General features: G+C 32.3%; 1 protein-coding gene across 3 annotated transcripts; it reads left to right on the forward strand.

Annotated features, from left to right (window-relative positions):
* Positions 1-1,502: 1,502 nt before the first annotated feature.
* Positions 1,503-39,965, forward strand: LOC134682018 (ankyrin-1-like). 3 transcript variants are annotated; one of them, XM_063541626.1, is made up of 13 exons: positions 1,503-1,625; positions 5,653-5,689; positions 7,779-7,865; positions 8,565-8,666; positions 11,003-11,104; positions 12,381-12,482; positions 14,713-14,814; positions 17,319-17,420; positions 23,500-23,601; positions 29,783-29,887; positions 30,239-30,340; positions 32,790-32,891; positions 38,602-39,965. In XM_063541626.1, the coding sequence occupies exons 2-13, from the start codon at positions 5,666-5,668 to the stop codon at positions 38,707-38,709; spliced, it is 1,140 nt and encodes a 379-aa protein (XP_063397696.1). In that variant the 5' UTR covers positions 1,503-1,625; positions 5,653-5,665; the 3' UTR covers positions 38,710-39,965. The 3 variants fall into 3 exon arrangements, with proteins under 3 accessions (XP_063397696.1, XP_063397697.1, XP_063397695.1); XM_063541627.1 differs by lacking the exon at positions 32,790-32,891; XM_063541625.1 differs by lacking the exon at positions 23,500-23,601.
* The last annotated feature ends 32,124 nt before the right edge of the window (positions 39,966-72,089 follow it).

A 72,089-nucleotide genomic window follows, 5' to 3' on the forward strand; every position in this document is an offset into this window, starting at 1 on the left:
ACATATAAACTTTTACGCATAACCATCATTCATTGAAAAATTAATGACAATGTTCAGCCTATGAAACATAGTGTTAAAATGAATATTGAAAATATCATTGTATGATTTTATTTCATGTGTATGACTAAATAAATGTCTCTCTCATCGAGCAGGATGCTGACGATCAAAATAATTGTAAATCTAACTGAATGGGTTTCTTTACAATTCAATTCAATTCAATTCAATATTTTATTAAAGTCGCATCTCTCAACAAGTATATTACAGTTATAAATTTAAAACAATGCAGTATAAAGATACATTCCACCCGATTGAGAAGCAATATTAACACATTTTATGTTTGTTGTACTCTTAGTTTTACTTATTTGCATTTTCATTTAACATTATATACATTTTCATTTGATAGATATTTTAGATTGCAATGACTTGCATTCATTGTTATCAGAGGAGAAGACAGAACTATGGAAGTTGCTCTTTTTTATATTTACATACAGCAATAACATTGGGTAACCACTGGTCCCCCATATAAACTTACATACAGTAATACCATTGGGTTACCCGTGGTCCACAATATAAACATACATATAATAATAACATTCGGTTACCCTTGGTCCCCATATAAACTTACATTAATAACATTCAGTTACCCCCGGTCCCCCATATAAACTTACATACAGCAATAACATTGGGTTACCCCTGGTCCCCCATATAAACTTACATACAGTAATACCATTGGGTTACCCCTGGTCCCCCATATAGACATGAATGATTACTACGCATTTGCCGGTACTATTTCTGCGGGATTTCTGGTCCTATCCTAGCGACAGAATTATCCTCGTGCATATGCCCATGGGAGCCATCAATCTTCCGTTTGTTCATTGGGGTCTATTAAAAGGTATTTTGGGGGGCTTAAAGAAGGAAGGGGATTGCAATAGAACCATATGGGATTTTATTTTCTAAAAATTTCAAATGAATATAACTTGAAAACTGTCAGTGATAAACACACACAGCCTTCAGAAATGATCAAATGACAATAAAATAAATCACATGAAATATAAGGTGAGTCCCTGGGGAGTCACCCCCACCTCTTCAATTTGAAAATATGCTATTATCTTGTAAACGGTCGAGATCCCCTACCCTAAACCATATGTATTCTTGTATGGGACAATAAAACAAATCAAATGAAACAAAGGGGAAGTCCCTGGGGGTCACCCCAACCCTCTTGCTTAAAACCTTGTAAACTGTCAAGATCCCCACACCTTAACCATATAGATTCTTTTATGGAACAACAACAATGAACTTCAGGGAGTGTCCATGGGGGTCACCCCATCCCTCATGTTTGAAAAACTTGAAATGGTTGAGATCCCCACCCCTAAACCATAAATATCCTTTGTTTGGGAGACTTCGTAACAGCACTTCTTGTTTATAATGAAACACATGACAAAAACAAATACAAGGAGGTCGACAGGAAGTTGTCAGGAAGTTTGTACATGTTTGTACGATTTCCCCTATAGATAAATATTAGTATTTTTAGAATGACTACGGAATTAACACGATTAAACAACTCAATCTGAAATTCAATTTCACATCAAGGGTTTCAAGAGAAGATAGAAAATCATGATTGCAAGGTAGGGTGTAGTTTTTGCATGATTTGTTTTTCATATGATAAATTTAGAGACTATTCGAAAACTGTTTTCAAATCCCTCTGAACTTTCTTTATAATACAAGGACATATCCAATATTTTTTTCAATGTAAAATAGCGACTTTTAGTTTTCTAATTATAATAGTAGTTTTTTTTATTTGAATTTCTCACTTTTTATGAGTAATAGGATTACTATATGGTATATGGGATTCTTGCAATGTCTAAATGTCCCTCAGATAGGACTAATTTGACCACGACCCCCAATCACGCATCAGTGATCTAGGTTAAAGTTAAGTGATTGGGTCCGTTTCTCAGATACTGCAAGCAGCAGGCAAACTATAGAGTGCGTATGGAATGATTGTTAGAGGTTAATGTCAGACTGGCAGGTTTCACACGACCTTGACATTGTTTTCATGTTTTTTTTGTAATTTTTGTTTTGTGTTTTGATTTTTTTCTCAAGCTTCATAAGAACTATATTCGCCTTTATTCGGTTTATGGAATGATTGTGAGGTGTAAATGTCTGTCTTGCGTGTGTCATCTGACATTGACATGATTGACCTCGTTTGATTGTTCGTTCGTCAATGTTAAGTTTTTGTGATCTTTAAAGTAATTTAAAAAACAATAGGTCAACTACATTTGTTAAATAGTATGATTGTAAGGTGTACATGTCTGTCTTGCCAGTATATATATTCTTACCTTGATCAAATTTCCATGGTTCATTGGTTACATCAAGTTTTTGTATTTTGGCTTATGTTTCAATTACCATAAACAATGGGTCAACTATTTTTGGTGTATGGAATAATTGTCAGGTGTTCATGCCTGTGTGACAACTTTTATCTGATCTTGACCTCATTAATGTGAATTTGTATACATTTTATTTCAATATGAGCAAAATCTGTATCCTTACAACGTTTAACATACAAGCAATGGTCAGTAAAACAAGCAAGACATCACAGCCAGTGCACTCTCGTCTAATAAAGGATTTGAAAAGGAAAATGGGTTGTCTTCCATATTTTTTTATTTGTCTTGATAAGAATTGTTTAGTAACCAATCAAAGAAAGGAATATGATACAACACTGGCTCATACATGTATGTTCTCAATTGATGATATATAAATAGGAAACAGTGTAATGTGAAATTTCACTAACATGTTGGAGAGATTTTATTTACCAAATATCAACAAAAATATACGTTTGAAAGAACCAGCTAATTATAAAACTTTAAAAAAAAATTAAAAAAAAACTTATGAAAAGAGACAACTTTTATTTACTAGTAAACACACAGTCATTAGTTTTACGGTTCATTTCTATCTGCTGCATCAGTTTCTTTCGGTTCAGTAATCATTGCAAGATGCAACTGAAAATGAATTTAAGGTTATCAAAAACTGTCGAACAAGTGCTTTGGTTTAACGTACTTATAATGTCGACGAGTTCTCACACTTGCTCAACAATCCAAATATCTACAAATTGAAAAAGTAATTTCTGAAAATAAATCTTCAACCCACCATTTTTTCATAAAATGCCCTGTACCAAGTCATGAAAATGACCATTGTTACATTATATTTCGTTTCTGTGTGTGTTACGTTTCGGTGTTGTGTCTCTGTTGTGTCGTAAGTCTCTTATATTTGATACGTTTCCCTCAGTTTTAGTTTGTAACCCGGATTTGTTTTTTCTCTATCTATTTATGAATTTTGAACAGCGGTATACTACTGTTGCCTTTATTTATATACACCTACATGGACATTTTACATCTTCTTTAACAATACCACTACTTTGCCTTGTACTTGATAATCCAAACATCGTTTTACCGCATTATTCCTCTCCCCCGTCCATTATTGTTGTTTTGAAAATCGAAAATAAGGAGAGGGATTGAAAAAAAATATTGGGAACAATTTCAAGACGGAACACGCGTTGTATGTTTTAAATTACAAACGCGTTTTGCAGGATCTCGATATTGACGACTTCAAGTCTAAACCTCCTGATTGCACTTGTGCTAGTTCCCAATTCACATATAATCCTGCTGGCCACGTTATTACCGGTGACCTTAACATTGTTAATAACACTTCTCTACGAAACGTGTTATCGAAAGGTCCGAAATGTCGTGAGTCTAAATCCATCAATTGGAAATACAACTTTAAAATTTTGATGGATTCAGTCGAGGATTATGCCAGGCAATGGGCTAAGCGCGAGAAGGAAGACGTAGACACTCTATCTGAATGGATTAAGGCAGTGAGGTCGTTAATACAAATCAGAATTAAGAAACTGAATGTGTCCATCAATGCCCATGCTACGTCAATCTTCAAAGATCCAAATATTGCTAAACACGTATCTGACCTCCATGATAAATATGTTGTTGTTCCCGCAGACAAAGCCCCAAAATTTTGTCTGTAAAAGTCATTACATTAATTGCTTGATAAACGAATTAGGTATAGACAATTCACTTGTAAACCCAACATATACCCTCACGACACTTACCAAAGAGAAAATCCTGGATAATCATAGGTCTGTTCTTTGTTCCTTTGGTATTTCAACCAAAGATGAAGAACTGGATTTTCCATCACTGTATTGGATACCTAAACTACATAAGTGTCCTTACAAACAACGGTATATTGCTGGGTCTTCCAAGTGTTCCACGAAACCCCTTTCTAAATTATTAACAGCTATTTTATCAGCAATCAAAGACGGGCGTCAAAGTTATTGTGAAACTGCCTATTCTAGAGGTGGCGTGAATCAGATGTGGATACTTAAAAATTCCAATGATCTTTTAGAGTACATACAATCTAACTCTCTTTCATCTTGTAACAGTATTAAAACATTTGACCTTTCTACTCTTTACACAAGTATTCCACATTCCAAACTAAAAGACAAATTAGAAGAGTTGGTATTACTTTGCTTCATAAAAAAGAATGGCCAATGTAGATACAAGTATCTTGTCCTAGGGAGGGATAAATCCTACTTTGTAAAGAATCATTCTGATTCAAACAAATTTTTTTCTGAAACCGATATTATCAAGATGCTTGATTTCTTGATAGACAACATATTTGTTACGTTCGGAGGACGTGTTTTTCAACAAACTGTCGGCATCCCAATGGGAACAAACTGTGCCCCTCTACTTGCTGACTTGTTTCTTTATTATTATGAGGCTGACTTCATGCAGGAACTTCTTAGGAAGAAAGATAAGAAGTTAGCAATATCCTTTAACTCTACTTTCCGCTATATAGATGACGTTCTTTCACTAAACAAATCAAAATTTGGTGACTATGTGGATCGCATCTATCCCATCGAATTGGAGATAAAGGATACTACAGATACAGTTAAGTCGGCTTCATATCTTGACTTACATCTAGAAATTGACAATGAGGGTTGGTTGAAGACAAAACTTTACGACAAAAGAGATGATTTCAGCTTTCCAATTGTGAACTTTTCATTTCTAAGTAGCAACATTCCAGCAGCACCTGCATACGGGATATATATTTCCCAATTGATACGATATTCCCGTGCTTGCATTTCCTATCATGATTTTCGTGATAGAGGGTTACTGCTCACAAGGAAGCTATTAAACCAAGAGTTCCAAATGGTGAAGTTGAAATCATCCCTTCGTAAATTTTACGGACGCCATCACGAGTTGGTTGACCGTTATGGAATAACCGTTTCACAAATGATATCGGATATGTTCCTTACGTCGTAACTATAATTCCCTTCCCTTTCATGAATTTGACCTACCGAATTAGACTATTTACCGGATTTGTAATCACATAAGCAACACGACGGGTGCCGCATGTGGAGCAGGATCTGCTTACCCTTCCGGAGCACCTGAGATCACCCTTAGTTTTTGGTGTGGTTCGTGTTGTTTATTCTTTAGTTTTCTATGTTGTGTCATGTGTACTAAAGCCTGATATCTATGAGGAGATATTTGTTTTCTTTAATCTGTTCTTATGCTTAAACACGTGTTCATCAGAGCATTTTTATCGAAAATGTAAACACATATAGCAAGTACTTATTTTGTTTTACAGATAGAAGAATGAAATGAGTCGCTTGTCGCTAAATCAGGTAATTCTAACTGAAATGAGAAAAAGGTCATTATTCGAATTTCATATATACAATTTCTTTTTTTGATTCATTCACCAAAAAAAGAAACATTATATATGTAAGACTCAAATCTATGGTTGGTTCCAAATCTATGGCAGATTTCTAATCTATGGCAAATTTGACGTCATGCCATCCCAAATCTATGGCAGATATTTTACAATCCTAATCTATGGCAAGTTTTGTAATTTCCTAATCTTTGGCGGATTTTTATTGTGTCCAAGTCTATGGAAAATGAATTGCAAATGGAAAATAATGCAGTACACATACGACCATTAACTTGCATTATTTAAACAAGTGAACATGCACGACAACGGAAGCATGTCTATAAACATTTGTGAAATATACAGTAAATATACCGGTCAAAAAAAATTATGGCGGCAAAAAAAACGTAAATGATGAATTCATAACATAAATACAGATTTCAAGATTGAAATGATGTGCCTCGTAAAAATAAACGATTTTCTAATCTGTGCATTTATTTAACCAACTAGCAATTAACGTTAAGTCCCTTAAAAACAAGAAGGTGGATTTTTAATGAATAAAAAAGGGAGATAAATAAAAGTGAACAGTTTGAATGTTAAAAAAATATGTTATTCATCGTTATGGCATCTTTCTAATTTTATGATGATCTTAATAAAATTGGTATCCGTTAATTTCTTGTTTCACTTTTTGAGCTTTGGCAACTGTAGACAGTAAAATGTTTACTATAATAACTCCTTTTCTGAAATATACCTTACTGAAAAAAGCGGTGTCCTTGTTCATCGCTGACTTCGACCGGTACAGCACATTTTGTCCCTTTTCCGGATAATGGGTCACATATTTTTGTAAACCATCGTCAAATTGTAGTCATCTAGAATGGTGTTCAAATCTATGGGTTCCGCCATCGTTTGCGGCGGCGACGACGATGTAATATGGCGTTATTGAATTGTGACGTTATATGTTAGATCTCCCATAGATTTGGAGAAAACAAAAATCTGCCATGGATTTGGCGTTTGTAACGTCACATTTGCCGTAGATTAGGAATCTGCCATAGATTTGGAACCCGCCAAAGATTTGAGTCCTACATATATGATAATTGTGAATTTAAAGTTTAACGTAGCCGTTTTTGATCGGACCGTCCAAATGTTTTGATTCGTGTGCGACTGATGATTCTTATACATGTAGGCTAACCAAATTGTAAGTCTGTAAGTCTGATATTGTTGATGAGTTTTTGTTATGGAATACTGACAATCAAGAAGTATATATCAAACATGATATATTAATAGTACTGACAAGAATAACCATATGGTTCAACATTCCAGCTTGATACTTAGTCGACCAAATATTATGCATTCATTAGAATTAAAAATTACATATAATATAAAAAAGAAGATGTGGTATAATTGCCAATGAGACAACTATCCACAAAAGACCAAAATGACACAAACATTAACAATTATAGGTCACCGTACGGCCTTCAACAATGAGCAAAGCCCATACCGCATATAGTCAGCTATAAAAGGCCCCGATAAGACAATGTAAAACAACTCAAGCGAGAAAACTAAGACTTTGCATTACATTGTCATTATAAAATACTTGTCTTGCACATCTGTGAAAGGTTTTGGACTGATTTAAGCATTCGTTCTGATTTGATATTTGATTTGTTCTGATGATTATGTCAGCTGAACATATTGTTAAGGTAGATCGGGAGTTAGAATAAGTAAAGGCAAATGGTAAGTTTAGATTTTTCTTTGTACATGAAATTAACTTATTTGAAACAGAAATGAAATGATTGTAATACCTTCTATTTAAGTGAAGAATTTTCTGTGATAATATTGCATGTTGACATATATTTGTTTAAAGTGAAAACAAATGCCGGTTTCATCGATTAAAATGATAAACCTTTATTTTATCAAAGCTGCAATAGTTGATTATATGGTAGAATGAACAGCATATGTACTTTAATTGTTATGTTAAATGAACACGCAGACTGTGATCCCATTTGTGATTTCAATCTTATGTGATGTTTGGTGATTGTTTTCTTAGATTGTATACATTTATAATCTTACAGGGTCTTCTAGAGGCTATTGAAGCCAGGGATTTAGAAAGGACCGAGTATTATGTTTCCTCTGGTGCAGATATTAGCATTACTGACAAAGTAGGGATAATATCAAAGACAGCTTATTTAATAATTGAAAATGTATTTTAAAGATAATAGAATGAAAAGCAATTGGTAATTTCAAAACGGAAAGTTTCTTATCAAATGACAAATGTAAAAAAGCTATTACACATTAAGAAAGTTCGTTACTCAGTTTCAAAATAACAAGCTTTTCATAACACTAGTATATAATGATAGGGGATTAATAAAGGAACCAAAAAGAGCAAAAATAAAATATAGTTCAAAGGCTTGTTTTCCAGATATAAGCCAATGAAATTTTGGCGGGAAAATGTTCTCTCTTGATTTTCATAGCTTTAACATTGACAAGTTTTAGGTCTCAAAAACTAATACAAAAATAGAAAACTGGGGGTCAACGACCCCTTTTTTGTTAGAATTCAAATGGATAAAACTTGAGGATTCCGAAAATCTAATAAAATACCTAAACATGACAAGCGAACTTCCTTAAACAAGTGGTAACCAACTGTCATATTCCTGACTTGGTACAGGAATTTCCTTGTATGGAACATGGTGGAATAAACAATATGATGGTTGTGACTTGGAACAGTTGCTTCTCAATGGAAAGCTGTGAATAATACCAGATTTTACTTGATTCAGTTCAGCCATTCTATTGCTCCGACTGTTTTTACAATATTCAGTAATTAACTTATTTAGTATTAAAATTAAAACTTTTAATTTCAGTACGGTAATACTCCCTTCCATGCAGCTGTTATCAATAAGGATCCCGACATAGTTCAGTTTTTGTTAGAAAAAACAAATGTAAATCCAAACCGAAAAACGAAGGTATGTATTTAGATGTTCTAACCAGTTAACCAGTTAACCTTTGCAATTCGGTGAAGACAACCATCACAATTATTGTTCACATAATGTTGCTAATAAAATGTGTACACACTTTTGAAACATAATAACATCTTTAAAGAAAAAAGCATAAAACAGAATAACAACACAGAATGCTAAATAAAGTCAACACTAGTATACCGCTGTTCGAAATTCATATATCGATTTCGAAAAAAACAAATCCGGGTTACAAACTAAAACTGAGAAAAACAAATCAAATATAAGAGGAGAACAACAAAACAAAAGAAACACTAAAATGCAACACACATAGAAACGAATTTGAATGATAAGATAACAACTGCCATTTTCCTGATTTGGTACAGGATAATTTATGAAAAAAAAGTGGGTTGAACCTGGCTAAGCCATACGTGTAGTCGGCTCATTAACACTCAGCTTGGGGAATTATTGAAATATTGTGATCTGATTGTAATAATTTGTTCCTATGCTGTCTTTATACATCCTTGTCCCGAGTTAAGGAGGAGAAATTGGCTCCAGGAAACACGTTAAGCCCGGTGTGTGCCTGTCATAAGTTAAGAGTCTTCAATGCAGTTGTTGTTGTGTATTGCTTTATATATTTTGTTATCAATCATTGTTTTGTGACATTCATTAGGCCGTCAATTTTCTGGTTTGAAATGTTTTTTATTTGTTATTTTGATGCCTTGTATAGCTGACTTTGATATATGGGTTGTGTTTATTGTTGAAGGTCATAGTGTCTCTGGTGGAGAGTTCCATTAGTAATAATACACCACATAAATGCAATTGTTATGATTCTACATTCAAACTTATCCAGTTGTTATCTGTCAGAAATATTAAAGAATTGAATAACTTAGGTATATTTCTAAAATCTGCTGAAAAACTTTGAATTTAAATGTAGTAAATAATATTTTTGTTCTCACTTTATTAAGTATCATATCATTCTCCGCTCGTATTTTGTATTTTGTATTATGTATTATATGTTCTTTCATGCACACCTTATATTTATATATATTATATATCTCTAGTGAAATTCTTATTACCCTAACCCTAACGGGAAGGATTATGCCTGATGTTCATATGATGAAATCATAATCTTTCAGTCAGTTTAATTGAAATCTGGAGATGGCGTGTCAGTTAACTGCTAGTAGTCTGTTGTTATTTATGTATTATTGTCATTTTGTTTATTTTCTTTGGTTACTTCTTCTGACATCAGACTCGGACTTCTCTTGAACTGAATTTTAATGTGCGTATTGTTATGCATTTACTTTTCTACATTGGTTAGAGGTATAGGGGGAGGGTTGAGATCTCACAAACATGTTTAACCCCGCCGCATTTTTGCGCCTGTCCCAAGTCAGGAGCCTCTGGCCTTTGTTAGTCTTGTATTATTTTAATTTTAGTTTCTTGTGTACAATTTGGAAATTAGTATGGCGTTCATTATCACTGAACTAGTATATATTTGTTTAGGGGCCAGCTGAAGGACGCGGGGGCGGGAATTTCTCGCTACATTGAAGACCTGTTGGCGACCTTCTGCTGTTGTTTTTTTTATTTGGTCGGGTTGTTGTGTCTTTGACACATTCCCCATTTCCATTCTCAATTTTATTATATTGGTGTGAAATTGTGTATATGTATACTATAAGCTGTATTGCTTTCGGAATAAAGTATTATTATTATAAATTAAATGTGTTTATTGCTATGTAAGATACCCATATAAAAAATGAATTTATTATTGTGCTCATCAATGATAATGCATGTGAAAAATATCTTAATCTTACAAATGTTATAGTTGTGTACGCCAAGTTTAGTTTACAGAATACTCATCAGTGAAGATCGTATAGAAAAATAGAAAAAAGCCAAATAAAGTAGGAAGTTTAGGAAAATTGAAGACCCATACTTCTTTAACATGTGTTAAGTAAACGTTTTGACAAATTCTGCTGAGGTGATCTTATCCTGTGATGGAAATTATTCAATAGTTCGAAAATTTTAAAGTTTAGTAAACAGTTAATCTATAATTATGACCATCTCAAGTACTTTCAGGCATTCTCAACAACATTAAACTAACAAATGATAAACATGTTTTGAAGAATCCCTTTCCTCCCCATAAACCCCTAGCCAATGATATTTCAAAAAAAAAAAAAAAAAAAAAGAATACAAAAAAATACAAAAAAAAAACACCCCACACTTACCTGTTTATTACTTATTTTTTGCTAGTATTATCAGGTGTGGTTTCATATTCAATTTTTTTTTTAATTTTTTTTTTTATTTCTCTTTTGTTAACAACCATCAAAATTTCAACCTTTATATTTCAGTTCGGTAACACTGCCTTACATTTGGCTGTTATATGTTACAGTCCCACCATAATCCATTTGTTATTAGAGCGAACAGATATAGATTCAGGTGAAACGAATAAGGTATGGCATAAAGTTCTAACATTGAGGATTGTTAATTTTGTTATATCGATGAAGACATTAATTAAAATGATGCTTCTTATTAAACTGTATTTCGTTTATCTCTATATGAAATTAATTAGTGGAAATGTTTTTCAATAAATGTATCATATGGTGTTATCAGCTTGTGAGGATTTTAACTTTTATGTCATCATTGAATAAATGTGAAGAAATACAATGTCGTAAAGTTATGGTTATAAAAAGAAAAACGTCGGAAACTGAGAAGAGAAAACAATAAAAAATGTTTATACCAAAACTAATTCAAGTAGTGATTTATGCAGAATAGTAGTAAACTATCAACGAAAAAAGCACGCTAAAAGAAAAAAAAAGCGCCTTTTGTGTTGAGTCAATATAAGAAAAACACCTGTATTTTAATAAATTTATTGCGAAAAGGTATAATTTTGTATTTAGAAAATTGTATTGCATGATAAAAACATTCTCAAGACAAATATAACTCTTACATAATGTTTGAAAATAAACTGTGGAACATGTAGTAAATATTACAAAAGTAACATAAAAAAATTGTGAAACAAGAATAACGATTTATAAGTTATTAACTAATCATACATACCAGGACTAAATTATCAGGTACCTTTGATAACTATTAAGTATGCGCCAGACGCGCATTTCGTCTACAAAAGACTCATTAGTGACGCCCTTATCCAAAAAAGTTAAAAAGGCCAAATAAAGTACGAAGTTGAAGAGCATTGGGGACCAAGATTCCTAAAAGTTTTCCCAAATACAGCTAAGGTAATCTATGCCTGAGGTAGAAAAGCCTTAGTATTCAAAAAATTCAAAAAATTGTAAACAGTAAATTTATAAATATAACCATATCAATGACAATTCATGTCAGCACAAAAAGTGCTGACTACTGGGCTCGTGATACCCTCACGGGAAATAAATCTCCTCAAGCAGTGGCATCGACCCAGTGGTTGTATATAAACTCATCATAGCTACCAGGACTTAATTTAGTATATAATCGATGTTTGTCGGCTAGGGCTGATGTTTTTTTTTTTTTGCTTAATCAAATTGATTCAGAAAAGTTTTCAATCTATATTTTCTTGGTGTGTTACATTTTAATCTTGTGTCGTCATTCTCTTATATTTAATGCGTTACCCTCGGTTTTGGTTTGTGACCCGGATTTGTTTTTTTGTCTATCGGTTGATGAGTTTTTAACATCGGTATACTACTGTTGCCTTTACTTATATCATTCTGTAAAAGATCAATCTCCACATTTCAGTCTGGGAACACTGCCTTACACTTAGCTGCAAAAACCGGACATCTCGACGCAGTCCAATTGCTATTAGAGAGAACCGACATCAATCCAGATGAAAAGAATAAGGTATGGAATAAAGTTCTTTCCAGGATTTTTTGACATTCAAGACATTCAATATCTTTTCAATGGTGTCATGTTTATCCGTAAATGAAATTTATGTATCATGTTTTGGTATTAGCTGATGGTATTCTAGCTCACCTGACCCGAAGAAAGGCCAAGTGAGCTTTTCTCATCACTTGGCGTCCGTCGTCCGTCGTCCGTCGTCCGGCGTCCGTCGTCCGGCGTCCGTCGTCTGTAAACTTTTACAAAAATCTTCTCCTCTGAAACTACTGGACCAAATTTAACCAAACATGGCCAAAATCATTATTAGGGTATCTAGTTTAAAATTGTATCCGGTGACTCGGCCAACCAACCAAGATGGCCGCTATGGCTAAAATAGAACATAGTGGTAAAATGCAGGTTTTGGCTTATAACGTAAAACCCAAAGCATTTAGAGCTAATCTGACGATTTTAAATTGTTTATCAAGTCAAAATCTATTTGCCCTGCAATTTTCAAATGAATCAGACAGCCCGTTGTTAGGTCGCTGCCCCTAAAATCGGTAATTTTAAGGAAATTTTTCGTTTTTGGTTATTATCATGAATATTATCATAGATAGAGATAAACTGTAAACAGCAAAAACGTTAAGCAAAGTAAGATTTATAAATAAGTCAACATAACCGAAATGGTCTGTTGACCCCTTTAGGAGTTATTGCCCTTTATAGTCAATGTTTAACTATTTTTCATAAATCCTAGTTATCTTTTACAAAAACTTTCTCCTCTGAAACTGCTGGGCCAAATTAATCCAAACTTGGCTACAATCATCTTTTGGGTATCTAGTTTAAAAAAATGTGTCCGTCGACCCGACCATTCAACAAAGATGGCCGCCACAGCTAAAGATATAACATAGTAAATAAAATGCAGTTTTGGGCTGATAACTAAAAAAACCAAAGCATAAGTATCATGACTGTGGTTAAATTGATAATCAGGTCAAGATCTATCTGTCCTGAAATTTTCAGATGGATCGGACAACCCATTGTTATGTTGCTGCCCCTGACTTGGCAATTTTAAGGAAATTTTGCAGGAGTTTGTTATTATCTTGAATATTTTTTAATAGATAGAGATAAACTGTAAACAGCAATAATGTACAGCAAAGTATGGCTTAAAAATAAGTCAACATGACCAAAATGGTCAATTGACCAACTGAGGAGCTATTTTTTTTCCTTTATAGTAAATTTTTAACAATTTTCATAAAATTTGTAAATGTTTACTAACATTTTCAACTGAAACTACTTGGCCAATATAAAAAAAGAAGATGTGGTATGATTGCCAATGAGACAACTATCCGCAAAAGACCAAAATGACACAGACATTAACCATCATAGGTCACGGTACGGCCTTTAACAATGAGCAAAGCCTATACTGTATAGTCAGCTATAAAAGGCCCTGATAAGACAATGTGAAACAATTCAAACGAGAAAATTAACGGCCTTATTTATGTAAAAAAATGAACGAAACACAAATATGTAACACATAAATAAACGACAACCGCTGAATTACAGACTCCTGACTTGGGACAGACACATACATATATAATGTGGCGGGGTTAAACATGTTAGCGGGATCCCAACCCTCCCCTAACCTGGGACATTATAGATAATTGAAAGCAGCAAGAATGTTAATTTAAGTACAAACACATCACCATAACCAAAAACACAATTGTGTCATGCATCTGTGTGCGTCCTTTGTTTAATATTCACATAGACCATGATGAGCGACACAGGCTCTTTAGAGCCTCTAGTTTTCTGTTTAAATAATTGTTTTTAAAGATTGGTCAAAGAAATGGAAATCTTTGAAAAGAGGGAATATAATATTCTTTTTAAACCTAAGTTCCCAGTTTTATGAAATCAATTTGTTGACACCTGCTGATGCTACTAAAAATTATAATGTAGCATATGAAAAGCCTAATTATTACATATTGAAATAAAACTATACACCACTGTGGAACATCGTAATTATAATGACATTGCTCATTGAAAACAAACGATGTATTGTTATATAAAAGTGTGAGAAGTTCAGTGCAACAAATATACCAGAAATCAATCTGATATTTGATTGTATAGTAAGTTGTCATAAACAATTAAAGCAACATGGCATCATCTTTCGTCATAACATTTGTCTTGGTTTTTGCTTAACTGTCTTTAGTGCTTCGCTTATATATATTTAGGCTATATGTCAAAATTTCAATCAATATTTCAGTCTGGCGATAACCTCTTACATTGTGCAACTGAAGGTGAACATATTGACGTAGTCAAGTTGTTATTAGAGAAAACAGATATAAATCCGAATGAAACGAATGAAGTAAGACATATAGTTCTTTCCAGTAGTATTGTTAACCTTTAATTAATTCGATGAAGACATTCGTTAATCTTTCATATGACTTGAATTGTGACACGTAAGTAATATTCAATGTATACGTGTATAAGAGGTTTCCAATCAACGTTGTATATAGTCTTATAAGCGGTTGGTGCTGTTTTTTTGTTGTTGTTTTCACTGATGTTGTCATCAAATAAATGTGTTTTTATATTAAGGTCGAAAATAACAGAAATATTCTTTTTCGAAAAGAATGCGTGTGTAAGTATGCGCAAAAGATTTGTAAACCGATAATTCTACCATTTGGTATTTAAGTTCCCCTAGCCTTTATTAGGGACTTTCCGTTTCCGTTTCGAAATTGTATTTTTGCGGTTTTACTTTTTTGTGTGGAGTATATTTTAGAAATAAACCTGTTTTTTGATAACAGACATTTTATATTAACACCAGACGCGCGTTTTGTCTTCAAAAGACTCACCAGGGACGCTCTAAAAAAATGTTAAAAGTTGCTAAATAAAGTGCAAAGTTGAAGAGCATTGAGGACCACACATTTATTTAACGTGTTGCCAAATACTGCTAAAGTAAACTATTCCTTAGAGTTAGAAAAGGGTACGTTTTTTAAGAATTCAAATTTTTGTTAACGGTTTATGAACATCAACAATAATATAAGCCATTTAAATCTAAATTAAATGTAAGAGCTGAACATGTAGTCCCATTTAATTTTCAGATCAACGGCGACACTTCTTAACCCCTTCATGTTCCCATCCATCGGTATTATGGTACCGATGGGCTATATTTTTGGGCAACTAGCTGGCGTACAGTACTGATCTTTGACATTTGTTTACGCACAGAAGTGGCTGAGGGCTCGAATCAATCCTTGATATCACAGCTGTGTGATTCATGGTGCCTTAAACTTTTTCCGAGTTCGATTTGGTATCAAATCACCCCTAACGGACAAGATTTTCTCCTGTGAAAACCTTTTTTTTTTAGATTTGAAACCAATATTTCCATAGAGTATGGTGAAATATACTGTTGATTTTGGGAGCAATATAACTTTTTCTTTTATTAACAATGCCGTGTATTCATGAGGGAAACTGTTCATAGTATGATTAAAATGTGTACTCAAGTTAAATAAGTGATTTAAAGTGTACCAACGCAATCGTTAAGTTGAAAAGCACTCTAAATATGTGGTAATTTCTCACCAAACTAATTGAAAAAGAGACACCCCTCCAAAAAAAAAGTTGATGTAACCGAACACTGTTTCTGAAATGCCTGGTTATGGAAATGCCGAAAACAGTTTTGATGAAATAAAGAAACCGGTAAAAGTTTAGAAAAAAATGGCAGACTAAAGTATGATATCATCCTATATTTGCTCGAAATGATGGTATTTACAACAGGTATATGGTATATCGACACTTAATTTCTTAACGAAAACAGGCTGATTATTTGTCCACTCTCACTTGGTTAATGGAAGACTTAACTACTAAAATATCGATACTTTAATTTGGTACTCCAGTGCTTCAGTGGGAAGTTGTTCTAACCCACAGCAGGGAGATTGCATGTTCGAACCTCAAGGCCGAAGGTGAAAACAAAAATTTCCTATATTACATGTAACTTAACTTAACTAAACTTTACTTTCAATTTCAAAAAGAGAGTCATGGATACATACAAAACTCAAATCAAAAACAATGTTTTTATGTTTTGACTGTCCCTTTGGTATCTTTGGTCCCTCTTTTATAGAAATGTGTCATAATTGCACTCCCTCCAAACAAAAACATCATAGTCCCAAAACACCGAAATTATTATTGGTAATTCATTGAATCTTTACTTTTAAAGTCAAAATTCCTTGTGTTGCTCGAATAAACATAATCCAGCATCCGTTATTTTGCATGTTGCGGGCATCAACACCTGAAAGGCATATAGCACGTATGTCCTCCAACTTTTTTGTTTTTATCAGACTTGGACCATTGTTTTGACATCAAAACTGTATCCTATTATCTCATAAAAAAGTTTCCACACGACCTTTTTCGCAAGAATGTTGTGTTTTTTTCATTTTTGTTCGCAAGTCACGGGACTTTTGGACAGATAACACGTGACTTTTAAAGACAACATTTCTGAAATATTATTTTTTTTAAAATAAGTAATCATTTATCTTTCAAAAAGAACTAAACGACATTTGTGTTAGCTTCAGTGCGATTGCTATATGCGATTTCCATAAGTTTACGTCCAATTTGGCGGAACGGGAGGGTGAGTGTTAACACAAAGCTGTTAGAGATCAAAACCTCAACATTATTAAATTGTTATAAAGGAGGAAAGATTACTCTAAATGAAATAAATAAGGTATGGCATGTAGCTTTTACTAGGATCAACATTCACACGTTAAACTCGTGCATATTTTACTGAGAATAATTAACGTTTAAGAAAAAGATGTTTCTTGATAGTTGTTTATTTTTATATTTGTCTACTATTCTGTCAAGTATCAATCAATATTTCAGTCCGGCGATAACCCCTTACATTGTGCTATTAAAGTTGGACATTTCGAGTTGGTCCAGTTGTTATTTGAGAAAACAGATATAAATCCAAATGAAACGAATAAGGTAAGAAATATAGTTCTTTTCAGGTGGATTGTTAGCTTTTGTTAATTATTAATTCAATGAAGTCATTCTTTGAAAACTTTTTTATATTTTAAATTGTGTCACGTATATCCGCAAGTTAAATTTTTCAATGTGAATGTTTTCCAATCAATGTTTCATTTTGAATTATAAGTGTGTGGAAATGTTTTTGTGTTGTGTTCTTTCGGGGAACAGTATATCTAACGGGAAATGAATCTCGTACGCATTTCAGTATAAAGTTATTTCACTCCCGTACTACGCGAGATTAATGGAGACCGGAAGCGTCGGACTGAAAGCTATCGTGACTGCTAATGAATCATCCACATAATTCCACACGTTCAACAACTTTAATGAGTTGGTAAGTTTAAGCATAAAGAAAATATATTTTTTTCACATGAAGTAACTAATATGAGAGTGATTTATTTCATGTAAAGTGTTTTATTACGTTGGCCAAATTCATGATCATTGAAAAATGCTACTGGCGCCATTTTTTTTTGTATTATCCGATTGCATTGCCCAACGTTTTGTGATGAAAAAAATGCGATCATGACAAATTTGAAGCGACAGTTTATAAGTTTAGTACACTAGCTTCAAGTTTCATGTAGTTTGGATGTTATTTTAAATGGTATTGATAAAGAAATCAGTCATCATTCGCGGTCTCATTCCGAAATGCCATTGGCCCCATTTTTATTACCCCCTCTTGCATTGTCCAACGTGTTGTGATTAAATGAATGCAATTATTACAAAAAAAATGTTGCAAATTACAAGTTTGATTTACTGGCATCCCGTGTAACTTAGTTTTAATGACATTTTATTGATATTAAAAGAAATATCGAGTCATCAATTTTGCCATTTTTGGTCCTTATCTGGCCAGTCTGTGTACACAGGAACATATATATTATTATATTATACTATTCCAAGGTGTACCTTATTCAATCTTCATCACAATAAAACTACCTTTAAAGCACAAAAACACCAAAATATATTTGATATTTGACATGTAGTTGTGATGATCCCTCATAAAATGATGTCATTATTTTACAATGATAACACTTAACTTTTTTTTTATATTTATAGTATTGCAACCTTTATTTCTTCCAGTTTTTTTCAAAGTTTTAGATCATCATGCTTCATTCTTTACAAAATTTAGTTTAGGAAAGACACAACCCAACTGAAGAACTGCTCATATCCTTGTAATCCATGTAATCATGGTTATGAAGTCTCTAGACTAGTATGCATATATTTGTATGTTGAGATTTGGAGCTAAATTTGGTAAGAAAAAACAATGATGGAAATCTTTGATAATCATTATCACTGATAACAACTTGAACATTACATGCACTCATGTATCAGGTTGTATTCATTTTAACGTTAAAACTGTTTGTAGCTTGCATGACTATATGAAGTTTATTAAATCTAAACATGTTTTGTCAAAAATAAAGACATGGCATACAAGAACAACTTAAATAAGGTTTAATAATCATGGAACAGGTGTGTTTTACAGCTAAAAACATATTTTTCTTAAACTTGTGTATAACTTTACTTATCTACTGAATTTAAAAGGCCTTGTGATTTAAAAGTTTTACAGGATAATGTAATTTGGAGTGGATATTATTTAAAATCTATTAATCTTCGACCAGGTGAAATCTTTTCAATTGGTGTGCTCCAAGCATGATGTATAACTATCTAGTTTACCTTTTAGCAGAAGATTTTTTTTTTATTAATTTCTATTCTTTCTTTACCTTCACAAGACTAAAAGTCACAATTTACTTTTGATTTTTTCCCTTAAAATAGAAAATAACTGATTTGAAAATAAATTGGTGTTTTTTTTTTCTAGAACTTTTAAATGAGGTCATGTTGACATTGAGATTAAAATTTATTCAATAATGATCATATAATTGTTATGAAAACAAAATGTCAAAGTGGCTTGGTTCTTGAATGGCTTCATTTTGCATTTTTAATATTATAATCATGATAATAGATAAGGTTTATTTAGAATTTTGGAAGCTTTGTAGCAGGGGTTTAATTTGTGCCCTGTGGACACATTCCCAATTTATATTTTATCAATTTATTAAAATTATAATTTGTATTGCAGATACGTATACAGTTCATACAGATACATTTTTTTGGCCCATCACTGAATAGACAGAATTAGGTGATATAACCAGTGTTCAGACATCAGCTTTCCTTTTTTAGCAAGATGAGAACAATAAAAATATCGAACATTATATTGTCTACCAATACGATCCTTTCTCTATTAAAGAGAGCATAGCAATTTAATACCAGTTTGTTTGTTATTTATTTCATATTCAATAAAAAGTCTTATTGGTTTCGTCACAAATAGAAAACGCTAATCCATCATTGCAAAAATTATATCAGTTAAAATTATGCTTCAAATCATAACCTGAAACACATTGTGATTACCAATGAGACTTGTATTTACAAGAGATCAACAAACCAAAATATATATTTGCAACTTGAAAAAAGCAAATTTATTTAATTGTGCTGAAATTTATTTCATTCATTAAAGCTAGCAATATAAAAGGAGATGTGGTATGATAACCAATGAGATAACTGTCCACAAGAGACCAAATGACACAGAAATTAACAACAACTGGATTATATGGCCTTCAACAAGGAGCAAAGCCCATACCGCAGAGATAGCTATAAAAACCCGAAGTGAAAAAGAAAAAATTCAAACAACAAACCTAATGGCCTTTTTTATGTACAAAAAATTAATGAAAAACAAATATGTAAAACAGAAACAAACGAAAACCACTGAATACAGTCTCCTGACTTGGGACAGGCACATACATACAGAATGTGGCAGGTTTAACATGGGGAAAATACTTTTTATAGTCATTCAATCTAATTTGGATACAATTCATATGAAGACTTAAAATATATATACCAAAGAACTGGTCATGATTGAGGTTTAAGTTTTTCCGTACTAAAATATGCATTGACAAAAAAAATACATTCTTGAGCACTCTGAGAAAAGAAGACATAATAATTATATATAGATGTGAATAGAAGAAAATTCCTTTTATTCATGTAATGCCATGCTTTTGTCGTACATGACCTTTAAACCCAGCAATTGACTTGTACGTCTTGTAACCATCTGGACACGGACAACAGGGTGTGTTGAGTTAGCTAGGCTGATATGGTGTTGTTGCTGCTGTCTTATACTTTTTGGCAGGTGAAGTCTCAAAATCTTTATCTAAAAACTAGGCAGTTTCAGACTCTGTGTAGCATTTGAGTAGAGCATCAACGTCGATATCATCAGACCAATTTAGAAGTTCTCTGTGTCGTACATGGTTAGCAAATGAATGATTTGGATTTACAAAGTTCATTCTCGAATTTGTGGGCTTGTGTGTATTTTGTCATGAATGTTGAGGAATGATGATCAAAGCAAGATTTCTCGGTCGGCTTGGTGGGTTTTTCATAATATTTTCATCATTTTTAATTAGGATGAATAATTGTGTTAATTGCGTAAATCAAATATTTCGATCCGCAATCAATTTCGAAGTTACATTTTAATCAGCTAAAAAAGCTGTTTAATGAAAACAATTATTTATATTGGAACCTAAAATTTAATGAGGACTTGTATAAACAATACAACCTGCCAAACATTCTTGACTCCAGTATAAAACTGACTTCAAAAGTTGTATGGAAAAAATTCTGAGATCCACAATCAACAAATACTGGACCTATGAACTACAAGAAAAGGCAAAGTCAAAATCATCATGGAGTTCACTCAACACAACCATCTTAGAAATAGGTACTGTCCACCCAGTCTGAAAATCTGCATCACAGAGCTTATTAGATGTACGGAGAAGCATGATCAAAGCTCGTATGCTCACACTGGTACATACTTGGTACAGGCCGACAAATACAAATTTAGCCAATACAAGATACATGCAACATGCCTGCTTTGTCAGAGGGAGGACGAAGCTTAAGATTTAACGCATGTCTTAACATTCTGTCCAGCTTTAAGGTCAAGGAACAGTAATTGGGCTATGCCGCAGATTTTGCTAAAAATTTGCATACAACCTTGGCTCGTTGAACTACAACTGAAAACCGAAAAAATAATACATTTATCTCTTTTATTATCAGAAAAATTGCAGATTGGTTTCTTTTAATATGGGTGAATATTTGTATAGAAAGCACATAAAATCGGAGAAAAACCTTCTAAAATTTGTCTTAAAATCGCCAAATCTTTAATTCCACTCCATAGATTTTTCTTAAAAAACTATATATTGTTGACACATAAATTTCTGTTTTAATGATATAAAATAATCATAGGGTCACCGACTTCGTTTTTTGTCTAATAATCAATTTGTTACCTTGTTGGTAGTGAAAAACGTCAAAAATCAACATTTTACGGCCTGCAACGCGATAACGTTACGATTATTTCGACGTTTTGTTGGATATTTTCACAAAGAACGCAACTTTAAATGAAGTATACCGTAAAAACGAAGTCGGTGACCCTATCTTTATTTTGCATCATTATAACGAAAATTTATTTATCAACAACATATAGTTTTTTAAGAAAAATCTATGGAGTAGAATGAGAGATTTGGCGATTTTAAGACAAATTTTAGAAGGTTTTTCGCCGATTTTATGTGCTTTCTATACAAATGTTCACCCATTTTGTAAGAATTCAATCAGTAGTATTTAAAATGATAATTGAGATAAATGCATTATTTTTCGATTTTCAGTTGAAGTTCATCGAGCCAGAATTGTTTGCCAAATTTTACTGAAATCTGTGACATAGCCCATTTACTGTAACTTTACCTTAAGGGAAACTCGTATGAAGTATTTCCCTCCTCTCAAAGTCCTTGTCACAAATTTCATAGGTTGCAAAGGATGGGAACAATTTTTTAACATTAACCAAAACATTGTAGCACTTTTGCTAGATTTTTATAGTTTTCCACAATCTGCAAAACCTCAGTAAAACCCAGAAGATGATTTTTTTTACTTTTTAACCCATATTGTAATTAACTTTTAAAAATATAAAATAAATCTTTGATTCACCCACTACTGTAAATACTCCTGATTACCCATTGCGGGGTGTTCCTTAGATAGGAAGCTAATACACAAGAAAAAAAGAAAGAACAAGATACGTTTTTTATTCAAACACTAGAATTATGCTTTCCTCGAGCTTTCTTTGTAATTATTCACTATGCTTCTTTAATTATAAGAATTATCCATGGCTTTTTAATTTAATAATTGGAAACTAAAATAAATCATTTAAAAAGAAGAAAGTTATTTTTAAGATAAAACGATTTACTAGAAGAGATTTGTTTTTATTTTATAAAAAAAACCGTGTCAAATAACTTTATTTATTTATTTTGAAAAGTTTTTAATTTGAATAGGGAGGACGATTATAATAATAATTTGCCGTTTTTTATTCAATATTTCTCTTTTTTTTTTACTTGTATAGTTATAATATTGATTCATTATATTCATATGTTTAATGAACGAAGAAAAACAAGTTTCCAAACCAATAGTTTGGAGCTGATTCGAATAGGAAATGTAGAGCCGTTAATTATCGACAATATCAGCTAATACGTATTTATCACATGTCCGTTACTGTATCGTGTCATTTATTGATTACTACACGACAAGGAAATCGGCGATATTTAGGTAGTGTCAAGTCCCGTTAATATATATGTTCCTGATTCTTTGATGGCATCATCCTATACATATGTTTTCGAAGTTTGATCAAACAAATTGATAAAGTCCAAAAAGTCGAAAATAATTAATTTGAAAATATAATGCATGTATAGGTATTCGCAGAAGATTTGTCGACTAAAACCGATAATAACACCGTTTGGTAAAATGTAAGAATAAACTTAACATGTAATATGCCGATTTGGCTACCAAAAATGTCAACCAAGGGATTGTTTATCGAACAGCTGTATCATGAAAAAAAGTTGGTATTGAATTATTTTGATTCATAAGATAAAGATCAATTTGTTAGTTTGATATGTTAACCAACAAACTGAAAGATATTTTTATATTTGTCTACCTTTCTGTCAAATTTCAATCAATATTTCAGTCCGGCGATACTCCCTTACATTGTGCTATTAAAGGTGGACATTTCGAGTTGGTCCAGTTGTTACTAGAGAAAACAGATATCAATCCAAAGGAAATGAATAAGGTAAAGAAAATAGTTCATTCCAGGAGGATTTTTAACTTCTGTTAGTTCGGTGAAGACATTCGTAAAACTTTCATATTTATGGAATTGTGACACGTAAGTTATATTAATAAATGTAAATGGTTTCCACTCAACGTTGTATTTAAATTCTTATAAGCGGTTGGTGCTGTTTTGTGGTTGTTTGCATTGATGTTGTCATCAAATACATGTCTTTTAATAGTATGGTCAAACAAATTGAAAAAGTCGAAATAACAGAATTATTCTTTTTCAAATAGAATGTTAATCAATGAAATAGCCAGTCAACACAGAAGTGCTGACTACTTGGCTGATGATACCCTCGGGAAATTCAAACCCCACCAGCAGTGGCATCGATCCAGCTGTTATAAATAAATTCATCCGAGATACCAGGATTGAAATTTTACAATTACGCCAGACGCTCGTTTCGTCGACAAAAGATTCATCAATGACCATTCTCTATTGAAAGTCAAAAGCAAAATTGAACATTGACAACATAGTAAGAAACACAACTTTTTCTCTGTTAAACATGTTCTTATATACCTCACGTTGCATGAACTTAACATGTAATTTGTAGATATTGATATAAGGCGGGGGTATAGCGATTATGGACAAAGATCACTACAAAGAAATCGTTCTTAATCAACTTGAAGACGGTGAATTCTACTAAAAACTGAATGGAAATAGAGACAAAAGCATCATGTTGAAAAAAAGAAAACTGATAAAGGAATATTCAAGCAACCTTAACGATAAGGAAATATATCATCCACGAGCATCACTGAAGAGACATGTATTGTCGAAATACGCATCTGGTGCAAGAAAATTGGTACCGTTAATTTTATTAAACATTTTCAGGTTAAAACAATAAATTTCTGCGGCCTTCCGAAAATCCACAAATCCAAGGACATTCAAGATCATATAGAAAACTGTGATTCTATGTATATTAAAATCAACAGGCCTACTGATCTTAATAGAAAATAGATTGTTGCAGGACCTTCATATAGTACCAAAAGTCTAAGAAACCTCCTTGATATTCTGCTTAAACCACTTTGTATAAAATTGCCATTTTTGTCAGAGATGACCTGGATTTTCTTAACTATATTCCAGACCGGGTACCTCTTGATACAATACTAGTGAGTTTTCACGTGATAAGCCTTTACACGAACATTCCTCACGAATTAGCATTAAAAGCTGTACATTACTGGTTGGAAAAGTCTTTATATGAAATTCGGGAACGTTTTTCCAATGACTTCATCATCACAGGATTAAAACTCATCCTTAAGAACAACTACTTCCAGTTTGACGACACTAATTATCTTCAAATCAAGGGAACTGCGGTGGGTACCAAGGTGGCACAAACATATGCCACTGTGGTAATGGGTTGCATAGAAAAACAATTGTACGAAACGATACCTTCCGAATTTAATGAAAACTTATATTAGAGAAAATTGAAGGCGGTATGTTTTATTTTCTGCACGAAAAGTGAAATTGAACTAGATAAATTTCATTCAATGTTGAATGTCTTAAATGCATAGATACAGTTCACTTCTGATTCCAGCTATTCAAAAGTCCCGTTCTTAGCCACCAATATTATCAAGGACGACGAACAAATAATAACGGACTTATACTGTAAACCCACTGATACCCATCAATATTTAGATTTTAGTTCACATACCAAACGAAATATTCCTTTTAATTTAGCCGACGGATATGCATAACAGTATTATTGTTATCATTTTGAGTTGCGTAATAAGAGACTACAGGCATTGAAAAAATATCTAAAAAGATGTTACTACCCAGTCAGTTTAATTGACAATCGAATAAAAAAAGCATTGAGATTTCAATCGCTGAACTGAGAAAAACAGTATCAAGGGATGACAAAAAAAATAAACAACAATCAATTTCGTTTGTTATAATCCACGTCATCACCATATCTTTAATTCTACTAAAGTTTTTTTTACCTATTCTACACCAATCAAAGAAAATGAAAGATCTAGTCGATAAATCACAGCTTATTGTGAGTCGTCGACAAGCACCAAATCTAAAGAAACTTTTTAAACGAGCAAAATTAAATACACAGAATGTAGCAGAAGTACATAAATGCGGGGATCCCAGATGTGGAACGTGCGAAATGTTAGAAGTGGGACAAAGAAAAAAAAACCTCTGATATCCGGCACAGTAATCAAACCGAATAAAAGCATGAACTGTTATTGGAAAAAATTCATATATTGTGCAACCTGTCACACTTTTAATAAAAACTACATAGGTCAAATCAATAGACTAATTGAGAGGTAATAGTTCATAAACAGCAGATGAAGGACCCGTCAATCAGAATTTTTCCCTGTTCTGAACACTTTGACCAATAGGGAAAGGGAAATTGAAAATATATCCCTTTTGTAAGATGTGGACCGAAGATGAAAATCCCGCGTGAAGCCAAAGAACAATATTTTATTGAACTTTATAAGCCGACATTAAAAAGGAAGTGAAATTCGGTCCGTTAATAAGATTGCATAAGATATATACAATTACTGCATGACGTTTCTATAACGTTACGTAACAAGTCGTTACTATAACATAACGTCACAAGTCGTTACTATAACATAACGTCACAAGTCGTAACTATAACGTAACGTCACAAGTCGTTACTATTAACGCTATTAATTCTATTTGATGAACCGCAGGAGATGCGGTGGAAGCGCTAACAGAAACAATGTTCGATTAATGACGAGGAAGGCAACTTTCAGGCGACAAGTACTGATTAGTATCTGTAGGTTTAGAGTATATATCTGTGTTTATTAGTGGTAGGGTGTTGATTGTTAGCATTTGTTATAAAAGTTTGTAATTCTTGGTCTCCCTTGTCCTATTTCATGTCAATGTCTTCAATGAATCGATACCAGGAAAGCGGTTTTTCGATGGAGCACTACAGCAGTTGCTTTTCAACTTCACCCCTATATATATTGGCATAAGATGGAGCCATTTTTGTACCCATAGCAGTGCCATTTGTTGAAAACAATGGGTGTCCTCCATCCAGATGGAATCAAAAGAAAGAAATAATTAAATTTACAGTCTAGTGTTTATATTATTATATTCAGGATTTTGGATTAAAATCAATCGAACAAAACTTACCTGTATTATTACTGATCTATGTTTACACCTTTTACGTTATATATCAGTATTGTTTAAACTTTTGTCATGGAGGAAGGCCATTTGTTGAGCCAAAATAATTGCAATTAGTGTATAATTTATATCATCTGTTCAGTTTTTCCATCTTTGTGCGATGATATTCAACACTTTTTAGTGTTTTGTTTTCCATCTATTTATCGGTCTTGTTTCACAAAACTTCTGTTTAGTATTAAAGTTATATTAACCCTTTAACATTCAAGGATTTTTTACCTTTTCTTCCCGAATAAAGGATATCTGTTTTCAATCAATTGCACATTTCGATAAAAAGCTAACTCAAAGGACAAGTTAGACTCATCTGATAGGTAATTGACCAAGGTTTCAGGAAAACTTGATTTAAGGAAAATAATTTCTGACGTTGGTCACGTGATATCTCACAAAAGTCACGTGACATGCTGAATTAAAGTGACAAAAATGTACAATTCAAGCGGAAAAGCGGTTTTACAGACATTTAGTGACAAAAATAGAACATAGTTTTAGTGTTAAATTAATGCAGGAAGACTTTCGGAAACGTTATCGGTGAAAACTTTATACAGAAAGATGCAAAACCTGTCTGATTGGTAGAAATATCAAGACTCGAAACTCCGAAAAATAGTGGTTTTTTTGAGAATTTTTGTCATAGTCTAATAAATGGCTCAAGTTTATGTTAAAGATGTACTATTCATAACAGCTTACAAAAATGAGCCTTTAGGAAAGAATTTTTAGTAAATATTGAATGAAAATCTGGTATTATTGAGTGCCCAGGCTAAGAATGAAACAAAAACAGAGAGAGGGGAGAAAAAGGGGGGGGGGGTTTGATGTAAATCATGTATTTCAGTTGTCTTAATTGAAATTGAAAGTAAAGTTAAGTTAAGTTACATTTAATATAGGAATTTATTTTTTCATCCTCCGGCAGTGAGGTTTGAACACGCGACCATCCGGGTGTAAGACTGTGAATCTTTCCACTGAGCCACAGAAACCATTGGAAATCTTATGAAATTTAAGCATATAAGTCACCTTCTCTGTAAGACTAGAAATTAATTTTGGGAGAACATAATCAAACTTCGTTTTCTTAAGAAGCTATTTTTTGAAAATTATTATTTTTTGAAGCAAATTTGTAAGAAAGTTATTCAGAAATGTTCGTTTTTTCGTCTATATGGGACTATTTCTTTACCTGAGAGATACGATATCCAACACCCTCATAACCAGACACTAAAGAAAACAAAGATTTGTTATTGCTATTCCGACTTGGCTAACAATTTTTAACACATTTTAGATGTTCTCATCTCTTTTGCTATAAAAACTGACAAAACAAAACATGAAAATTCCTTGTAAGTTGAGTTTGTTTCAGTGTTGATACTCTATGAATCAGATTTTTTGTATGTGTATGGGTTTTACTTACAGTTTTGATAGTATTCTTGTAAATGATCACGACACAGTTATCAAAATTGTCATTTAAAAACAAAAAAACAGCAACAATTTGTCTTGTGACATTTGGTGAAAATATTCTATTTAAAAATAGAAAAAAAACAGTTTTCCCCCCAAAAAATCTTGTCAATTTAGGGCAAATTGACATAATGCATTGCATTTTGTTGGTTTCAGACACCAAAAATCAGGGTGGTGGTATACTGATCTTCAATTTGAGCCCACAACCACATATGTACGTCAAAAATTGTCAACGATACAAAACTTCATGCAAACTACTCCGCCACAAATTTAGCTTATCGGTCAAATTGACCGGTAGGAACGTTAAAGGGTTAAGATCCATTTTGTTACATCTTGTGATTAATTTTATTTGGCAATTGCCAATGGCAGTCAGTAGGGTTTAAGAACATCAGTTGTTCGACCTGTTAGTCTAACGCGTTTTGGTAAATATACTTTTACACTTTTTAGGTCTTTTGGAAAATGTTTTTGTGCTGTTTTATACCCTTCTACAAATAAATTTGTTTGACATGCACACGTATGAAAAAATGAGGTTTTTATCCAACGCAATCATAGGTTTGAACGTCGTTTTCAATTTAGACTCTTATATATATATATCTATACACAAGAACATTTATTATAGTGATCTTTTTATATATATATACAACTCGTCTAAACATTAACCCAACAATGTTAGATCCGTAAATTTGCTTTTGCAAGTGTTTTATTCTTCCCTCGCCGGAATTTGAACCCATGGTACTGAGATATCGTGACAGTAAATCGTCTGCACTGTAACCGGCGCGCTAGACCACAAGACCACCTGTGCTTCGATGGACGGGTTTTACCTTCACACGTCAGTTGTAATCTAGCATCGTACTACAGTAATGATATATATAGATATAGGAAGATGTGGTATGGGTGCCAATGAAACACATCTCCATCCAAGTCACAATTATAAAAGTAAACCATTGTAGGGCATGGTACGACCTTGGCTTACACAGAACAGCTATTAAGGGTAAAAAAAATAATAATGTAAAGCCATTCAAACGGGAAAACCAACGGTCTTATCTATATAAAAACGAGAAAACCAACGGTCTTATCTATATAAAAACGAGAAAACTCGAGATACGAGAAACACTTATAAACCACAAAAACAAACGTCAACTATAAGACATCAGATCAGATGTTAAAAGTTTTAATGGTACCAAGCAATCTCCCTTATCTGAAAAAATAGTGTACCATTACAACATAGAAAGACACACTATAAAACATCAATTGGAATCAAAAACGAAGTTAAACAAATTAACACACAATGAACGAATAAATTTGATCTATGATACAATGTAAATATACAAAGAGAGTCGTGGTGTTGTGGCTAGTGCATCGGACTACTTACACTAATAATGAAAGCATTCTTTATTGTAAGTCAAATGCAAAACTGGAACTTTAACAACCTTATCAGAAACAAATGGCAGTTAGTTTTTCTCTGTTTAACATGTTTTTTATGCACCACGTTGCATGAATTATAAGCGTCATTTGACTCTAAATAATATGTAAGAGCTGAACATATAGGCCTTTTAATTTCCAGATCAACGGGGACACTCCCTTACACACTGCTGTTAGAGATCGAAACCTCAACATTATCAAATTGCTATTAAGGAGGAGAGATTTAGATCCAAATGAAGTAAATAAGGTATGGCATGTAGCTTTTACTAGGATCAACATTCACGCGTTAAACTCGTGCATAGTTCACTCCAGGCATATATTTCCTTAGCCGTACGCGTATTTGGCACAAGTTTTTGTAATTTTAGATTTTCAATGCTTTTAAACTTTAAACTTGATTGGCTTTATAAATATTTTGATATGAGCGTCACTGATGAGTCTTATGTAGAGGAAACCCGCGTCTGACGTTCTAAATTATAATCCTGGTATCTGTGATAAATATTTACTGAGAATAATAAACGTTTGAATAAAAGACGTTTCTTGACAATTGTTTATTTTTATATTTGTCTACTATTCTGTCAAATTTCAATCAATATTTCAGTCCGGTAATAACCTCTTACATTGTGCTACTAAAGGTGGACATCTCGACGTAGTCCAGTTGTTGTTAGAGAAAACAGATATAAATCCAAATGCAATGAATAAGGTATGGAATATAGTTCTTTCCAGGATAATTGTTAACTTTTGTTCATTTGGTGAAGAAATGTGTAAAACTTTCTAATAGTTCTTTCAAGGATTGACTATTAACCGTTAATTCAGTGAATCCATTCATTCAACTTCACTCTTTCTTGTGTTAAATCTATCCATTAGGTAAATCTATCAGTGTGAATATTTTATATCATGTTAGCTGGTTATTTGATTGTTTAAACTAATTGAAAATGTGGGAAGAGGAGGAAATAAAAAGAAAAAAATCACAAAAATACTGAGCTCCGTGGAAAATTCAAAACGGAAAGTCCCTAATCAAATGGCAAAGTTAAAAGATAAAACACATCAAACGTATGCACAACTGTCATATTCCTGACTTGGTACAGGCATTGTCTTATGTAAAAAATTGCGGAAGGAACCAAGTTTTATAACGCTAAACCATTCATTTGTATGACAGTCGCATCAAATTCCATTATATTGACAACGATGCGTGAACAAAACAAACATACATAAAAGGTAAAAATGTTAAAATAGGGGTACAGCATTCAACATCGTGTAACTATCTTAATCACATCAAAAAACAAACAATTATCCAACAAAGAAGCACAAAAGGCATTTTTACATTTTCATCGCTTACTTATTTGTGTATTTTATTTCTGTATGTTAAATCAACCCATAAAGGATTGAGAGGTATATTTGTGTTTATACATCACATTTTGATTGAACGGAACGGTAAGTTTTGGATTCCACATAACGTATTTTTTGACCGACACGATTTGTACGTGTTTCAGACTTGGAATCAGTTTGAATACATAGCAGGATAACTGTCAATTTTTCAATAGTTTAAGAACATTTTAAAGGGTACTAGCTACGAGATATATACAAAATTTAAAGTAAGATTTTTTTTGTTATACCAATAATGAAAGTGAAATAGTGAAATAATAATTCGCGTTTAGAAGCCAAAATAGTTCAATTTTGTCAAATTAAGCGAAGAAACATTGATATTTTCTAATTCACTTGCAAGTGAATCAGTCGACCTCATTAAACCGTATTCATGTGAAATTCAGTTTAACCCCTAGCTACAGATGTCAACGCATGCATTGTACGTGAACTGGTTTTTTTTTAAAGAAAAAGAATGTCAACAATGAAAGTGAAAATAACGGTAACCCATTTGATTACTTATTCCATCCATATAAAAATCATTCTTATACGGTTAAAAAGAATGAGTAACATATATGTTTAATCTATGAAATAAAATCAAACAGACCTATACAAATCTAAATGCACGTGTTGGTTTAATCATTCATATCTATATTATGTTTACATCGCTTATATGGTCATTTGAGGTCAAATCGATAGTTAATTAGATGGCGTCTGGACTAAAACGCACACAAAACGAACCTACATATTCTCTACTCCATGCTCTGTCAACTGTTTCTTTTGGACTTTTGGTAGTTTGGATAAATGTTTTACATTCAATTTGTTATAAATCAAATATGAGAATTTGAGTCAAATCTGTGACCATGAATTTGACAGCCAGTGCCCCTTTAAAATTTCGTTTTATTCAAACTAATGTCTCATTATCTATATGATCTGTCAATAACAATTTGAAACATGTTTCTTCTTTGTTTGTATGTTTCGCAAGTCATGCCAATATCTATATCGTACATGTATTTGAATCCGACCTAATTTGTGTACCACACTTCAATGTAAATGATGTAATCATGTACACCAGGACATATGACAATTTCAAAACAGTTTTTTTTTTTATGAATGTCATCCTGATAATCTACTAAATATGCCGAAAAATGTCACTTTTCAGATGTTATTTGTCAAAAATGAAAGTGATTGCATCCGTGTTCAGCCTCAACCTTTATATATTTTAAGCATTATCATCAAATAAAACTAACATTTCAATATTTATGATGAACACGAATACGGCCACTTTCGTTTTACACGGAAAAAGTATAATTTTAACTAAAATGCCAGAATTGTGAAGATTACAGTAATTTAGCATGACTTAAAGGTGCTAGTACCCGAAACATGTGCATTGTATTGTCAAAAACAACCCATATTTATGTAGCAGAAGCATTCTGCTATCCAATAAATAACTAAAAGTTTACATTACAACAATTTTGTAAAACTGCTATATTTTGGGGCCAAATAGGGGTCTTACTGGACCTACTCCTTTTGGTATTAAAATTTATAATTTTTTAAAGTATTACTAAGAGAAAGGATTAAGGTTTGAAAAACGTGTAGGACAGTGCAGCAGTTAAACCAGAAAAAATTGATACATGAGATACTTCAAGCTGTGAAAACACTTAAAAAAACATTGTCGCAGCTTTCATCATGACATTAACCATGGTTTCTGAATAACTGCATATAGCGCTTACAGTGCTTTGATTTTAATGTTTTTATACTATTCTGTCAAATTTTAATCAATATTTCAGTCCGGTGACAACCCTTTACATTGTGCTACTGAAGGTGGACAACTTGACGTAGTCAAGCTGTTATTAGAGAAAACAGATATAAATCCATATGAAATGAATAAGGTATGGAATATAGTTCTTTCCAGGAGAATTGTTAACCTTTGTTAATTTGGTGAGGACATGTGTTAAACTTTCTAATTTCTTAACTTGTGACACGTAAGTTATATTCATCAGTGTAAATGGTTTCCAATCAATGTTTCATATTGTGTTATTAACGGATGAGGATTTTTTGTTGTTGGGTTCTTTAATGCCATCATCCCATAAATGTGTTTCAAAAGTGTGGTGAAACAAGTTGAAAAAGTGGAAAAGAATAGAAATATTCTGTTTCAAATAGAATGTCTGTTTAGTTATTGTAGACTTGTAGACTTAAAACGAGAATTCCACCATGTTTAAAATGTAAGAATCCCTTGTATGGAGTAAATTCAACTTTTTCTCTGTTTCTCATGCCTCACGTTGCATGAACAGAACATGTAATGTGCCGAATGTGCCGTTAAAAAAAATGTCATCGAATTGATTAGTTATCGAACAGCTTTATCATGAAAAATGGTTGGTATCGAACTATTTTGATCCCTAAGATAAAGCTATCATTTACTTAGTTAAATATGTAAATTATCAGACTGGAAGATATTTAAAGCACAATGTGTACCAACTTAACATTAACTTCCGCCATACGCAAAAGAGGGGCAAATGATATCAGGGGGAGATTAAAATTTAAAGAGGGGTGATTGCAGGTGCTCCGGAATAATAAGCAGATCTTGCTCCACATATGGCACCCGTCGTGTTGTTCATATAACTACAAACCCGGTAAAGAGTCTCATACGGTAGGTATTTTTGGTCCTTTGCTTTCTAATACTCCTGATGAAAGTAAATTCAGAAACACACTTCAGACGCATGGCATTTATGATGTGTTTTTACTTTTTTTTCACTCAATATACCTAAAAAGCAAAACCAAAACAGTTAATGAGGCATATCATATTAAAGCAAATCACTATCTACAAGAAGCTCTGTATGCATTTAATCAACATACATGTATATCAAACGCAAATCAGAAAATTAAGCTGATTATATTCTATTCCGAATCATACTTGTCGCTAAAAGTTAAGAACAATTAAAAAACTACAAAAATTTAAACAATATGAAAAAAAAACCGTATTCTATTCTATTATTTTTTCATACTTTCTCCAAATGTACAAATTAAAGGCATGTAAAAAGAAATTTTACATAAAATTAACATTGTGTATATGTTAAGGTGTCTTTCGCCATATTGGATTGTAAAAAACAGAGAATCTAAGGTCAAGATTTTCAATCAAGTTAGCAAAATTTGATGCAGGAATGCAGATAACTAATATGAATTTGCATTTGAAAGAATAAATTAAAAAAGTTATAATTTCTAAATATTAATATTTTTACAAAATGTAGATTATTTTTGATAGATTTTTTAATGTTTTTAAATTGACATTCTAAGGGGAGGTAACTCTGAAAAAGTGCATTTTCTGAACGAATATACATGGAATTTTGCCATCTTGTATTTTAGCCGAAAGAAACAAACGGTGACTCTTTTCTTTTGATATTCTGAAAGCATTTTAGAAAAGCCATCTTCTCGTATTTTATTTTACAACTTTATTATTTAGTTTAGCTTCTAATCACATAATTATGTTTTGTTTTCATGTATAATCCATACAAAATGGGTCATTTTGTTACAACCTGTAGTTTGAAAAAATGCGCGGTCTCCTATGATTTTTATTATTTTGTTGAACATGCATCAATAGATACTACGTTTTGGCAAAACATGAACAAATTCTATTATTTTTAATTTAGACACCCATACCACCTTAATGTCATTTTTGAATAATACAAAGATTCGATTATGAACTATAATTAAAAACTAAAAAAAGTACTAAACTTTGTTCTACAACTCCGGTTTCTTCTCTATGTACAAATTATCACTTTATGTTTAGGGGTCCGTTGTTATACTGCTGTTTACATGTTTTAATGAACTTTCATATCTATTTAATATGTATTTTTCTGTGCTGAGTATTCTTGCGTATGTTTTATACTGTATCCCTCTTGTTAGGAAATGATCTGGGTACAAATAAAGTGAACCTATTGTTACCGGTGAACTGGTTTTGGATGTTAAATCTCCAGTTGGTGTTGTTACTAGGTCGATGGTCAAACGATTCTTTACTGGTCTTCTTGTATGTTTTCATTTTGTTGTTTTCTTGACATCGCCCTAACACAATCTGAATACAACTCAGCATCATCTTTTTCGTCAAGCCTGCAACTTAAGTTACAGAAAGCTCGACATAGGGATAGTGATCCGTCGGCGGCGGCGTTAAATTACTTCTTAAAAGCTTTATATTTTAGAAGGTGAAAACCCTTGATGCTTCATACGTTGTAAATAGATGTATTACGTTACGCAGTTTCTGTCTGTCACCGTGTCACGTGTTAATTGTCATTGTCCTCATTTTTATGGCTCAGGGACTACTTTCAGAAAAAAGTTAAGATATATTTTATTGTAATGTTATATGTTCTATTAATATGAGTAATAAGATAACAATATTCGGCATGTTCGTTCCATCCAAGGTCCTTATGCCACTCAGTTTTTACTTGACCATGACCTCATTTCATGGATCACTTAACAAGGGTAAGGTTTTGTGGTCAAGTCTAGTATTTTTGGTGTATGAAAGGATTGTAAGGTATACATGTTCAACTGGCAGGTGTCATCTGACCTTGACCTCATTTTCATGGTTCATTGCTCAGTGTTAAGTTTTTAAGTTGTGGACACTTTTTCTGATACTATGCAATAGGTCAGCTACATTTGGTGTATGGAAATATTTTATGATGTACATTTCAGTCCATAGGTATTATTTGACCCTGACCTCATTTTCACGATGCATTGCTCAGTGTTAAGCTTCTGTTTGTTGGTATGTTTTTCTTAAAGTATATGCAATAGGTCAAATATATGTGTTTTATGGAAGGATTGTAAGCTGTACATGTCTGTTTGGTACGATTCATCTGACTTTGACCTCATTTTCATGGGTCATTGGTCAATGTTTGATTTTCTTTCTTAGAAACTATAAGCAAAAGGTCAGCTATATTCAGTGTATTGAATTATTGTAAGGTGTACATGTATTTCTTGTTAAATTTATTTGATAGTTGTAGTATAGTTAATCTTTATAATTAGGACTATCAGCATAATATCAATGGTTTGTAAAGAAGGCGAGACATTTCAGAGTGTGCACTCTTGTGTGATTCAACATCTACTACCGGTCTCGATTTTGACCTCTCTAAATTCGAATAAATTGTAAAATGTTTATTACAATACGGAGGCACCAAAAGAAGTCTCCTTGTACAAAGGCAACACATCTTCTAACAATAAAATCTGAGAAGCTCCAGTGTCCCGTAAAATTTTAAAAGGGCTGAGGTGTAGTATCATCACAATTAACAAGGCTGAACCCATCATACATACAGATTTATAACTCTCCATGTAATCACGCAAACTGGACTTAGAAGCCTTTCTCGTAGAAGAGTTCAACTTTTTGGTAACAAAGGATGTCCTACAAGCACCGGACTTATTATCTCTTTCATTCTTCTTCTGAAGTCTGGAACAATCAGCCATCATATGAATTGTTTTCTTACAATAAGCAAAAGTCAGTGAATTCACATCAATGATCAATTTTGGAATAGACATATTATTATTAAATTGACTCTTGTTTTGTACTACAGGCTAGTGCTAATGCTCTTCAACTTCGTACTTTTTTCTGGCCTTTTTAACTTTTTTGGATTCGAGCGTCACTGATGAGTCTTTTGTAGACGAAACGCGTCTGGCGTATATACAAAATTTAGTCCTGGTATTTATGATGAGTTTATTTACAACCACTTGGTCGATGCCACTGCTGGTGGAGATTTATTTCCCCGAGGGTATCACAAGCCCAGTAGTCAGCACTTTTTGTGCTGACATGAATTGTCATTGATATGGTTATATTTATAAATGTACTGTTTACAAATATTTGAATTTTTTGAAATACTAAGGCTTTTCTACCTCAGGCATAGATTACCTTAGCTGTATTTGGCAACACTTTTAGGAATTTTGGTCTAATGCTCTTCAACTTCGTACTTTTTTTGGCCTTTTTAATTTTTTTGGATTCGAGCGTCACTGATGAGTCTTTTGTAGACGAAACGCGTCTGGCGTATATACTAAATTTAGTCCTGGTATTTATGATGAGTTTATTTACAACCACTTGGTCGATGCCACTGCTGGTGGAGATTTATTTCCCCGAGGGTATCACAAGCCCAGTAGTCAGCACTTTTTGTGCTGACATGAATTGTCATTGATATGGTTATATTTATAAATTTACTGTTTACAAATTTTTGAATTTTTTGAAATACTAAGGCTTTTCTACCTCAGGCATAGATTACCTTAGCTGTATTTGGCAACACTTTTAGGAATTTTGGTCTAATGCTCTTCAACTTCGTACTTTTTTTGGCCTTTTTAACTTTTTTTGATTCGAGCGTCACTGATGAGTCTTTTGTAGACGAAACGCGTCTGGCGTATATACTTAATTTAGTCCTGGTATCTATGATGAGTTTATTTACATTCAGTACGCTCAGTTATTTAATTTTTGTAATTTCCGCTGGAGGTATTTAAATGTTGACATTTGAAAACTTCTTTTTTATACGAAAGGGTTTACTTATCGGGAATAACAGCTGCAGTTTGCAATGTTTCAACAATTTGTCATCTAATTGCGTTAAAAGTCTTAATAAAGCCACATCGTGAACTCTTCTAGTAGCATCAATTGTCTTATTTTATCAAAGTTGTTATCTCTTTACTTTGACGTAAGCCATTTATCAAATAAATATTCCTTTTTTCTAGTAAATTCAAGATACGTTTGTGAAACAAACAATTCATAAGACCTCAACTTCTGTCTATATAGGGTTCTGGCACTAGCTAATATAGTTTAAAAACTTCCTGTTTTATAATGTAATAATCAGCACTTTTATGATGATTCACTTTGCAGCAATGTAGTCTTATAATGCATTTGGCCATAACAAATTTTGAACAAAAAGTAAAATCATAACAATACTGAGGAAAATCCAAACGTAAGTCCCTAAACAAATTTCGATATCAAAAACTAAAACACATCAAACAACTGTCATATAAGTGACTTATAAGAGGCATTTTCTAATGTAGAAATTGGTGGATTGAACCTGGTTTAGAAATTAACTTAAATTGCAGATTGTTTTTTTATTAGATGCTGTACTTCTGCCACAGGTCCAGGATTTGTATTTACATTGCTGATGTATTCTTTAAAGCGTGTTATTATCCTGTCTTTTTGTCAAAATATATTTGTTATACTTTTGTTCGTTACAATAGTTATATACATTTATGTGTATTATCCGCAATGAGTTTGAAAGGTTGCACAGTGATATCGATTTTATAACAGAGAGTTTAAATACATTTTGTAAAAAATTTTATTATTCGGTTTGGCGGTCAGTAAATGATGTAACTGCACGAGCTTTAAGTTAGTGATGATTGGTTAATGACTTAACCAGCACACCTATAACCTACAGTTATATTTCATCCTGCCCGATTTTGTATTTTAAACTTATCAAATCCTGTATAACTTCTAAAGTTATTGAATCCAATCATCACGATCTATTTTAGGAATTATTTTGCTTGTTTTTTGTGTTATCGAATGCGCAAAGACAATATATCATTTATTTTATGTATTGGTCTTCCTAACTGTTAACATTTCAGCATTTTATCTTTCAGGATGGGAAGACTGTTTTACATATCGCTCTTGAGAAAGAAGACACCGAAATAGTCCAATTATTATTAGAAAGAACACAAATTGATCCCAACAAGAAAACTAGAGTATGAGTTATTTATTACCCAACGTTATTTGCGTCGGATGATGGGATTATTAAACCACCTGATACAACTATCAAACTTTATGTCAATAACATAATTTCGATAAAATCTGTATTCATCTATCCATCATACTTTATCCTTGAACAAGTAAACTAAGGTTAATTGTATGTTACAAAAAAAAAGAAGAAAATTGAATAAATTGAACTGATATGTTTTTTATTGACATGAGCTCAACCACTTTCTCTACAGAAACACCATAAGCGATTTACTATTCAGATACCTTTGGAAAATGTGGACATTATTTTAGGAATAAATCGAATATTTACAAACCACTCAAAATTTATGTTCAATTGTACATACGCATCTTATGCAAATAACTATATTAAAACGTTGAGCCGAGTTCAGTCCCAGTCTTTGGTTGAGTTCAATTTCGACAAACGTTAGTTTTTCTAAGGATTTGATTGAATTTAGCATTTGGTTGAATTTTCGTCTTTAGTATTGTCAGGTACTGGTAAATGTTACATAAAAAACCCAAATAGGTATTAAATTGTGCGGTGTAATTTATAATACTTAATCGGTAGCAAGATTGACAAATATTTTATAATGATTCTTTATAATTGTGGCAGTAATCCACTATACTTATAACTATGGTAACAAGTCAAAATTCAAGTTTTTACTAAATATAAAGGAGGGAAGCATTTCATCAGCTATGCTATGAATTTCTAGTTTATGTTTGTATACAGGTTCAAGATGATGTTGACAATTAACAAGTTTATCAAATATTTAATGTGTAAAACACTAGAAGTGAAATGAACTTTTCATTTGTTTACATTTTGTTGTACAAGTGTTGCGGTAGGGAATGTATGTAATTACTCATGGCTCACCTTCTACATGCTATATATCATGTACTTTTCGAATTAAGGATCATTTCTTGTAACCAAAAATTCTTATTCAAACGTTTGATATGCCTGATATACATAGGAAAATATTTCAACAGCAAATATATGCACGAAACGATACCGTTACAACAGCACAATGGAAAACCAAACTTGCATATCAAATTGAACATCATAGCCTAAAATTGAGATTATAATGACATATTTTAAAGATTAAGTGATGAAATGAATTACTACATTGGTAATTATCCCAGTACCCATTTTCTGACCAAATTGAAGAATTTGCAACTCATGTGAATGTTTATTGTTAACATTCATGATTACTTCATGCTAGAAATGTTTTGAAAAATTTTGTCATTTTCAAATATAAGTTGCGTGTGAATAATTTTGTCATTTTCAAATGTAAGTTGCGTGTTTGTTTTCAACTATTCATTATATTAGATTATATGAATTTTTTGTTTTTCATTTGACCAATATGAAATTGATCGGTAATAAGTACTTAACTATTCGCTATGAATTAGATCCCTCATGCAACTGTACTTGAATAAAACCATCATTGTCAGTTTGATGATTACGTTATATTGGGACTAATTAGTTAAAAGATACCACTGTTTTTTATAATCTGCGTTTTAAAAAGGGTACAAAACATAATATGGTACAGTAGTTTGATTTATTCGTAAATTATTTAAATAGGTAAATTTACATAGTAAATAAAAAATAAATGTGGTATGCTTGCCAATGAGAATATTATCCACAAAAGACCAAAATGACACAGACATTAACAACTATAGGTCACCGTACGGCCTTCATCAATGAGCAAAGCCCATACCGCATAGTCAGCTATAAAGGCCCCAATAAGACAATGTAAAACAATTCAAACGAGAAAACTAACGGTCTTATTTATGAAAAAAATTAACGAAAAACAAATATGTAACACATAAAAAACGACAACCACTGATTTAAAGGCTCCTGACTAGGGACAGGCACATCCATAATTAATGTGGCGGGGTTAAATATGTTAGCGGGATCTCAACCCTCTCCCTAACCCGGGACAGTTGTATAACAGTACAACATAAGAACGAACTATGAAAATCAGTTTAAAAAGGCTTAAGTCGTCAGATGGACAAAACTACAAGTGGACGTGGCCAGGTACTTAAACACCCCGACACAAAAAGACACAATGAACAGATCTGAGTGTACTCCCAGTTATCTGACAGCTAGTTCAAAGCCACTAACAATTGATAAAAAAAAATCATGCATCTAAGACTTACTATCAGTCCGTACACATCAAACATCCAATGGATCTAGTGTAAAGACGTAATAAACAGCCAGAAAAAAACATGACCTTGTGCAATGCCAATTTACAGGTAACGACAGATTGTAGATCCATGAATATGTATTTGTATATAATGATGATAATATGCTAGTAATATTTAGTTAGCTTTTAATTTACTGATAACAAAATCAATATTTATACCAATAAAAACAATATTCAATGATCGTATTACACTGTTAAATAGGTAACCTTTAAATATTAGTTTATCTAAAGGAGCGACAATTTTACATTGATCATTTCTAAATTTCCGGGCAGGGTTAACAACATTTCCGTAAAAATGAGGATGTGCTATCCCGTTTGAAATAAGTTTTCTACAGGTACAACCACACTTCAAACCCAAATCTTTATATCTATGGAAAAATTTAGTAAATGTTTTAAGTAATTTATGGTTACGATATCCCTGGTTTAATAATCTAGCAGTAATATATAAGGTGCGTTCGTTAAAACCAAAAAACGCCACAACAGACACGGGCATAGCAAACAAGTTGTGAAATATAAAGACCACAAGATGGTGCCAAAGGAACATCAACATCTAAAAATGGAAAATTCACAATAGGGAACGAAAAATCGTCCCTTTTGTCGGAAATTTTAGTGTGGAATTTTTAGTGAAAAAAACGTTGAACCCTGGAAACGCAGAAAATCTCCGTTGTTAATTGTAAATATTTTTGAAATTTGATCCATATATATGTAGAAAAAAGAACATACTATTTTATGTTTATTTTGTGAAGTCCTTTAGTTATCAGTATTAATATTTGGGTAATTTAGTTGAATACATGTTTTGAGACAGAAAACCCATTAATTTGAAATGAAAAAAAATCTTAGTTATTGGTGATTAAAACTTTCGAATTGGGACATAAATAGAAAATACTTTCTGATGTTTATCTTAAGAAGTCCAATAGAAACAAGTATTACAAAATGGTAATTCTTGTGTAAAATATGATGTGTACAGAAAAACTGTGAAAATGGCAATAAAAAGCTCGGTTATTCATGGTTATTCATGGTCAAATTTTTAATTCAGGATCTTTATAGACAGACTTTATTATCTTATGAGTATATGCATATGTTACTGTATTCCTCTTGTTATCTATATCAATAATGACCAAACTAATTACAAAATAAGAATGTGTCCATAGTACATGGATGCCGCACCGCACTATCATTTTTTATGTCCATTGGACCGTGAAATTGGGGTCAAAATTGTTATTTGGCATTAAAATTAGAAGGATCATATCACAGGGAGTATGTGCACTAAGTTTCAAGTTGATTGGACTTCAACGTCATCAAAAACTACCTTGACCGAAAACTTTAATAGAAGAAGGGCAGACGGACCAACGAATGAACGGACGCTCAGACTGAAAAACATAGTACCCCTAAGTGAGGGGCATACATTTTAAAATCTTGATTACTTCCATGTTTTTTTACCAACGTTAAGTTGAGAATGGACACAGGAAATGTGTCAGAGAGGAAACAAGTCCCCTGTTATCGGTCTTCAACATAGCAATTAAATCCGGCACACGAAGGTGGGCTTTCAGCTGACCCCCTTAATCATTGTTTACATCAGTTTAGCGAAATGGAAACCACTCTTGAAACAAATACATACACATGAACCAAAATTATCAACAACAAAAACCATAAATGCAAGACTAACTAAGGCTAGGAGTCCCTGACTTAAGTGTAATAATGTGGCTGGGAGAAAAACATGTTGTTTGAGAACTCAATCCTCTCATAGTTTCTCTAGACAATGTAGAATAAATAAACACACAGTAAAGCTCAGTTTTAAAAAAGTGCATTTTGTGGAAGTTTGAAATAAATATTTTATGTAACTTTTATGAATTTATAGTAATTAAATATGTAGCTATACTAATCAAAAAATAGATTGTGTTAAAAAATAACTGTGAATAAGTTTGGTTACTGCCTTTGATTTTGTCATGTTAGTTGCTGGAAGAGTTATTTTCTAGTGTCATTGCACCGTCATTGATTGTAGTCCTTTTTGTGTATTTTTTCCATTAGCTACTTATTGCATTAAGTCTCAGTTAAACACAAACCAATTTTGCTTAGCAAGCTTTATTAAATTCCAGGTTAAATTTCAAATATGTAAGCTTTTTGATTTTTTGGAACATACACTAGTTCACTGAGCTAAATATAGCATGAAATGTAGAAATTGTTTAAGGCAATTAAGAAGCTTTGTAAATTTGATTATAATTTTACCTCAAGAGCTTAAATTTAAATAGCAATTGTACAAAAGTTGTCAAAGTTTAGATGTTGAAAATGAGATAAGCCGACTGTTGAATGAATTGATGGGATCACTTCCTGGAGTGTTAATAGTAACAGCTCATTGGTGGATCCAGGAGGGGGGTCCGGTGGTTTGAATCCCCTTTCTTTGGCCGATCAATGCATTTAAATGGGGACATATAGTTGGACCCCCACCCTTTGTCCTGGGTTGAAAACCCCCCTTTTTTAAATGGCTGGATCCGCCCCTGCAGCGCCTTTTGTGTGTACCCTGTAAACCTGTATGTGGTGGTCTGCAACATTAATCAAAGGATAATGACAAAGAACTAACACGGGTTGACTGCTGTATGAAATAGTATGGTCAAAGATATATATGTATATACAGAAAAGGATTAATTACCAAGTTCCTTCTTTAAGATATCTCATTCAATTAATTTAATAAAAGGAAATCAGCTTTAGCATAAGAACTGTAAAAATGTAGGCGACTTATGGCCAAAGATAGTCCTGTTTAATCTGAGTTTTTTGTAAGTTGTTTAAGGTTGCTTTCTAATTGACTTTAAAAACCTCAAATCTCTCTTTATTCATAACTATACTATATTACTCATTAGAACGACACTAAAAAATTATTTAAGTAAAATACACCTAATACCTTAAGAATATAAATGTTTAGCTTTTAAAGTCCCCTAAACTTTATCTGTGATCTCTTGGTAGTATGTTTGAATTATTATTTATTGTAAAATCTCCCCATTTTAAAAACATAAGATGTTTGGCAATGTTTGGTATGATTGGCAATGACAAAAAAGTCCACAAGAGATAACAATATTAATGATGAGGGTGTGGATGTTAACAACTAAAATAGATCATCGTTAAAATATATAACTGTTAAGACAATGAATAGAACAATAAATATGACAGACAGCAAACAATAACCACCATGTACTCAAGGGCCACTTACTTGTGATTATCATAATTATTGTGTGCAGGGTTAACCATCTTTGCGAGCATGCACTCAGCCTTGCCATAATACGGAACAGTTGTGAAAAAGCAGACAACATAAGTGCAAATTGTAAAACTCAGTTGGAAAGGGCTCAACTCAAAAAGGTCAGCACAGAGTATATACTAAGCCAATTAACAAAATGACACTAAGTTCAAAGAGCTAGTTCAAAGCTTATTACAGTTGATGAATAAATACTCTTGGCACCGACTAAAATATAAATCTGTACACATCCGATTAGAAACCAGTGAAAAGTGGGTTCAGTGTTATTATTATATATTATATTGATGTGATGTTTTGCGATGCAACTTTCCTGGTATGAAACTTGCGCCCTTGTGGGTTTAGTGTTACAACCAAAGCTCTATTTATATTATAGTGGGTAAGTACTGAGATCGTCGCTAATTACATGAGTAGTTTTTTTATTTGCTTCAGGAGCCTGAAATTTTCATTCTAACATACAATCATCTAACACTCATCATTCTTTTTTCCCCTGCAAAACCTTGTTCGATTCTAAATCTTAACATGTTTGTTTTAAAAATTTTCTTTTAAAACATGTAAAAGTTGTGTTAAAAACTTTGAATTTCAAAAAATTAGTCTTGCAAATAAAATCAATTTTTAATGGCCAAACACATGTGTTTCGAGAACACCTCCTCCAAGTGAAATTAACTTAAACACATTGGTAGATTTCTTTCAAAAACCAAGTAAGTTGTGACCATGGTGACTATGTTGGTTAATATAACTCAGAATAGTCTTCTGTTATAGGTTACATAGATATAGGAAGATGTGGTGTGAGTGCCAATGAGACAACTCTCCATCCAAATAACAATTTAAAAATTAAGCCATTATAGGTTAAAGTACGGTCTTCAACACGGAGCCTTGGCTCACACCGAACAACAAGCTATAAAGGGCCCCAAAATTACTAGTGTAAAACCATTCAAACGGGAAAACCAACGGTCTAATCTATATAAACAAAACGAGAAACGAGAAACACGTATATATTACATAAACAAACGACAACTACTACATACCATGATTACTGTCAAGAATTAGATCTTCGAATTGTAAAATAGCAGAACACAATCTCGGTCTATATCTTTATTTAAATATACAAATTTTGAGACAGGAAAGTGATCCACTTGTAATATTATTCTTTTTAATTGGGATAATTATGCATTGTATTGTATTCCAAGAACTGTTTTAAAAAATAAAGAACATTGTTTGGATAATTTTTTTTTTTGGCAAATAAGGGGAAGTAACTCATATTACCTTACTTTTACTACAAAATATTTTCGTGAATAAAACCACTTTCAGCAAAATATATTTTTGTATAGTTTTAGTATGTTGTTCATAGATAGTAACAGACTGGTTTTTTTCAGAGAAAAACCTTGTGTTGCAATTAGTTGCAGGTTGTTTACTACATTGACTAGACTATTTCTCATTAGAGAAGAAGGCTTTAAATGAGTTGCAGCAAATATATCTACATTCAGCTTTACCAAACGACCATTTAATTAAATAGGAAAACTTTTGTTTAATAAGATAGTGGGAACCGAGTGTAAAGAGTAGAAAAATATTTAACAGAATCAAAAGGACCATCAAAAACATCCAAACAATTTTTTACACTCCAAAAATGGTTTATACTACTGTGTTTATATGTTTTATAACAATAGTTTATGATAAGTTCTTCAATAGTAGTTAATGAACAATGAAAGGCCTTTTTAAATACATGCTCTTTGTAACGTGTTTTTCACTCACTTGATCATGTTGATTTGTTTCTTGATAAAGGTCAGGCATTGATTTAAGTGATATCAATACAAGATTCCTACAGACATTTGTTTTGGAAAAATATCAAAACCACGATAGACATGTCTTTCCTAAACGGTATTGTCTCACTCCATGAAAAATGGTGCATACAAAAGCCAAGCATCCGCTGAAATTCTTCTTCTTGAAAGACGACTAAAAGTAAAATTCAAAGCGGTATAGCTCTGACAATTTCGACATTGGGCATAACATTGGAAGAACGATATAATTCATAAATATAAATCAGCATGTAGACACCTTATACGTATATAAAGCACAACAATACTGTCGTTAACCTCTAAAGCATTTGTAAAGCTAAAAAACATTTAACAGACTTATTCCGAAGCGATACAGTTACGATAATGTTGTCAGGTTTATAATAAAGATTTTTTTTCTGAAAACCGTTGTTCGCGTGATACAGGTAATGTTCTTATCATATATGTTATGATGGCCTGATACTAAACCCCTTATAGGAAGGATTGTGCTTGAGTTTGATATAGTGAAAAAAAAATCATTATTTTATTTGAGATATGAAACTGGCATGTCGCTAACTGTTAGTAGTTCTTTGTTAATTTACGTTTCATTGTCATTTTGCTCAAGTACATATTTTGATCTCTCATGCAAACTATTTTAAACCTAACTTCGACTGTGCGACTTGATGTGTTTTTTTTATCCTACATCGGCTAGAGGTATAGGGGAGGGTTGAGATCTATATAAAAAACCGAATCAACACCGCTTCAATATTTTGCCATTCCCAAGTCCTCCCACTTTTGTTTGTCTTGTTTTTTTTTATTAAGTTAGTTCAATAATACGCTCCCGGGTTAAGTGTGACGTCCTTTTTTACTGAGCTATTACACTTTTTTGTTATATGGGCAAGCTGGAGTCCGCCTCGGATGCAGAATTTTATCGCTTTGTTGAAGACCCATGGGTGACCTTGGGATATGTTCTGCTTTTTGGTAGGGTTGTTGTCTCTTTGAAACATTTCTGAATTCCATTCTCAATTTCATTTACGTAATATATTTCTATGTAAAATAGTCAATTTATCTTATATTCTTCACGTCACATAGACACATATATCAGTTAAGTTCTACAAAATTGACAAGACACATTTTGCATTCTCGTTTTTAAAATGTTTTATGATTCTCTGTGTTAAATTGAATTAAAAGTTACACGCTTTTATTTTATAACACAGATCTAGTAATCAGAGCTATTAATTTTGACCTTCACATACAAAACTGATAGAAGCAAGATATCAAGATAATTTTTAAATATTTTAAACAGGCGTTTAGCAATTTTTCCAACCGGTTTTTATCGAAAATGGTACATGCATTTTCATATGTAGAAAATGGTAGATTAAACCAGGTTTTATAGCGCTAAACCTCTCACTTTGTTGACAGTCTCAACAAATTCCGTTATATTTAATATGATGCGTGAACTAAACAGACATAATAAATTAAATAGTTAAAACATCGGTACAGCAGTCATCATTGTGTAACAATTTTAAAAGGAACAATTTAACAGAACACAAAAAAACATCTATCTACAAACACATTCATTGGTTTGCTTCTGACGTCAGAAAGTTGTATACGTCATATATTTTTGTCGTTCAATATTTATAAAAACAATTTTGAAATTTCACATGGGCAATGTTAGCATATAGGGTTAAAAAAATCAAAATTGTGTAACAATTATTTCAGAAATAGACCGATATTTGAATAGTCCAAAAGTTCTATAGAATTTATAAGAATCCACAGATAGTTCATACCACTATGCGATTGAATAATTTTGACGTTTGTGGTTCAACGTATTTTCTAATTCATAATAAAAATATATCATAATAACATATTGTCGAACAATAACATACTGACAGGATATATTAAAGCACAGAGTCACGTTATAAGAACTAAAGATACACAAAAATACATATACAAAACACACCAGCAAAAATGAAAGATAATACAAACACAATGATGGGATGTTTAAATACCGAGCCACGTTAAATGAATATCACATAAAACAATCCAACAGTAAAAGTAACATGAATAACAGAACAAAGACAAATGAAAGAATAATATAACACGTTGTCAAGATGACAAACAACATCAGTACGCGGAATCTATACACCAACACTAGTATGTATTATTTGTGAAGTTGACACGGAATATTTATCAACAAGGTCTTGGTATCTTCCGATGAACTTTTTTTGAAAAAGGACAAGACGTTCTTTGACATACCCCTAATTCACCAACTTCCTGCTCAGACACTGGGGACGTTAACACATCACATTTAAGAGAAACAATAACCAAACAACAGAAACACTGAAGTGCAACAAAAACAAAACGACAATGTAACACACACGGGAACGAACTATAAGATAACAACTGTCATTTTCCTGAGCTGGTACAAAAATTTTAAGAAAATAATGGTGGGTTGAACCTGTTTTTGTGGCCAACCAAACCTCGCGCTTTTATCGCATTGTTAACACTGTAATGACAACATTATATGACAGGAGTACAGTACAAATAAATGCAAAAACATTCAGGACTGATAAATACACTATTAAAAAATACAATAAAGCATTTCGACATGCTGATAGAAACTGTTTTCATAATAAAAGGAAAAAAAATTGTTTCAAATATTAATGCTCTTCCGAAAATAACATATTATCTTTTGACAACATATTAAAATGAAATTTCGCTCCCTACATTTTGTTGAATCCTCTAAAAGTACAATATGTCATGGCACTTAGGTTCTTACACACACACACATGTACAACAAAGAAGGTAAATTATGTTGGCAACAAACATCTATAAACCATAGTCCGAAAGACGTCGATATTATATATAATTATACTGCACTCGGTCTATTTGAGCAGTCAAAATGCGTTGACTGTATATTTCTATGTCATATACAGTCACTGACCTGATATCACTTTTCCTCATGAATATTTAAATAGAAATTGTAATTAATTATTCATACGACCTATTCAACCTGTTTTTTTTCCAATGTATACAACGACTCAAACTTATTTCTTTTACAATTTTTTGAGAATTTTTTTTTCACTTAAATGTTATGTGTTGATATGTTAGTTCATTCTCAAACAATAATTCCTTCACCATCGATTACGGGTTTCATTAGGAAATGTACATTTCATTGTGTTGTATATTTCTCCGCCTGCATGATATGAGGCCTTTTTATAAAAGATGGAGTTTCCCAATATTTAAATCAAATAATAAAATTAACACATTAAACACCAATTGAAAATGTTTTTTTTTAGATTGCAGTATAAAGACAATAATAGTGCATTGACTTGACATATCAACGGTATAAGGATTCGGCACGAAACGGGGAAAATGCTCGGCATAGCCTCGCTTTCCCCGTTTCTAAGCCTCATCTTTATATCTTTGATATTTCAAGTCAATGCACTATTATCGTCTATTTAGCTGTCTGCTAAGGGTACAGTCCACTGCGAGAAAACAGCACGTCTAAATTCAAATATTATATATTATACAATTTAAATATGATATAATGTACACTGTGTATGTATCATTGCAAATCAAAACCTTACAATTTTGTGATATCTCAAATATCATTATGTACAATAAATACGAATTTTGAAGCAAAACAAACGACATGACCTTGAGGCCTGAGCCTTTAGACTGATTTTATGAGTAAATTTACTTTGAAATACTGGCAAATTTGTAATTCTTTCTTGACAATATGGTCAACCATATTTGTAAACTGTTAAAAATTGTATGACCAATTGTGTGCTTGACTTAACTTGAAAGTTTTGGTGTAAAAAACACTGTTATTAACACCAATTAACTTAACTGAAGGTCATATAAAATTTGTCTATTTCAATATTGTTAGACAATAAATTTGAGCTACTGTATCTTTTTAGTCATCTTTCACAATATAATCCCTAATGGTTTTACAAAAAATTGTCAGCGGTCATCATCGACGATTGCGAACAAGGTTTAACCGTAATACATTAATTACAAGCACTTTGTTTTTAAGAGAGCAATACTATATAGCAAAACAATATGTGAAAAGAAAATAAGCACCAATAAATAAGTCAACACTGCTGATAATGTGATTAGACCTGTAGAGGAGTTTATTGTCCATGAACGATGAGTAAACAATGTATTCTTGTTTTGAGAATACTGGACCCTGTAGAGGAGTTATTGTCCATGAACGATGAGTAAACAATGTATTCTTGTTTTGAAAAATATTGGACCCTGTAGAGGAGTTATTGTCCATGAACGATGACTAAACAATGAATTCTTGTTTTGAGAATACTGGACCCTGTAGAGGAGTTATTGTCCATGAACGATGAGTAAACAATGTATTCTTGTTTTGAGAATACTGGACCCTGTAGAGGAGTTATTGTCCATGAACAATGAGTAAACAATGTATTCTTGTTTTGAAAAATATTGGACCCTGTAGAGGAGTTATTGTCCATGAACGATGAGTAAACAAAGTATTCTTGTTTTGAAGAATATTGGACCCTGTAGAGGAGTTATTGTCCATGAACGATGAGTAAACAATGTATTCTTGTTTTGAGAATAATGGACCCTGTAGAGGAGTTATTGTCAATGAATGATGAGTAAACAATGTATTCTTGTTTTGAGAATACTGGACCCTGTAGAGGAGTTATTGTCCATGAACGATGAGTAAACAATGTTATCTTGTTTTGAAAAATATTGGACCCTGTAGAGGAGTTATTGTCCATGAACGATGAGTAAACAATGTATTCTTGTTTTGAGAATACTGGACCCTGTAGATGAGTTATTGTCCATGAACGATGAGTAAACAATGTATTCTTGTTTTGAGAATACTGAACCCTGTAGAGGAGTTATTGTCCATGAACGATGAGTAAACAATGTATTCTTGTTTTGAAAATACTGGACCCTGTAGAGGAGTTATTGTCCATGAACGATGAGTAAACAATGTATTCTTGTTTTGAAAATATTGGACCCTGTAGAGGAGTTATTGTCCATGAACGATGAGTAAACAATGTATTCCTGTTTTGAAGAATATTTATAAAATTCAATGCCTTTGGCAACTATTTTTCATAATGTCTTCCATTATAATTACCTCATTGATATATATGCTTTATTGTATTGTTTACGGCTCTTACTGATTAATAAAATGTTTTCAGTGTTAACCGCCACTTCCAATACTAATGGCTATATCGTGTCAGTTTATATTGATGGAAGAGGAAATAATGTCTGGAAAGACCAACTTATCTTCGACAGGAAAGCGTTAAATCCTTGTCAGTTAAGACTTGAATGGAAACATCCTGTCGAAAGTTGCTGAAACAGTTAATCCTATATAAACCTTTATATATCTAGAGCAATAATTAAGTGCAAGTAATTACGAAATGCGTCTGGGATTTGACAGTTCCTAACCTTCTATTGTTTGTTTTCTCTTATTCATTTAAACAACTTTATTAAACGTTAAACAAAAACGAATTGGAAGCAAAATTCCCATTCATAGACTGTCTCATAAAAATTCTTATACGAATTGGCTCAAAATGCTTATTTTTGGTCATGAAATTTTGTGAGTTCCATTTTTTATTTGTACTTGTGATGGTACACTGAATAAATTTCTGGTTTCCTGACTTTCCCAGACTTGTAAATATCTTATTATATACTTCAAAATATTAATATCTTATGTACATTTGTCAATCATCATACAGTTAATTTTGTGATGTTAGAATAGATTAAAAACTCTCTCCGTTTCCTTTTATCAAAGATTTGATCATATAAATTTTAGATTTAGTTTCTAAATTAAAATGACTGGTCATAAAATTTTGTCAGTTTCCTTAACCATCGTGTTTGTGAAGTTTTAAAAAGATTTACATCTAACAAATATTCCAGTTTCCTGTTTTCAAGATTTGAAGATACAATTTAGGTGTTTGACTCAACAAACTTATTTCTGTTTATAAAATTTTGTCAGTTTCCTTATGCAATCATGTTTGTGATCTTTGATACAAATATATTCATATATATACAGAGAAATTTTGAATCAGAGATTGATGCTCAATTCATGATATTAGTATTATGATTCCTCAGATTTTTGGGAATATGATTAAAAGCCGATGATTTTAACTTAAATATCACACCTGGAATGGTGTTGCACAGCCTTTAGTTTTAAATGTTGTGTTTTGTAGACTGTTGTCTGTCTTTTGGGTTGTTTGTATATTTTACCATTGCATTGTCAATTGGTTTTCGACATATGCATTTGAATATCCCTTTGGTATACCGGCCCCTTTTTTCACCGATATTATCTTGGTAAACTTTTTATTCATCAAATATGATGAATTCCTGGACACCCAGAATATTGCAACTTCAAATCTCGGGGTTTATTTTATTGTGTAAAATGAGGAAACGGGGGGTAAAAAGCAGGGGCTGATCGTACCTTTTCCTTTCACTGCACCAGGTACGCATCTCGGCAGTAACTATCTCTTCAGTGATAATTAATCTCCAAAACTTAATACAAAAGTTGAAAAAGGAATATTGTAACGTTTACAAGTGAATATATAACTTGAACATTTTTATTGATCTACCCAATTTCTATTGACGAGGAATTACTATATAGTTATACCATGTCTTCTTTATTATAGATGCTAAATAAGCTGAAAGAAACCCAATAACTGAAGTAGTGAAAACAATATGATTTCAGATGTGAAAACGATATTTATTAGAATAAGCTTTCAAACACTTTAAGAATGAGTCTACGGTTTTCAATGCCCTACGTCTCTGCACGTATTTTTTTCTCACAAATGTTTTGACCAAAAAAGCGTTCGTCATGTGTACAGCATCAAACATCTAATATCTTTGTTTCGCATCTTCAGCAACCAACAATCATTCAATCTTTGTTGAGTTTTTACAATCACTAAGTTGATATCGCTGATATCGCTGCTGTTGTATGTTTCGCTCCTTACAGTAGTCAGCAATTCTTGGATGACACAAAATGTCCTTGATATTTTTCAGAATAATTTTTCCTTCTAAACCATGTTGAATCATAAATTTTTTTTTTTTATATAAATATAGTATTACAAAAATAATGAGTTTTTTTTCAAACATTGAAGATGTTTTACTGCATGGCATATATGACCTCATAGGGATTCGGCTTATCTTGTTGGTATTTTTTTAATGATCTTTAATGTTGAACTAGATTGTATGATAAGGACGAAGTGCATATCTTGTTTAAAGAATATCAAATTATAAGCCAGCCCTGTTATCTGTAGTAATTGGTCGTCCCACTGTCTATATCACTCTGCCCATCTCTTGATACAATTGCATATCACTGCTTTGTAACGTCATATACTTTGATCCCGGTCAAACTGAATTTCACCTGCACATATCAACAACGTCACATTGTTTGAAGTTCAAAAATTTTACTCGAACTTATCAAGACGTCTTCCGGTTTGCTGGTGAAAGAACGATTCTATCATGCAGAATACGCACTTTCAAGCCGACAAAACGGCTTTCTGGTTGTCTGCATATTAATATAGTAGATTATCAGCTGCTCAAAACCATATCAAGCCTTTTTGAATTCGTTCTCTGTGCTCACAATTCAAAAAGCTTCATATTGTGACTCGAAGGGAATATTTCACAATATCAGTATGCCGGCAACCTGATAATCGGTACTTCTTAGAGCGTCAACTGCAAATATTAATATATTGGATTTTTTTGTTGTACCGAGGGCATCGGGATTATGAATGTATAATGTTTTGTACATTTTGCAAAATAATAACGAAGATATTACACGTTGAAATAGTATGCAGCAAGTAAAAACACCTAGATTAATTAAAAAAGATCAACAGAAATAACATAAACCTGCTGATATAAGTTCCAAACCATGGGATTCTGGGCTCGCCCTGCAAAAGAATTTTGACAATTAAAAATCATTTAAATTTTTAAATAACAAATTCGATAAGCTCCGAAGATAACACTTAGACCGAATCTAGACAAGTACCCTGCAATCATGATTTCAAATATTAGTTTTTTAAAAGATTTTGACTGGCACCCTCAAACCTCTCATACATTTGAACCCACCCAACAACCATATTACATGCAATCAACGGCAACGAGTTTGTAGTAACTGTATCTCCATGATTTCCATGACATAGGGTTGCTGCTCACGTCATTGGAATATTAATCCTGCATGGTAAAATTATAGACATTTGTTAGAAAGTCTTTATTACTTATACACCATAAACATATTTGTAGATATACACAAACCATATAACTATATAATAAGAGATATTGTAAAATGATACAACGATGAAAATAAAATCAATAAAACAATAGTCAATGAAAATCTTTTTAACATTTTGAAATATCATCAAACACTTAACTCGATTAACTATCTTTTATTTACAATGAAACACATGACAAAAAAAAAAACAACCCCAGCATCAATTAGTTTCACACGCAGAGTAAGAAAATAATAGCCTGAAATTAATGACTACAAAAATGACAACCACCTTCCATACCCTCTTTTAGGAAGTCGCCAGGAAGTTCATGTCAAGTTTTGTACAGAAAATTTACCCACTTTGTATTAATATTTTAACAATGATTACTGAATTAAAATCTGAAATTTCATTCCACATCAAGTTTCCAAAGTGAGACAGAAAATCATGATTGCAAGGTAAGGTTTAGTTTTCTGCATGATTTTCATATTATAAATTAAAAAAAACTATTAGGAAACTAAGGTTTCAAATCCCTCTGACGATGTTGAAGTTAGTTTATAAAACAATATAAATTGGCAACTTGTGGTTTTTAATCGTCCCCTTGGTATCTTCTGTCCCTTTTAAATATTATTTTAAAGTGTTTAATGGAAGACGACAGAAAGATTTGATTGCTCGTTATGATCGATATATGTGTACTAATATGATTACGGATATATGTTACACTGTCATATTATTATTACAGAATATTTCTTCCAATTGGAACTTTTATCATGAAGGAACTATTATTTCGTGACAAGACTTGCTTTAGTCACAATGTCGTACACATTTTATGGATTGTTGTATTATAATGATGTACAGGGAAATCCAATTGTGTTTATTGTGTTTCGTCTGATTGGTTTCAAACGCATGACTGTAAGACAATGAAACATAGTGATTTATTGTGAAAAGCCTATACTATTAAAAAACGCCTCCTCTAGCATATCATTCTTATATTTATGTATGCAAATCTGTATAAATTAGTCTAGACTGTTTCCCGAAAAAGGCAGATTTTGTTTCTGCCAAAAATTGTTGTGGGAAAAACATTTCCAAAATAATTAAACACTGAAAAAACTCTGTTACGTTGATATGATAGGTGTTTGTCCCTCGTTCTGTTGGTTGAAAACCGTTGATTGTTTCGCTTTTTATGGACTCCCCATATTCAATTTGCATTAGAGTCGTTTGTTTTTGTTATAGCTATTTAATGAGAAAGGAAACAAAGTTCTTCTTTATTTTCCTAAGAATGTGTGTTACCGGTTTATATTATGTCTTGTTATTTATAAAACTCATTGATGTACCTATGTGTCAATATGGTGTATATTTCTGTTGGTTATACATATCAAAACATAACATAGCTTTCCGTGCTCATATCACTTGTAATGCATTAAATTTTTTTAGCAAAACTCTTGAGAAAAAGATAAGAATGATACTCGCACTAATACTCAAAGCAATAACAGAAGTATACGATAATGATAAAAAAAACATATTAGCGCCACAGCAATACAAGGAACCGATGTATGTGTTTACAATATAAAGACTTTGTCGATAATAAGGAATACCAATTATTTTAGAGAAGTTTTTTAGTGTGTGAGCCTGACCCAAAATGAACAAAATGGATCGCTTTATTAATTTAATACAAAGTAGTAAACAATAAATGTTCGGCAAAGATGATAAACCACAACATGAGATACTAAATTTTTTACACCATATCCGGATTTCGAAAACTAATATATATATTTATATATAACAAGTCTAAATGGGTACAACATCACCAAAACATTATAAAATCATGAACAAATTATAAATATTTCGGATAACAGATGTCCTTCTGTAGTATGATCACGACGTCAAATGAATCATTTAAATCTATTCTGATTTTAGGACTGTAACAATATTGAATTCTTTACAATAAAACAGTTTTACCCGAACATTATAGAAACGCTAGTACAATTCTCAAATTTCCAAACGCTACGCAAAGACTGCAAAGCTATGCCTAAAATATAAGTAGTCATTTGTAATATGAACTGGTTCTACTTTTAATTCCAAAAGTGACAACAGTTAAGATATTGCAACAACTGCGTGGAAATACATTCCCAATAAACATCACTGCCCGATCTAAGTTGGTAATATATTTCAAATTTAACAACGGTAGAGCTATTAAAATAGAGGCTTCGTATTTAAACATCACAAATACTAGTAGCATTGGTTTTGCAAGTTACATCACATAATAAAGTGTACACAGACCCAGTGGAATGGCAAGTAAATGTTTGAGTATTCAGATTGTTGGCAAGTCAGATGTTGTACCCTTTTAGACTTGTTTCATATCATATTTTATAGTGTACTCTGTCATTATTATATGATCCATCGCCCCGTAAGATTTATCATGGCTATTATTCAGTCATTTTGTATATACATATTATCCAGTCATTTCGTTCGCCAGGGATAATAAGTCTTGTATGAACGAAACAGGCATCGTGCCTGCGAAATTTTAAAGCTAGGTATATCTGGTGAGTTTTATTGTGTCAACCAAAATTTATGTTATATGTGTAATACCATCATTCATAGTACGTCACATCCGGTTGCATACGAAAATAGTTCGAAAAATATTCCCTTGAATTTGACAGTAAATGTTATTAATCCTACATTCATGTCAGTAAAACCTTTCTGGGTCATAAACGTATATCTTGGGTATTTCAAAGCACCATTGTTTTTTATTTAGGGTTTCAATAGAATATTTTGGAAACTTAAGATTACTTGGTTACTAAAGCGTGTACACAGGCTAAATAAAGAGGAACATTTGATTGGTTACATGTACATTCCAGTGATCGTTTTTATCTTATATGCAATGACATGTTATGTGAATTTATTTTCATTAGTACTGGAAAGGATACAACCTTTCTCATACCAAGTATTTCTAAGTTTGAAACAAAGATCAATTGTAAACAATTTTTAAAAAAGTGTAAATTTATAACAAAGACTTATAGGGAAAAATCAATTGTGGTATTACACCTTATAGTACGTCTTCCTTGAAACAGTTTTCTGAAAAAATTTAACATGCATGATATTTTTCAACTTCTTTTTACAGATAGAAGATGGAAAAGAAGAGGCTAAATAAGGTAACCTTAACTGATATGAGAAAAAAATCATATTATTCGTTTTAAGGATGAATCGATACATAATGAATCTCGAAAACGTAACACATATGTTATTTCTCAAGAAATCTATCATCTTGATAATGTTTCAGATAAACCTATTTGTATGAATTAGATTGATTTGTTTTACAGAGTACGATTAATTAATCTTTTAGAAAAGATAATTGTATCTACGTTGCTTCTTTTTTATTAACAAAGCAGGACCAAAGTGAAGAAAAGTCAAATGTTTAAATTTTATTACAACAGGAAAGATACTTATATTGTATGCACTCTAACGAATCTTTCGATTCACGCTGCTCGTAGTGTAGATAATTGTAAAATAACTGAGAAGCCCGATTGTGATTGCTGATAAACCTGATCTAATAATTTAAAAAGAGATTTCTTGTAACGCTTGGAAGACCAAGTAAGTTCACGCTGTTTTCAAGGACTGAATATGTAATTTAGGTATACATTACATTGATGGCAGATCCAGTTCTTCGTCATTGGTTGCAAGTGATATTAATCATTCAAATATATATAATATTATAACTGCCTCCGATATCGAATTAGAAAAAAGTGCTAGAAGTCAGGAATTTACCAGTTAATATTTATTATTCCAGAGAGCATCATATTATCCTTATTAATAGTGGAATTTATATTACTCAGACCATTTTTTTGTCCAGTGATTTACACACTGGTTCTTTTATTTTTTTGCCATACTGCTGTCTGCGCTTTTTGTTTCCGATTCGTGCACCACTGATGAGTCGTATATAGATGAGTCATGCATATGAAGCATTAATTTACAAGCCTGGTATATTTGATGACATTTAAAAACATCTGGGTCCGTGTCACTACTGGGGGTTGTTTAATACACCAACCCAGCAGGCAGTCTTTTTGTTTTGACATGAAATATCATTGATATGTTTATTTTCTGTAAAAGTAATGTTTATGAATGTTGAATCATTCGAGACACTGATGCTATTTTTCCCCTAGTATTAGAATACCTCATCCGTGTGTGTTTTGATCTTCCATCTGTTTTGATTTGTGCGCCATTGATAAGTCTTAAATAAAAAGCGTGTCTGGCGTACAAAAATGTAAGTCTTGAACGTATAACAAGTCTTTCCAAAATAATGTTGACAATGAATATGATACCTCAAAGTAGATAGAATCTTAAAGGAAACATTAATAGTACTGATTGTTTATTAGTAAATGTGTGTGATGAATCGTTCAACATATCAATTTCATAATTTGTCTACTAAGCATTAAAATTAAGACTGATATATAACACTTTATTCATCATCGGTGTTGCAGCATTTTTTTGTACATCCGTTTTAGTGACAATTTTTTTAGCCAACCATATATTTCCATTTATACGATCATCAAGTACAGAACATACGCCTGTTAACACCGTTATAAAATTGAACTAGTGTTGACAAAAATGTAATACCACAAAAACCGATCGCCAAGGTAAATTACAAAATCGGAGGTCAATACAAACTGACAAAACCACTGAAATACAATTACAATATTCCTGACTTGGGACAGGTCTTTTTCAAGGGAACATTTGGGTTTAAACCTGGTTTTTACAACTGGCTAAACCTCCAACTTGTTTAACAGTTGACTATAGTTTTTTTGATTGACAAAACACCACGAGCAACCCAAACAGACGTTATTTATAAATGTGACAGGAAGCAGCTCTTTATACGGAAATAGAACGTATACCAAATTAGAATATAAAACAAGAAGAAAAAAATAAACATAAAAACTGTAATGTGATTCATTTAATCTAATAACTCATAATAGGGAAATATGGATTGAAGTCAGTAACACCAAAAAATGGCCAAATTCAAGAGAGGCGAAAGATACCAAAGCGACATTCAAACTCATAAGTCTAAAATAAACTGACAACGTCTTGGCCAAAATACTAAAAGATCAGCAGACAAACAACAGTAAACAAAACAAAACTTGTAAAAACTAAAGACTAAGCAACAGGAACCCCACGAAAAACTGGGGGTGATCTCAGGTGCTCCGAAAGAGTAAGCAGATCCTGCTCCACATGTGGAACCCGTTTTGTTGCTAATGTTAGTACAAACCCAGTTATAAGTCTAATTTGGTAGGTCACATTCGGAGAAAGGGGACTGGGATTATAGTTACGACAATCGAAACATATCCATTACAGCTGTGAAACGGATGTCCCATATGACCGTTTATGAGATCCATAAAAATTTACGAAGTGTATATTCGAGTGTACTTATTTATGTGCAATTCTGACTAATATTTGTTATTTTAAACGATAAATGTCTTGTTGGTTTTATTTATCATTGGATTACTTTGGAAACTCTTTTATATGAAGATTTTAATACAAGTATCGTATTAACTTAATAACATTATCAATGTTCTAAGAAAATGAGGGCAGGGTAAGATGAAGCATGTCAGACAGACGAAAAATAGAGAACAAAAACGAAAAATTCAGTAATTTTTCCATTTGTAAAGAGGCATGACTCCTTAACATTACAAGTGACACCAACAAAATTCAAACTAGATCTGTATTTGATGGTAATAAACATTGTGTATAACTTTCAAACATTTGGTTGGGGCTAACTTAAGTTAGAGAACGGGAAAAAAAAAGTCAGCAAATTTTCCATTTTTAAACGGGTATAACTCTAAAACGGACGTACTTAAGGGCAAAAGTACAACTGAATGTCCCCTTCGCTTCGGCGGAGACAAACAAATTATATCTGATGAAATATAAACCAACGATCTACCTTAAACCGTACATTAATTTGTCAATGTTTGTATGGTATATAATGAAAAAGGACATATTGTTTACCATTTTATTTGTTTAAATAACAAAACTGAATTATTTGAGTTATCTCATCTTTATAGTTCTCAAAACATATTTTCCTTGTGGGCCTTGAGGCAAAAATTGTTATATTTACACATTGCTATGCCCCCGCAGTGGATTTAGTTTTACCCTTGTCCGTCCGTACGTCCCAAAAAGTTGGTTTATGTTCTCTAACTTTAGTTTGCCTCAACCAAATGTTATGAAACGTTATCAAAGTGCTTCTCGTCACAAAACACAGATCAAGTTTGAATTGTGGTGGTGTCACTTAAACCGTTATAGAGTTAGGCTCCTTTACAAAAACATATTGGTGAATATTTCTTTCCGTTCTCTAACTTTAGTTTGTCTTTACCAAATTTTATGAAAAGTATACACAATGTTTATAACATCCAAATACAGATCAAGTTTGTATTTTGGTGATGTTACTTTTGCTGTCCTAGAGCCATGTCTCTTTACAAAGGGAAAAAGTTGCTGATAATTTTATTTTCGTTTTTCTTTCTTTGATTTGCCTCAAATTAATGTTATGAAACTTTTACACCATAATAATGACCATAAAACTTAGATCACGTACACAATTGGTTAGTGTCACCTTTACCGTTCTTCTGTTAGATAAGCTTTATATGATATGCAAGTGGGAGCATCATCTGGGTCCAATGGAAACATTCCCCGTTTATTGCAAGCTCTTTTGTTAGATATATTATATATTAGAATAGAAAAAACGGTTCTGTAGTTCTTCTTCAATTTCAATTTTAATACTGTAACAGTTAAATTGACATAGTGACAAATAAGTGTTTGCATAAAGGTTGTGATACATGTCGGTTACATGGGATGAGATAGTAACAGCCGTTATGTAGATAGATATAGGAAGATGTGGTGTGAGTGCCAATGAGACAACTCTCCATCCAAATAACAATTTAAAAATTAAACCATTATAGGTTAAAGTACGGCCTTCAACACGGAGCCTTGGCTCACACCGAACAACAAGCTATAAAGGGCCCCAAAATTACTAGTGTAAAACCATTCAAACGGGAAAACCAACGGTCTAATCTATATAAACAAAACGAGAAACGAGAAACACGTATATATTACATAAACAAACGACAACTACTGTACATCAGATTCCTGACTTAGGACAGGTGCAAATGTACATAATCTGACTCTGCGCAATAGTATATACATGTCCAGAATTTAAATAGTTACATGAAAATGCATATCATTTTTGACTAGTTCACATGCAATATGATTTAGTTTTGTGCCCTGCGTAAAACATTGTTCGGGGAAGTGGAAATACCAGGCGTCCCTACGTCTCTTTGACTGTTTGTCCGTCCTTGTGTCAATCTGTCAAACCGTGTGTCTGTCTGTCCGGTCCTTGCAGCTCTCGTACATGTACAAATCTTGCCAGAATGTTACGAAACTTCTACTTTAGGCTAATATAAGCAACATCTCAAACAAGTTATATATTGGTGGCCAACTGGCTTCTTTAAAAACAGTTTTAACCCTTGAAAATAATAAATTTATGGAAAAAAAGGTCTCGTTAGCGCTCCCACAGGAACAATTCTTGACAGATTTTATAAAACTTATTGTCTAGGTGTACATCAACAATAAAAAATGGACATTTTTTAAAGAGTTATGGCCCTTGAAAATATTAAATTTATGGAAAGTGGTCTCGTTAGCGCTCTAAAGGGAACATTTTTTTTGTTTTTTTTCCCAGTATATTCCTGATAGAACGGACATAGTTCATTTTCAAAGGAAATACTGTGACAAAGGTTCCTGGTTTGATCCCTGCTCTGAGGGAAAAATTTCAGGGACTGAATTTTCGGCTCTCCCTTGACACCATTTGCATGCACGGTCTTCAGGAAACGATGATAGTCCGTCGGAATGGGGCGATAAATGGTTGACCTGTATAAAGAGAGAGCCATATCTCTTACACGTAAAAGACACCCTTGTTGATTTCAAAATGCCCCTACAATGCAGCCCTCGCAAACGCGAAGTGTAAAGGGATTAATATAAGTTGCAATAAGTTGTTTCCCAATCCACTATAAATAAATATGTTTAAAGTATATGTTTTAACTAAAGGAACAGTGATATTTTGCCATCACTTGGTATCCATTGTCGTCCGTCCGGTGTAAACTATTTCAAACATCTTATCCTTAAAAACCACTTAACCAATTCCAACCAAACTTAAGCTGATTGATCCGTAGGATATCTAGAATGAAGTTGGTAAAATATTCATTAGGTCAAGTTCTATCAGCTCTGAAATTTTCAGATGAATCTGACAACCAATTGTTGTGTTGCTGCCACTTAATTTGTAATTACTGTATAAGGAAATTTTGCAGTTTTTGGTTATGATCTTGAATATTGTTAATGACAAAGATAAACTGTAAGCAGCAAAAAAGATCCGCAAAGTAAGATCTACAAATAAGTTTATAAGACCTAAATTGTCAATGTTATTGCCCTTGATATATTTTTTTTCCCAAATTGTTCGTCTACTTTGCAAACTTTAAAATCTTCTTTTGAACCTGCTGAATCAATTTCAGCCAAACTTGGGAGTATCTAGTATAGATTTTTTATTTTATTTCCTTGTACTTCAAGAAACTTAGCCACTCTGGCAAAAATAGAACATAAGGTTAAAATGCATTTTTTGCTTTAGAAGAAAATATGTGCCTGATATAAAGAACATTTAAGCGCAATTTTTAAGCAACTCATTTATATAAATTTAAAAGCAAAAATAATCATTGAGGAAAAATTTCAACAAAAAATATCAAGTGAGCGGTTCAAGCTCTTGATATCCTCTTGTTTAGAATTAAAATTTAAAGAAAGTCTGAGATTAAGCTTTTTTGACATAGATTGAAATAAAACTTGGACAGAGACTTATCTTCAGGACCATGAAATAGCATCTAAAGATTTTTTTTATTTCAATTTGCCCAAAGCAAGTGTTTTAAAAAAAACGCAGTAATCCTTCATTCAATCATCAGCCTTTCGACTGTTTTCAGTTGTTGCCTCTTTGACATATTCCCCATTCTGAGAAATCTAGAAATGGGGAAGGGGCTAGATATTATACCCTAACCCTTTGAAGAAATTTGTAATTTGAAAAAAATAAAATTAAAAAAAAGGGGGGCACCATGCCCAGAGAGAAAAGTTTTCATTATCTACCAAGATTTTTCTATCTATCATAATATATTCTCATTTGTAATTACCAGTTTGTGTCAGAATTGAGCATATAGATGGAATGTTTTAGCTTTTAAAGTTCAAAATGTTTGATTATTCATCTGTTTGGCAATGTAGATTTTGGTGAAAATTTACCATTTTTGACTAAAACAAAATTTTAAAGGAAAATAACCACACGCCTTTCTTTTTATTTTATGAATATATTAAATGTCGTATTTCAAATTTTGTCAATGGCATGTCATGGTATTGTTGGTCTTGAGAGATAAACAGATTTAAAATTAAGGAGTTTTTGAAATTTGTCATTTTCGAATTTTAACACATTTTTAAATGGTTGCTATGGAAACAAACTAATAAGAAAATTCAAAATTTTAAAGTTTTTGAATAGTTTGGGGTTTTGTTTATTAGTAATGTTAAATCCCTTATTGTTTTTATTGATTTACGTAATTTCCAGTGGACATTAAATGTCCTTATTTTCAATTTTCAAAAGGGTCTTTTTTCACATATTTAGGCAAATATTGTTTTGATGGTTATCATGGCAACGGACATTATACAGGGAAAATAAATGTTACTTTTCTATCAAAGCTCTTATGATATAGGGCAAAAAAAAAACCTTCTGTGACATGTCATGAATCCCCCTTTGCATGATTTTTACAAAGACAGGTACTTAAACTTTAATTGGTTTTTTAATCGAAAGAATATGTATTGCTGAATGTATTATTTTTGAACGTATAATACATGTAATAGGTAGGAATTATATATCTGCTTCATATTTATAAACATCTTAGTCTAAAATAGGAATAATTTCATTTTAGGCTATTTTTCAAGAAATTTGTCACCATTTTTATATGTGGTGCCACATACAAAATCATAAAAAGATGGAAAAATTGGCACTTTTTTTTGAAAAATGGAAGAAACTTTTAAAAAAAACCTTCAATTTCTATTTCAAGCTACTATATTTATAAATATGAAGCAGATATACAATTTTAGTTCGATACTTCAATATCATACATCTAGCTATAGCATGCATACACATTTAATAAACTTTAATAATTAAAGTTAAAAACAACCAATCCTACAGGGCCGTTTATTGGGTTTCCTCGCTCTACTCCCTGCAATGGTCAATAGATTCGAACTAATGATATAGACATATCGAGACAACACCGCACTGCAATTTGCAGCGCTCTAGACCACATGGCCACCTAAACTGAACTAAAAAAAATCAGCTTTTGGAGGCCTCATGTTACTTTTCCTCGTCAGTAGAATCTATAATTAAAACACAGTACATGATATATTAGGTATGAAGATTGAATTGATTGCAGATTTGCTAAATAATCTGTCATAAAGGATCGTAAGATGTAGTCACAAACATTATTATTTGACACGTCTAAACAAATGACAACTCTAAGACAGATCCATCCATTGGACCACCAGTGAAGGTAATACACGACTGAAAACACATACTATATTCATGTTTTACTCAAAATATCAGCACAACAATGTTCAATCTGCAAACTTGCTGAAGTCTGAGTTACAGTTACTTTAAGTTACGGACAGTTTCCCTAGAGAGCTTAAATGAAAAAAACAAATGAGTCCCTACCATCACTTGTGTCAGGGTTCAGTACAGGACTCTTACAGTTTTAAAGAATGTGTTCCTCCTCCCAAACATCAATATTGAAAAAAATATACCAGAGCATTGATTCGTGATCATTTGTATAACGTTCAAGATTATTATTCTAGTTAGACTACCACGTGTCAATATAAGAACAATTTGCCATCTTACTGATGAAGGAGATTAGTTATCCGAAATATTTAATATTCGTTCATGATTTTATCACTTTTGGTGATGTTGTACCCTTTATGACTATATATATAATAGTTTGTGTTTTCCTTACAGAGCCTTTGGAGGGCTGTTGATGACAATGATTTAAAAAAGGTCAAGGATTGTCTTGCCAAAGAGACAAATATTAATGAAAGTGACAGGGTAAGGATGATATTACGAATCAATGAAAATGAATCATATAATAAGCAATTCATACTGAATATGACTTAACAAGCGTACTAATTTTCTTTTTCATGTATACATTTGTTATTCTATCTTTTTTTCTCTCGAAATTTCCATCTTCTTAGAACCAACTCGTGATTGAATGTAATTACTTGACTTGGGATTGTCGATTCTGATTGAAGATAGTAGATGGATCAATATTTGACCAGATTCAGAATATATTAAGACGACAGTAGTTTACCGATGTTCAAATCTCGTTATTCGAGGATAGCCAGACTAGTGTCCAAACTGTATTCTTTTTTTTCAAGATTCCTATCCACTGAAGTCAACACTAACTACCTAACTATTTACTTCTCTAAAAACAAATGTCATATGATGGGGTCTGACTTTTGTGCGTTTTCCTCAAAAGTCATAATAACATTCAGTATTATATTGTATATGTATTCTGAGCTACAGAGGTGGACTTTAGTACAATGTATGAGTCACCTACAAAAGCATATTATTTGTTTAGAAAGTTATTTGGAAAGCGTTTTGCGAGGAGTTGTTCCCCTGATTATTATTAACAATCTTGGCCAAAATGAACATCTAAGAATGAAGACAAAGAATTCAAGATTTATTAGCAGTCAAATAATGGAAACCATAGAAATTAGTCATTCTGTATAAAAAAGCTCAAATTCATGGATATTAAAGTTTTATTCTGCTAAATAACAGATAACCGTCGATTTTAAATTTAGAGTATCAATTTTTTGCGTTCGGCCATTTTGTCATCTTCTCCGATAAGAAACGACGATATGTCTATAAACCACAAAGGACAGAAACTACAATAACTTGATGTAGTCGTAATTGCGTGTCGATATCTTGTCAATCGTACGGTTGTTTTATCCGACTTACTTACTTGATACAGAAAATGGTCTGTTATTTTTAAACTGTTAATATTGGAATTAGTTAAAAAGTCAAAGTTCAAATCATAAATAAGTGTTCCGTGAAAATTGTTTTCGAAAATCTAATTTGTTCATAATTCTTTTATGTAATAAACTTTATTCAATAAATTCGGATCTTCCCTCATCTGATCACATGCATGGCTAAAGGTATTACTCCCAAAGGTATTGTGAGGGGTGTGAGGTGAGACGTCCAGGTATTCAAGCGATTTCCTTCGGGCTTGCAAGTTCATGCATCGTTCCACTTCTGAGGGTATTGATCGGTGTACCCGGCTGATAACTTATAACTTTCCATTTTGAATTATCGGGTGTATAATATACATCTCTGTCTTGGTGTTAAGAATATTATTTATAAAAATATAAATAATACCAAAAAAAAAAAAAAAAGATTTGATAAAACAAAAATCTATTAACAGATTTTTCCCAAGGGTAAATTTGGAAAAATGTAATATATACTCGTTGTCAATAGTGCAGGACAGATTGGAACATACCAGAAATTTTGATTTAAAAAAAATGTATGCACTAGTCGACCATTCGTTTATACGCCTGGATAAAAATAACGGAACTATAGCGCAATTAAAATATATACATGTATACATTACACATAAGAAAGAAACATACATTTTGTGTAAATTGGTGTAAAAGTTTTGCAAATAGACTAGTCCACGTATGCCAACAGTATGTAATCATCGAATGTCGATACTCTATTGTATATCAAAAAAAGAAGAAGATAACTAATTTGATTTAAATACAGGTCGATATATAACAAGCTTTGGTTCATCGAAGTTATGGACATAGTAAAATCACAGATTTATATATCGATTAGATTGTTCTCAAATAAAGGAGAAAATTCGTCATCATCACAAGTGTTCCGACATGCATGTAATATATATGCAACTGGACGTATACTAATAACCCCTGTTGTGAATGTGACTTTGTCTTCATGTCCGTAATGTCGCAAAACAGTGTTAACGTTGTTTCCCGTATTATTGACGTTGTGTGATAGTGACGTGAGAGAGAGAGATGTGTTGCCGGATAGACAAGATGGCTGAATGTTTGTACTGTCGGAGTGTATGCCGTGTATTTTGTATTTTATGTAACGTCTGTATATACATATAGTGTGAATAAATCGTGACTGTTATTTTCTACAAAGATGGTGTTAAGTTATAAATTTATGAACGCTCGGAATTCTACGTTTACAACATTGCCCTCCGTCAAAATAGAATTTCGTCTCGAAATTTAAATAACTACGGAAGATTAAATCATTATATACACATGATACAATCGAACAAAATTTAAACAAGCACCTGCTGTCTCAATAGAATATTAAAATTAAGAAAATTTGATTTTGTTTAAATCACGAATAACCTAATATCACGATTCATGACATGAATAATGGTAAAATTGTACAAAAAAACGGCATACAAAACAATATACATATAAATAATGTCAACAAATTTCTGAATTTGTGTCTTTTCAGTATAATAAAATGTTTTTAAAATTTTCAACGTCTTCTTTTTCCAATACCTTCACTATATTATTGGTTCGTCTTTTTTGGTCTGTCTCTGTATCTTGTGTTCTTTCTCCTTCTGTATCCTCTACTGCTCTTTTCTTCCTTTTTCTCCAATGTACGTGATAATTTCGTTTATCTGAGTGAACAGTCTGTTTACTACATCGCTGAGTCATATGAATTGAAACATGAGGAATTTTGTGACGTTATTGAGGCAACCGAATTTGAAGTTGCGAAAGTTTTGGACGAAGAGATAGCTATCTTGGAACTTCCGCGCGTTGAAAAGCAGACAGTGGTTACTGTTGGAACAGAGATTGTTATCGTTAGAAAGGTTGAATTAAAATATGAGGAACTTAATGAAATTATTGAGGCAACTGAGGTTGCAGTTGCAAAAGTTTCTAAGATAATGACAACTAACTTTGGAAGTCCAAACGTTGAACAACAGACGATACCCTCTGGTGAGGTAGATGTAGTTAGCGTCCTCAAATGGACACCCATTGAGCAAAGTGACGTACAATTTGATATTTCTAAAAATGATGATAAAAAAAATTATGACAAACCTAGAGTTTCAACATATACTGGATTATCGAGACCAGTATACGGAAAGGACTTCACATATAAAGAACTTGTACGTGAAAATGGGTTCACACAATTTAGAGATAGTAACATCTATGAAAACAGTTATACACGTGATGTTTGCTCCTGTGGATCGTCAATGTTACCCGAGATGAACTGGAAAACACGAAAACGCAATTTGTCTTGATAATCTTTTATTTCGAGGACGAAATATTCTTGAAAAGAGGGAGAAGTGTTATGAATGTGACTTTGTCTTCGTGTCCGTAATGTCGCAAAACAGTGTTAACGTTGTTTCCCGTATTATTGACGTTGTGTGATAGTGATGTGAGAGAGAGAGATGTGTTGCCGGATAGACAAGATGGCTGAATTTTTGTACTGTCGGAGTGTATGCCGTGTATTTTGTATTTTATGTAACGTCTGTATATACATATAGTGTATAGTATGACTGTTATTTTCTACAAAGATGGTGTTAAGTTATAAATTTATGAACGCTCGGAATTCTACGTTTACAACAACCCACAAGGGATGTGAATATTTTCCAGGAAAACTATTGAGTATCAAAGTTTTAAATCAATTTCAGGATTTATTTCCTTCTTAATATTCAATGACAGATATTTAAAGAATAAACTGCTTGTCCGCTTAAGGGGTATTCTTGCCAGTTAAAACAGACTTATAATTACATTCAAAAATAGGGAAAGATGACATTAAATTCGTTCTGTCTTTTGTTTTTAAACACCGTAAGTCAAATAGCTAAAGTATTATACGTTGTGAGACGAAGGACATTCCCAATTATGTATAAATTTTGTTGATGTTTTTCACACTTGAAAAGAATACCTGTTCGTAATTGTTCGATTCCTTTCCAAGAAGATCCTTAAATTTCCTGTCAATTTTTTAAAACATCTTTTTTTTCAAATAGCTGAAGTATTCATGCGTTGTGAGAATTAAGATATTTTGATGAGAACATAAACTCCTAAATAGATAAATAAAGATCGCTTTGGATGGACTAAATTATATAATTGCAATTGTTAATGATCTGTTTGAAATATTAAAGGTTGCCGATTCTAATTTACAATAGTAAAATTTTTATTTCATACACTCGTGTTTAGAAGGCTATTTTTATTTATAAATATATTCAATTAAAATAATTCAGTATTTGATCGTTACAAAAGTAATCAGAAGTCATAATTCATTTAAAAGTGAGCTTATGCAAAATATAAAAATATACAACAGCTATCTAGTTATTGTGCGACCTTATTACTCTCGTAGATTAATTCTTTGCATTTCTGTGTATAAAACTATAACTGACTTCCGTTAATCATTCATACGAAATGTTGTTCACACCTGAAATGGTGAACCGTGACGCCTAGATTTCACTGAACGAAGATCAAAAGATTAGAATTACATAATGCTAATCTTTTAATTACCTTGAGTTTAACTACGGATTCAACATTCACTTAGTGTCACAAAACAATACACATTTTATTTCCATAGTACAAGCAAGTGAAAATGTTTGCTGGAATGAAGCAAAAAGGTCAGAATACGAACATGTATTTTTAATACACTATCGATCATGTCAGTTTCATATGTTTGTTAAAAGTATTTGTAGAAAAAAAAATGTTTTATTGTATGATTTACTTTTATTACTAAAATTCGTATAAAAAATCCACAGTCACATTAATCCTACAATCTAATTAAAAAATTTGCATGGCTATCACTTATTTTCGTTGGCTACAAATCGCTTTAAATCGCGTTATTAGATGGTTAACGAACAAGATTTAAATGATAATAATTTCACTCCCGGCATGCAAAAAGACTTAAACTACGTCAAATAAGTCAGGAAGTTTGAAGAAATAAAATTAATAATTCCCAATTTTCTTCTTTATTAGTTTTCATATCAAAATAAAACTTGGTGAATATGTTTTTTATGGTATGTATAATTATGAACATAATAAGATGAAAAGTGAAAAATCGCGTATTATCCCTTTAAGAATATTGGTCACTACAAATAAATACTTTAATTATATAACCTTAAAATGATCAAATAAAACCAATCATATACCCCAAAAAAACTGCTTTGTGTCAGATGAGTTAAAATAAGGAACAGTGGTAAAATTGCAAATAAGACAACTATACACCAATTACCAAATGACGTAGATCTTAGCTACAATTGGTCTAAATCAATAATTAGAATGAATGCTAATGAGATAACCTCTGTAAAATTATCATCAGTTAAACATTTAACAAATCATATTTGTTTATGAGAATGTTAATACAATTTAGGACTTATAATCACATATGCTGGGGAAAAGGTTGGCGGAAACAAGAGGGTTAAAAAATTTTTAATAATTCCAACAATGGTCAACATTTTAGAATTTTTTTGTGAGTTTTTGGAAGATAAAAAATTAAATTGTATGCCTTCTATCCCGCAACAGCTGACCCCTAATCCACTCTTTATTTGTCCAAAATACCTAATTTTTGTCATATTTCATCTTTAAACAGTTATATTAAAAACGGAACAGTATACTAATGTGTGCAGATAAGCAGTGAGAATTTAATAGGTCATCCCAGTCCAAAGACAATTTTCGGAAGCCTTAAAAAAAGGAAGAGCATTATCTCTTAAACATATTCTTTATGACATAACAAATCAGTAAAGAGCATTTAAACTGATTTTCTTTGGCACATTCAAGGTTTGTACAGTATAAAGCTCATTGCTTATTGACATGGCCTCTTAAGTTCTGTCACAGGCAGGTAAAAAATTGTGCGTATTGATTACCCCATATTGGCTAGAGGCATAGGGCCGGTTTAGAATAAAATTTAACAAAAGAAAGTAAATATTGTGGCATCTCTAGAATACTCTAGATTGACACCTTTTGGCGACTTGTGCTTTTACAAAACGTGTTAAATTTTGCACCCGTTCCAATTCAGGAACCTTTGCCATTTTTAGTCTTGAATGTTTGATTTTTTAAAATGGTTCATTTAAATGTTTCGGAGTTGAGTGTGACGTCCATTTTCCTTGAACTAGTATTCATTCTTTTAGGGGCCAGCTGAAGCCCACCCCTGGGTTCAGGATTTTCTCGAGGTGTTGAAGTTCAATATAACACGTTCTCATCTAAAATTAGAAATTCTCATATGCCACTTAACTTATTTTTGTGTGAAAAGGCCACAAAATTTGGGATTATTGATACATTTTGCGTAAAAAACTCACTGTATAGCATTAACAATATTTGTTTTTCATCTTTTGGCAAGATTTGTGATGATCTGTGATCTTTCTTTGTAAATGCGAACCAAAATTTCATTATTTTATCATAAACCTTTTTCATAGGATGCTAGAATGAACTATTTTAACACCAAGGGTATAGTTCAAGTAAATAAACATTAAAAAGATACTCATTCTGCCTTTTTGTTATACTTTTATGTCATTTTTGAAATATATACATAACATAGCATTTACCCATCTTTATTTCAGATGTTTCAATGAACAGAATGCTTAATTAAGTCTTTTTTCTCTTACTTGTATTTGTCAGGTCTGTATGCCTGCATACCACCCTGGTGTATGCTAAAACCTCACTGTAGGTGTATACTAGAATTTGTCAGGTCTGTATGCCAGCATACCGACCTGGTTAATGCTAAACTCTTACTCTATGCATATATACTTATATTTCAGGTCTGTATGCTAGCATACCGACCTGGTTAATGCTAAGCTCTCGCTCTATGCATATAGCAGCATTTTT

Source organism: Mytilus trossulus, chromosome 8 (assembly GCF_036588685.1).
Source record: "Mytilus trossulus isolate FHL-02 chromosome 8, PNRI_Mtr1.1.1.hap1, whole genome shotgun sequence".
Classification (NCBI taxonomy): Eukaryota; Metazoa; Mollusca; class Bivalvia; order Mytilida; family Mytilidae; genus Mytilus; species Mytilus trossulus.

Coding starts and splice junctions, on each gene's coding strand:
- LOC134682018 (XM_063541626.1), top strand. CDS start 5,666: ATGAGTCGCTTGTCGCTAAATCAG. Junction 11,105..12,380: donor ATTCAGGTGAAACGAATAAG/GTATGGCATAAA, acceptor TCCACATTTCAG/TCTGGGAACACTGCCTTACA. Junction 30,341..32,789: donor ATCCAAATGCAATGAATAAG/GTATGGAATATA, acceptor TCAATATTTCAG/TCCGGTGACAACCCTTTACA.